Source organism: Otolemur garnettii, unplaced genomic scaffold (assembly GCF_000181295.1).
Source record: "Otolemur garnettii isolate 467f Iridium unplaced genomic scaffold, OtoGar3 scaffold00046, whole genome shotgun sequence".
Lineage (NCBI taxonomy): Eukaryota > Metazoa > Chordata > Mammalia > Primates > Galagidae > Otolemur > Otolemur garnettii.
Window position 1 is genome coordinate 4776894 of NW_003852441.1, and position 72089 is coordinate 4848982.

A 72089-nucleotide genomic window follows, 5' to 3' on the forward strand; every position below is an offset into this window, starting at 1 on the left:
TACAGAGTTATGCCACTATAAATTGTGGCAAGCGCTATGAAGAAAGGGTATTGTGTTACCTGAGCTAAAGTAAGAATAGAAGTTAATTTAGATTGGAGAGCAATTAATAATTCCAATTATTTATTATTAGACTGTCACACCACCCCACAACTTAATTGGCTTAAAGAAAAATCAATTATGATCTCTCTCAATTTTGGTGGTTGCCTGGGCTCAGCTGGCTGGTTCTTCTGTTCCACATGATATAGAGAGAAGCTGCAATCACCTGAAGGCTCAACTAGACTGGAATACCCAAGAGGGCCAACTACTATGATGGCAGTTAATATAGGCTGTCTGCTGAGAGCTCAGCTGAGACTGTTGACCAAAATGCTTACATGTAGTTTCTCCAGGTGGCTTGAGCTTCTCATAGCATAGAAGCCAGGTTCCAAAAGGGAGTATCCCAAAAGTCAGCATTCCAAGATGAGGAACCAAAAGTGGCCAGGCCAATTAAAAGCACATCCTCTCTCACCCAGATGGAACCCAAAGCCTTCAGGGATGGCTTTGGGATGGACACAGTCACATTTCTCTTGTATTCTGTTGGCTAACGTAATCCCAGGTCCAGCAACTAGGTCAGTGTGGGAGAGGTTTACCCAAAGTTGTGAGTACCATGAGGCATGGTTCATTAGGGTCACAGTCTACCATGGGGACTGAGAAGTCATAGGCAAGGGGGAGAGGAGATGACAAGTTCTGAAAGAAGAGTTGGCCAGGCAAAGAGTTGAGAGAAATGGCATCCATCAGGAAAACTTGGCTCTTTCTAGGAGCTGAAAGAAGACAGTGTGGCTTGAGGGTTGGATATACAGTGAGGCTCGTGGAGACATCTAAGGCAAATTAAGAAGTTGTGATTTACCTAAAACATAACAAGAGACTATTTAAGAGCTTTTGGCAGAAGAAATGCACCATGAACCAATTGAGTTTTTAAGAGACCCCTCCATCTGCTGTGAGAAGACTGGGTTCAAGGGAGTGGGAGGACATCATGGGAGGCCTGGAGGAAGGGTCCGTAGTGGCCCAGCACACAGGAAAGTAGCTTATACCAGGTGACAGTGTCAGAAGAGACAGAGAGAAGTGAATGAATTTGATAAAGTTTTTGGAAGTTGTCTTGGCAGGATTTAGCAGTTGTCTGGATGTGAGGAAGGTGAGAGAAAGAGAGGTCAAGAATGACTCCCAGGTTTCTAGCTGGAGAACTCCCAAACAGGAGAAAGTAGTCCAGAAGATTTAGGAGAGCGAACTAAGAGTTCAATTGGGGGCATGTTTTTGTTTGAGATGCTTTTGGAGACATCCAAATAGAGATATCAGACAGGTAACTGGAGAGACGAGTCAGGAGGTCAAAAGCAGTTGGACAGCTCTGGACTTGTCCAGATACAACTTGTAATACAATCTTCTGTTTACTCCAGAGCTATCCTCAGGTCTGTACACTCCAGCTATGTCCCCAGGAATGGCCTGCTGCCCCCAAGACCCAACTTGTGCACATCTAGCTCTTGGCACTTCCTGTTCTCTCTCTGCCTCCATCATTCCACCCTCCATTGTCCCATCGCCTGGTTATGTCCTGCCAGATTTGTACATATGACTGTCCCTCGACCCTCCCCCTCCATGACATGGCCCTTGTCACATTACCTTCGAGTAGCACCTTCCCTTGCACTTCAATGCCCCCATGGAACGCAAACTCCTTAAAGCAGGAAGCATGTCTTGTTTAGGGTTGTGTCCTGAGTAGGTGCTCAGTAAATAACAGCAAATGAATGAACTGACCTCTGCCTCCAGGCTCTTGCTCCCGTTTTTAGGGAATATTATGTTCATAGTACACTCCTCTAAACAGCCCTCTTATCTTATGCTTCCCTTCCCCAAAAGCTCTAGAGATTTCTTTTGGTTACTGCTTCCAAAGAAGGATTGATACTCTCTCGCTCTCCCTGCTCTTGTTGAACATATTGAAAGAGAAATCATGCAAGGCCTAGATATTTGGGGGTCAGGATTTCTTAACAAGCAAGAACAAGGGAGGCACTGGAGCAGGCAGCACTGAGGGCCAGAAGGGAGGAGATAGAGTAGCCTCTAGCACCTTCTCATGATTACAAAGGCAGATACAAAGGAGGAACTTCAATTCCTTATATTTGTGTATCTCAGGAAACACTATACATCAAGGTCCTTAAGCCACTATTAGTTCACCAAAAAAAGAGAATTGGATAGGAACAAACATATCCCAACCTCTCAAATGAAGGATGCTGGCTATAAGCTCACGGATAAGTTACTATCACCAACTTTGTGCAATAATAGGACTATTTTATCATCTTTTGTATATCATAATAAGAAAAAATGAAACTAGATGCCAATGTTAAGAACTATAGGTTTTAGAGGAGCTTATTGCAATTGAAAGCAAGACAGCCAGGTGGCCAGGGTAAATCCCGTGGGCACAGACAGCCAGCCAGCTATGTTTGTTCAGTTGTAAAGGATAAGAAGAAATAATTATTGATCATATACAAGATGCTGGGAATATATTGTTGAAGTTTGAATCTAGAAGGTAAAATGAGATTAGGGATTTAAAAGGTTTTAACTCTCTTTTGAAAATCCCTTATGAAAGATAAGTCTCTTGTTCCACTTTCAGTTCCAAGAACCCATTATAGATGACAGCTTGGGGACCATCTGATAAAAGAGGGTCAAGCTGAAGGAAGGGAGCCAGTCAGTCTTGGCACTATGTGAAATGCTGCAAGAGCAACTATACAAGGGTTTCCCTTCTAGGATGTGAATTGTTATAAAGGGTGAAGGTTTGATAATCAACCATGTTGGTGAAAAGCACAGTCCAGAGGAAAACATCGTTTTTGGAAGGAAGTATGGAGAACCGTCAAAGAATTCAAACTAGACCTCCCATTTGATCACTAGGCATCTGTCCAGAAGAAAAAAAAAATCCTTTTATCATAAGGATATTTGCACTAGACTGTTTATCGCAGCTTAAGTTACAATTGCAAAATATGGAAATGGCCTAAACACTCACCAACCCAGGAATGGATTAACAAGTTGTGGTATATGTATACCATGGATTACTATTCAGCCATTAAAACAGATGGAGACTTTATATCTTTTGTATTAAACTGGATGGAAGTGGAACACATTATTCTTAGTAAAGTGTCACAAGAATGGAGAAGCAAGAATCCTATGTACTCAATTCTGATATGAGGACAATTCATGACCTAGTACACGATGGAGGGGGGAGGAAGTAGGGTGCAGGGAGAGGGAAGGAGGAAAGGGGGTGAGGGTCACGGGGTGTGACACACCTCTTGGGACAGGGACACAGTTTACTAACAAATGCAATCAGTGTAACCTGGTTCTTTGTACCCTCAATGAATCCCTAACAATAAAAAAAAAAAAAAAAGGTAGGAAATAGTAACCGTACAGATGGTATGCTAGGTCTAAAGAAAACAGAAGGTAGGTTGAGACAGACTAAAGATATAGAAATACCGTCTCATCTAAGCCCTTTCTGCCTCTGGCTTATAGATAAAGATCTCTACACAACACTCTGTAAATGTGAGAATGGAAGGCTACTATTCTCCAAATCCACCCAGCCATAGGTGCTCTGCTCACATTGCACTTGCTGGTGACATGTGGCTGCCCGTGTGTGTCCATCCTGGTCTAACCCTGTGGCATTGGCAGGCTGCAGCAGGTGGTGTCTAAGGAATTCTTTGACTCCTGTGTAAGGGAAAGCACTGGGGGCAGGGCGGGGGGGAGCTCCTCAGGGCCCACGAGCCTCTCTCATCCACCAATCTTCAGGAGTCATTTACAAAAACCCACCCCCAGTATTTGTGGGTTATTTGGATTCTGGATTTGAGCCTTTAAAATAAGAAAGCTCTACCTGCAATCAGAATGATTTTGTGTGTGTGTGCACATGCTCTTAGTTACTGAATATTGCTATCCTGTCCATCTGTGGCATTTGAGAAGACATAAAGTTCTCACAAGTTGGTAAAAATATATTTTATTTGTTCATACAAAGAAATAGTATGAATTACCAGAATTTCATTTTCCTAGAAACATCTTCCTTTGTGTAAAATTAATTTGTGTTATACATAGGACAAAATACTTGATTTAAATTTTTTTGTACATATTGGCTAGTCTAACATCCAGGTTATAGAAGACATACTGCTAGAATTTGCACAGTATTTTAGATTACTGGGCTGAATGAAACTCAGTCATAAATTAATGTTATAAAAGTGAAAAAGAAAATCTAACAACACCTGTAAGTTTTTTTGACCATCCTTTCTGATAAACCAAATGGAAAAATGACATTAATTTATATGTCAACATCTTGGATACGTACCGTTTCTAGTTCATTGGAACAGTCCGTTTTCCTTTCTTATAAAAATACCCTGGCAGCATCTGAAATGGTGCTCCTTCAAAGGTCTCTAATGTATCTGTCACTCAAAATGACCCCAAAAGAGAATCCCAATTTCTCCTCCTCCGTCATCATATTATGAAGTCATGATACCTAAATACCTTTCCAGGTACCACCTACAAGTTAACAGACTACAGCACAAACACTGCAGAAAAAAAAAGCACAGGAAAGATAGGAACAATAAAAACCTCTCATTTTTTGTTAACATTTTTTGTTTGTTTTCAAATGAGAAAAGAAAAAAAAACAGAGAAATAAAGTACTGCAATGAATACCAGAGATTTTCCCTCAAACTAGAAGAAACCCAGAACATGCTGGGACAAAATGCCGAGACATGAAAGGGGGTTTGTCTTCTAGCAGCTAAAAAGCTAAGTGTGGTGGCCTTGGAGATTGCTAGAACAGGAAGAAATTCAAGGCTTAATTTTCCCTGTGGCCTGCCTTCTCCAAAAGGAAGACATGCAGGTTCTGTAGTAACTGCCACAGGCTGGGGTGTAACCCAGATCAGTCGGGGGCTGTAAGCTATCAGACCCCCTAGGAAGAGGTGCACGTGATGTTTGATTTATTTGTCTTATATAGAAAAATTTGCTATGCTCCATCAGTGCTAATTGCGGACATGTGTTTGAATTCAAGAATTTGACCCAGAATAGAATTTGACCTACTTCATTGTTGACAACTAAATGACCCTCCTTCTATCTGCAAATTTCCTGTTTCAGTTTTATTTTAAGGCAGGGAATAAACAATCTAAAAGTGTCCAGCTTGGGAAGAGGGCAGGGACCTGCAGGGGAAGGCACATGAGTACTTTCCTCTGGCTTTGTTGCAGCCCCTCTCTGAACCTTCCTCCTTCTTCCTGAGCCACATCAGATCACAGGGATGGCCAGAGAGCTGACAGGGCAAGTCTCCGTGAAAGGCCTGGATATCACCTTCTATTCCAAGCCATATTATGCTGTAACTGAAAAGAGGAGATCTCAGTTTAATTTCAAATAAGCGAAATAATGTACAACCAGTCAGCACCCTTGGCCGGTGTTTTTCACATCCAAGCAACAAGAGGGCTGAACCATGCTAGCTATGTTGGTGTTCCACCAAGTGCAGGCTCCACGTCATTTTCTAGACACAATCAGAAAGCTATGCAATGGTTTTAGCATTTGAGGAATGCATACAGCCCTAACCATCTTCCTCCAAAAGGAACCTACACGATGATACTTTTGCTATTAAGTGTAAGTAGCCAGATCTGGGTTAAAACTTGTGGGCAAATATAAACCAGATTATTAAGATACTACTTAAAGTGGTATCTTTGATCAGTTTCTAAAGATGAATTATCTTTTCCTCTTTCCAAACAAGTTTTCTTACATTATCAGACAAGTTATCTCATACAAAACACAAAAGTGTCCTTTGTAAATATCACATCTTAACCATTTTGTCAATATGTGTCTCTTCCCACATATTCCTTGATGAAGGAATAACTCAAATAACAATTCTTTTCTGGTAGAAGCATTCTGGTTTGGAAAGCTGAGGATAATCTGAATATATCACATGTGATACTGCTGTATGTTTAGCCAGCTGCCCCATAATGCTATATGGTTACCCAGCAGTCTAAGTCATCATGCCCAGTAGCTCTCTCTTACCAGAAAGGTTAAGTGAAGAGCATTCTGCACAGCAGTGACAATGCTGGCAACCCTTTGGTCAAGACCTGGCTAAAACAAGGAACAGCTATACAAGTGTCAGGGTCAAGTGTTTACAGGTAGCAGGGGCCAGCTTCCCCAACCTGCCTTTACAAGCCCCAGTCTTGGTTCTTGTCATTTGGCCATTGACTACAGACCATGTTGTCACTCTGCTATGTCATGCTGAGATAAGCTAGGGGCTCCGAGGAGACATCAAGCCAGGGGGAGCAGGGATTCCCTTCCCATGTCAGGCTGCCTGTCATTCTTGGGTCTTTCTCTTGTCTCCCTGTTGAGGCTCAGGGCCTGTGGCCCAGCATTTGCTGACTCTGTACCTAGCAGCCCCTTGGAAGACTGAAGGTGAGGGACACGTCTGACCCCTTGTGTCACATCACCCAGCGTCCTTGGTTTGTGCTGGTGGCTCTGCCAGCCCATTGGATTCTTTGGTGTGTTAAAGCAGAACTGCCTGCCTGGAGAACAAAGCGTGGTGCCCTCTCATGCAAATTAGAAGAAATCACCTTTATTTCTAAAGCAGCACCCAAGAGTCACACATGTGACCTGGAAAAGAGGACGCTGACATTTGCATACACTTTAAGCTGGTTAATGAAGTGGGGAATGGGGAAGAGGAGGATGCTGGGCCATCCTTCAAAATCAAAAGCTAAAGTAAATGCAGGCTGGCATTGCAACCAAAAAGGAAGTGAGTGATTCCCCGCTGCTGAGTGGGGGTGGGAGACCCTGGCGCTGGGGGTGGAAGCCTCCTATCCTCCAAGGAAGCTGCTCGGTGAGGCCTGGCCTTCAGAACTCAGCAGCTGGCAGCTCAGCGCTGCTCCGAGGTGCGCGGCAGAAGACGGGTCCTGGAATATGAGAGCAAAGACGTGAGGAGGCAGCCTGCCGAGAACTCAGCAGCTTGCAGCTCAGCGCTGCTCCAAGGTGCACGGGCAGAAGACGGGTCGCTGGAATAGACCAAAGAGGCGAGGAGGCAGCCGGCAGAGAACTCAGGCGGCGGGGACTGAAGGCTGAATACCCGTAACAACCAAAATCTCAAGTTGTGCTTTTCTTCTTTTTAAATATAATAGGCAGGGGAGTGGGGGACAACACAGAAGCACCATCAGCTGTGAAGAACAAAATATAAGGAGTTCAACACTTTGGAATGTTAACAGATTATGACGCTAACTCCCTAAAGAGTGTGGCCAGGCAGCTTAGTGAATTAATTGCTTATGAATTAAAAATAAATTATTATAAAATAGATTTCTGTACATTTTACATACATATAATCTCTCTCAATATATAAGCCACATGGTAAGGTACACAGCCCAGGTCCGTTCAATCCCAGCCAAAGTCGAGCCCGGTCATCTGGTAGAACTTGCGGTTGAAGGGCCGGTAGAAGTCGCGCAGCCGCCGCACCACCTCGCGGTCGATGTGCGGGTGGGTCCGGCCCTTGGTCTTGCCCAGGCAGTGCGGCTTGCCGCTGCCCTCGGCCTTCTTCAGGCAGGGGAAGCCCTTGGTCTTGTTGAAGTAGAAGTGCTTGTCCGTGATGATCCTCTTGAGGCCCAGGAAGTCCTGCACGCGGCCCAGCTCGCCCGCCGGGTCGCTGATGAGCCGCTCGCCACTCACGAAGAGCATCTGGCCGAGCGGGAAGTGGCGCAGCCAGAGCTCCAGGTGCTTGGCGTAGATGCCGATCTGGATGGCGCTCCACGACGTGTCCACCAGGCCCGCGCTCCTGTTCTTGAACGTCAGGCTCTCGAAGGTGGGGATGTCGGGCCGCTTGGACAGCGTCTGCGTGTAGTCCGAGATGGCCCTGGTCACCGGGTCCCGCACCACCACGATGAGCTTGGTGTCCCTGGACATGGCCGAGATGCGCGCGGGCGCCTCCCGCGTCACGAAGTAACTGGGCGTCTTCTCCATGGTGATCTGGCCCTCCAGGGTCCTCGGCATCAGGTCCCTGGGAAGAGCAAACAAACCAGAGGGTCAGAAGGGCACGCCTCTGCGGCCACAGGTCTCAAGGTCAACGCTTCTAATCCCGGCTCCCTCTTACTAGCGCAGAAACGTGAAGTTACAAGCAGAATTTTAGAGCTGAACGGGACGTTAACAATATCCCAGCTGAAGTTGGGAGGGCACGTTCTCTCCTCCTGAAACATGAAGGCATCTCACAAGGCAGAAAGAGCAAGATACCCCTTTCTCTAGGATCCTCTTGTGGGTGCCCCTTCTTTCTTATTTTTCAGGTATCCAGCTTTCAGACTGGCCCACACACTTGATGTCAACACATAAGAGTCTTTGGCCTCTGGTTTCCCTAAAAAACAAAATAGCCCTGGGGCTGGCAGAGATTTCACTGTCTGTGAGTCCAGTCCCCAGCCTGCCTTCACACACATACCAGGCCCAGGTGAATGTGCCATGGACACCAGAAGAAAAACACCTCCCTGGTCCAGCCAGGTTGTTCCAGCTTTATCACAGTGACCACTGACACAGCCTTCATTCCAAAAAGCCACACAGCACACTGCAGTCAGACTCGGTGAATCAGGTAAGTACAAACTCATACAAACAGGCCATGAGGAAATTCCCAAGACACAATTCTAGCAGCTTTCAAAAATACCTTAGATTCCATTAGGGGGAAAAATGGTAAGATATCTGTGACAGCATTAACTTACATTAACATACAAAGTGGTATACAATTCTGTTACATCCCTCAGTACATAAAGACCATGGTATTTGCCAAAAAGCGGTTGGGGGAGGGGCAGATCACATCACATTGATTACACAAATCAGTGACATTAACACCTTGGTTATAAGAAATGACGTCCAAAGCCACGTGAATGTAGCTGATACTATAAAACGAGTTGCAAATTTTAATTGTTAGGACCTAGATTCTGTTACATGACTATGTGATATGACTGTTGTCATACAACTTGGGGTGGAGAGTCTGGAGCTTAGGGGTCTGTTGATGCTGTAAGTTCCCTCTGTGGAATATTTTCAGGTGAATCTGCTCAAGAAAAAAGAAACAGCACCACCCAAGGCAAGCAAGGGGTGACATGGGAGGCTTGGAGAGAGTGATAACACTCTGGGCTGAAAGAGGACTGTCCATGGTAGGGAAAAGCAGGACATAAAAACAGGTGCCTGAGCAAAAGGAAAAGCCTACAGGTGGATGTTCTGTGACACCTCAGGACACAGGAGATGGGAAAGGGAAGGATGGAGACAAAGAGGAGTGTTGGGTCAGATGTCCTCCTGGGACTAGAGACTGTCAATGAAGGCAGAGACTGTAAAGGGCTCTGGACCAGCACTGTGGCTCACGCCTGTAACCCCAGCACTCCAGGAGGCAGGGGCAGGGAGAATCACTTGAGCTCAGGAGTTCAAAACTGGGTAAGGAAGAGCAAGACTGTTTCTGTTGAAAATAGAAAAAAAACAGCCAGGTGTGGTATTGGGTGCCTGCAGTCCCAGGTATTAGGCAGGCTATGGCAGGCAGGAGGATCTCTTGAGTCCAGGAGTCTGAGGTTGCTGTGAGCTATGCTGATGCCACTCCACTCTAGCCTGGGTGACAGAGCAAGACCCTGTCTCTAAAAAAAAAACAACCAAAAAACCAAAAAGCAGAGTATGGGCTCTAGTGTAAATGGGCCTAGCTCTGAGTCCTTCTCCACATCCTGTCGGCTCTGTAACCAAGAGGCAAGTTACTTAATCTGTCCGAGCTTTATTATCCCAATACCAATATGTGAAGTGAAAATAATGATACCTACTTTGTAGAGTTGTTAACTGAAAATTAAATAAGGTTAGCTCTAGCAATCCCACGACTGGGTGTTTAGCCAAAGGAACTAAAATAAGTATGTCAAAGAGATATCTGCACTCCTGCATTCACTTCAGCAGTATACAAGTTAGCCAAGACACAGAAGTAACCTAAGTGTGTATTAATGGATGAGAGATTGCTTTAACGTGGTATGTACACACAGTGGCTGTTCTTAAACTGCCTTTAAAGTAAAGGAAGTCAGTCACTCACGACATGAATGGAATTGGGGAACATTATGGTAAGTGCAATAAGCCAGGCACAGAAAGACAAGTACTGTCCACAATCTCGCTTATATGTGGAATCTAAAAATGAAGATCTCATTGAAACAGAAAGTACAAAGGTGGTTATCAGAGACGGGGGTCGGGGAGGGGTGCGACTAAAGGGAAGATGTTGATCAAAGCGTAGAGTTTCAGTGACTCTAGAGAAGTAAGTTTTAGTGATCTATTTCACTGCTTGGTGACGTCAATTAAATACAATGCATTGTCTATGTTAAAATTGCTTCAAGAATAGAATTTTAACATTCTTACCACAAAAAAAAAAAGGACAAGTTGGTGAGGTGATGGATATGTGAACTTGCCTGGTTCAATGTTTTCTAAATAAATGTATATCAAAACATCACACGATGCCCCACAGACATACAAATTATTTGTCAATTAAGAATAAACTTTTTTAAAGTGAAGTTTGTAGAGCTGACTCAGTTTAGTTTAATATTTAAGCTCTTTGGGTTCAGAAGCCAGACAGCCTCCAATCCTGGCTTCCCCACTTATAAGCTATGGTACCTGGAGTAACTTACTTAGCTTTTCTGGGCTTCTTCTCCTCATCTGTAAAAATGAAGCTGATAATAACTACCTCGTGGGAGGTTAATGAAGATTAAAGAATTAATAATCATGCTTAGAACATGCCCAATGTATAATACATACTTGATAAGTATATGTATCAGCTACTACTATTATTATTATCATTATGAAATTGCTTAATACATACTTTATGGCATATGGTGGGACCAAAATTAAGTATATGAATGTATCCACCAGTGTGTCCTATATACATCAAAAGGGGATGCATTAACTTATGGATACTAAATTTTGATCACATATCTATAATCATGTATTAACAAGAGATGGAGATGTCTGATTGACTCCCACTAGGCATAGGAATGAAAGTAAAAAGACAATTTCCACATCATTCTGACCAAGTATTTACCTCTCAGTAGGACATTCAAAGCTCCAAGCGTCCCAATCTACAGAGGCCACAGCTCCTCTATTGAGCACATGGATAGAAATGGTTCAAACTATTTATCACACAAGCCAGAAATGGCAGTTTCCTGGCGAGAGTGAGCTCCTTCTCGAAGGACACTGCCAACAGGGAGTCAGAGGAAGAGCTTTTTTCCCGTAGGAAGACTGCAGCAGCAGCACCAGAGCTGTCCCCGGCTTAAACTAACGCTGGATTGACCCACTTTGCCCATTAACCACTTAGATTAATGTAGCTGTGTCATCAGGCTAATGTGATGGAGGATTAAAGACAGCCCCGGCTCCCAACTTATTTTGCATTTGACTAAAAAGCAGGTCAAGTCAGAAAAAGCCCAAGTATTTTTACTTGTGCCAGCCCAGCTGCAACCTGACAGTCTACAAGAGCTTAATACTCAGAAGCAAAGTATTTCTTCAATCACAGGAAATCCTACCCCCAAAGTTCTTCAGGGCCATGGCAGGGAGCGGGTTTAGTTAGGGTCTGTCCTCAGAGTCCACCTTGTCTAGCATGGGCTATGTAGTCAGGCCGCCAGGTCAGACTCAGCACCAGCCTTCACTGAGGTGTGTGACCCTGGACACATCACTGCCATAGTTTTCTTATCTGAACAAGGAGGAAAATGATGATGTCTACCTCTTGGGACTTTTGAAAGGGCTGCAAAGCTAACTTGGGCACCCAGCCTGGCACCTCATCGGTGCTAGGAAAATGTTATCAATTATCTTCTGGTGACAGGATTGGAAACAAAGATGCAAGGGAGCAAGGTTTGCACGTGGGGGACTTGCCACTCCCTCACTTCTGCCCTCTAGGTAGGAAGGCTCAGCTCCAGAGAGGCAAAGTGAGGGATGCTGGCTCCTGTCCTCGGCCTGCCGGGGCTCCACCACCATCCCTGAACCCCACGGCCTGCATTTCCCCACTGGCCCTAAAGAAGGGTCGGTGGTAGTTGAACAAAATGGCTAACCCAGCCACTGTGACTGGGAAGTCTCATGAAAGGACCAGTAAAAGGGGAGGGGCGCTCAGCCATAAGTTAAGACTCCCTGAGCCATGGGCAGACTTACTCTGTGACTGACTGCTGCTCCCCTAAAACCATGCAGGTCGCCAACCCCAGGGCACCCATCCCCCCAGGACAGCCTGGTGTTTGTCTACATGTCAAATAACACTCAAGGAGCACAGAACTTATTTTGATTATTGTCAAAATAGTGAAGCTGGGGACTACTGCTGACAGACTTCTCAGCCCTCATTTGGTGGTGGCTCAGGGGCCACTCAGCCCTTGGTGTACCCGGATGCAAACAAAGCATGGCTGAGAAGTGAGATGCACAGCCGGGACCCTATCATTTGGACAAATGACTCCTCGGTCAGGGGCGCGTGGGTAGATGGAGCCTGGCATCTCCCAGTATGCCCCCATGGGTCTATCTGCTGTAGAAATAATTGCTGGATGACATGTGTCAAAACATAGTAAGGGGGACTCCACCCAGGACCACTGCATTGGGATATAGCTGTGTGGGAGAGAGACTGGGCGCACTCCACCTACTGCATGAGCCAGTGAGGACTCATAGCCAAGGAGCAGGGTGGAGGTCACGTGGATGGAAAATCACAAGAGGAGACATCTGGATGAGGGGGATTCTGGCTAAACTCACCTGACAGGATTCTCACTGGTGAAGGCCACCCAGACACTAGCTGGTGCAGGGTGGAGGATGAGGATATCTACCAAATAGATATCCAGGGTGGTCATCTTTCCAGAGAGAACAGTTCAGGCTAAAATGAGTCAGCAGGGGTCTTTGCTAAGACTGGGTGTTACAAGGACATGCACAGCTGGGCCTAGGAGAAGGTTCAGGAGCCTGACTAAACGTCAGTGAAGCTGAGAATCTTTGTCACACCACCAAGGAACACAGCACAGCCTGAGAAGTGCATGGAGAGCTCCTGGCCCAGTACACCCCTGGTGGTGACAGGCAGGTCCCTTTTTCTCCTTCAGCCCCTCGTCCCCTGTCACCGCCACCAGGTCCTGGAGCAGAGTCCTTTCTGTTCCCTTCCTGGCCCATCTTTCTTTTCTTTGGCCCCGACTCTGGTCACAGGTTCTTGCCTTGCTGCTCAGAAACCTCTGAGTTCAACGTGCCTAAGAGAAGAGGGATGAGGATGTGGCCAAGGGTGACCCCGCCCTAGCTGGCCTGCAGGGCACAGGGTGAGCAAGGTGACTACGCTGCTCACTAGGGAAGCCAGTTTCTCAGACAGTCAGAGCTAATAATTATACGGTGCTCTGGAGCTTGTGAAGAAACTTTCACATACATTATCTGATTTAATTCTTACAACAAGCCTTTGAGATGGGGAGTATAATCATCAATTTACTAAGGAAGAAACTGAGGCCCAGGGAGAGAGGATGACTCGCTTGGAGCTGGGTCACCAGCCTGCAGGTGAGAGGCGGAGCTTGGAGTCAGCACTCCTGAATCCTCTGCTCCCATCATCACCATCTCCATCTCTCTCTCAACCTCCTCCGCTCTTTCTTTATAAGATTAGAACTACATAGAACTACATGCCTTTCCTCTCTTTACATAGGTCCCTATATCTTTTTTCCTGTCTTTCATAGATTAGGATCTTAATAGTAGGTATTTTAGTATGAGTTAGATCACTACTGATCATAGTTGTTCAAATATGAGGCTGATTTCAAAATAACAAAGCTCTTTGGTTCACATACGTGTATTCACACTGTTTACTGCATTCTGAGGCCTGAAAAATGACCAATCACTGCAACAGCTCCTCCCTTCCAGTGTCCCTGCCAGGCTCCCTCCTTCCCTCTACTGCATGGGCGGGACAGGAAGCCTCTTTGAAAAGCATAGAGAACTGGCACAAATCACTAATAGATGCTCATGAAGCCAATGGGCCTAGACAGCATGTCCCCAGGCCAAGGCTAAGGAAGACACAATGTTCACAACCCATCGGAAGTGTCCCTGGCAGTTAGTTCCTCCCCTCTTGTACATTAGAATCATGGAAGGGTACTTTTTAGAGAGTGCTAAATGCTCGGGCCCTGCCCTAGATCTCCAGGGGTAGGCTCTGGAGGAACGGGGGAGGGTGGCGCTCCAGACCCAGAATCTTTTTTTTTTTTTTTTTTTTTGCAGTTCTTGGCCAGGGCTGGGTTTGAACCCACCACCTCCAGCATATGGGGCCGGTGCCCTACTCCTTTGAGCCACAGGCACCACCCACAATGTGAGAATATTATAGATGACTCTAAGGTGGCAGCAGGGAGGGAAGCCACACGCCCTGGTATCCCGGGCCTGGCACCTGTCCTTCTTATCCGTCGTTCACTCAGCTGATATTCCCACGCACCTAAGTGGAGGTGATGACGCTGCGTTAAGTACAAACTGCTACCTCAGTAGGGAAAATGAGGAAACAATCTGGTGAGCAGAACTAAAAGTTGTCCAGCTATTCCAGATTTACTATTTGAGTCAAGGCGAGAGAATTAGGGGTCCCGCTCTCAGCTGCCAGTAGACCACGTCCCAAAGTGAGTGAGAGAAAAGAACAGATAAAATAAAATACAACTGAGCTGGAAGCAAAGATGTTTGTTGGTCCTGAACACACACACACCCACCCACCCCTCCAGCTGACAGTTACCAAACACAAATGAGGTAAACTAAAGGAAACTAGAAGATAAGCCCCTCTAACTGGCAAGATAAAGAAAAGCCAACTGATGCATCTAATTCTTTCATTATAAAAAGTTAGATAGCTTCACCCTCTGCAGAAGGAACACCAAGCAGGTCTAGCATAATGCTAGTGTTATGCTTCTGTAAAGGTTTGTGGCCCAAAGTGAAGCTAAATTCCGTTTTAGAAGAAAAGAAATCCCATGAAACTAGGATGAATTAATGAATTAATGAAAAAAATGACCATCAGGCTGTTTTCCTCTTTTCTAATCTTGAGGCAGGGTGGATAAGGAAGGTGGTGAGAATTCTGTTGGAGGCTTTGGAACCGCCAGCCTCAGTTGGAGACAGCCTCCGCCTGGGACTTTTCTCTCCGTGCCAGAGAGGTCAGCTCAGAGGCTGAGCCGACTTGCTGCTGGCTCCATTTCCCACTGGGAACAGCCGTCCTAGGGCTTTGCAGACACAGTTTGCCACTGAACATAAGTCTTGCTGGGGCTCTTAAATGCTGCTGCTGGAAGCAGACTACTAAACAAAGGAGTAGGAAATGAGAATGAACTGGAGAAGTTCTGAAAAAACTCCATAGTTCTGATGTTATCCAGGACCAAATGTTGTCCTAATTCCTTTTCTGCTTCTTCCTCTCCTGGGGTAATACCAGCACTCCTACAGTCCAGCAATTGACTCATTGTTTGAACTGGTAAATTACACAACAATAAAAAGGCAGATTATTGAAATGGGTGTAACCTAACTTAGTACAGTCAAACAGATGCCGGGCATTTATGCAAAACAGATGATAGAAGTGAATGTACCCAGAGTATAAGCTGTGGCCCACACTGAGTTGGGGTAGGCCCCCTCTTCCAAGCTGATTGAGGAAAACTGGAAAGAACTAAGGAAACATTCGGCCATACCCTTCTCCTCCTCCACTGGGAGAATGACTTCCTTGCCGAGTTGTGGAACTACTCCACATTTTCTGAACCCCAAAGATTTTATTTATTCATTTTAAGAATTTACAGGCTGGGGTTGGTGGCTCATGCCTGTAATTGCACTCTGGGAGGCCAAAGCAGATAGATTATCTAAGGTCAGGAGTTCAAGACCAGCCTGAGCAAGAGTGAGACCTGGTCTTTAAAAAATAGCTGGGCATTGTGGCAGGAGCCTATAATCCCAGCTACTTGGGAGGCCGAGGCAAGAGGATCACTTGAGCCCAAGAGGTTGCTGTGAGCTACGACACTGCAGCATTCTACCAAGGGTAACAAAGTGAGACTGTCTCAAAACAAATAAACAAAAAATCACTCCTGGTGTCCGAGTCTAAGAATTTTGACAAATGCATAAAATTATGTAGCCACCACTACCATCAAGATACAGAACAATTCTACCTATCTGCCTAAATTCCCTTATTCTCCTTCAATGAAGATTTTACAAGTCCTCTTAAAAATGGCCAAAGGTTGCTCAAATCCTTATTTTGACATTGTTTGGGGGAAAATATTGATTGAAATGAGAAAACAGTCAGTAGGGACTTAGAAATTCTGATATAACAGATATTACTGCTGCTTTTTAAAAACAAGAGACCAGCTATTTCTGGCCCTCACTGGCAGGTCATCCTGGGCATGTTTCTGAGTTTCTGGCCTCCACTTCCTCATCTAGAAAGCCAGCCCAGCGGAGGTGACACAGGTTCTGTCCATTCCCATAAGCTGGGCTTGACCACCACCCCAGGAGCATAAGCCGGGAAACTGCTTAACTGTTCCATGAAGCCCAGGTCTGGCCTCTGAGATCTCACAAAACAAAAATTCAAAAGAGAACCCTTTATCAAGAGAAGAATCAAGATTTCTAAGAAGGTCATGACTGCTCCCTGATCCAACACAAAACTCACTCCTGGCATTTGCACAATCACAAACTGGTCCACAAAACAAGGACACCCCTTTAAAAGTTGATGAAATATTTAGAGAGTGAGTGCTGGGTTTTGAGTCCTTGATAAACTGACAGACATCAGTGGCTAAATTCAAAACCACTGCGATCCCAGAAGAGGGAGGGATGGATAGGGAAAGCAGAAGATTTTTAGGGCTGAAACTCCTCGGGGTGGTACTATGGTAGTAGGTGCATGTCCAGATCCATACACTGCACACCACCACACCTGACCCCCAGATAAACTGTGGGCTTTCGGTGACAGTGACATGTCAATGCAGGTTCACTGATTACAACAAATGACCACTCTGGGATACTGATGGTGGGGGAGGCTTGCAGGTGTGGGGGCCAGGGCTATATAGGAAATCTCTTTCCTTCCCCTCAATTTTCCTGTGAAATCTAAAACTGCTCTGAAAAATTAAGTCAATTTAAAAGAAATTAAAAAAAAAAAAAGAGACCTGACAAAGATTACCTTTGTCAGAAAATCTCCCCTGAACTTTTCAAGTAGGCCTCAATTTTTACAATTCTACCTGTCTCTACATTGTCCAATTTTAGCAAGAATCCTGCTAAGTTGGTTTAGCTAGAATTCTATTTCCCCCACAGCTAGGCACCCTCTCTATGTAAGGGTTCCCATCTCCAACTGCCGCCCAGGTAATATCTTGTCACCCTGGCCTGCCTTCAACTGGTAGGCCAGCTTAGCCAGAATCTCCTTTACCTCCCAGGTTTCCTCTTAGCAATTTTCTATCTATTGACACCCCCATCCCCAAAGTCCTTGGCTACAAATTGTGTCCCATCCATTCTGTCTTAGGAATTGAGCCCAGTTCCATACTGAGGTCTCTTTTGCCCTGTTGCAGAGGTATTGAATAAAATCCACACGGTGTCCCTAAAGTAGCCCCTAAAGTCACCATACACAGGGAAAATTAGAAATTTTACAAAGAGATGACCAGCTCATAGAGAATATTTTGTAAATACAGTATTTTGTAAAGTTCTGTAATGAATATGTTGTAAATAAAGGTATAGTTAATGAATATTTTGTCAATAGAGGTACAGTTAGCTACAATTTCCCTATGGACAGTGGCTTCAGAGACAACTTTTAGGACACCCGTAATATTTTCTACTGTCTCTACTGTGCCTCTGGTTTTCTTTGACAGATTCTTTCTATTCTTGGTTTCTTTTCTACCAAGGATCATTTTCTTCTCTGGAGAAGAGTAAGGTCTCAGACTCTTAATGTAGGCCAGCCCCATGGGTATTATTTTCAGCATGACCCGGTCAGTTCCTGGAGCTGAGGCTTCCTCCCAGGATGCAGGGAGCAGGCTCACGCCTCTGCTGGTCTTGAAATTCCCCAGGAGCCTCCTCCACAATTCATCCTCAGCCACTCCAGAAAGAAGAAAATCCTCCTCAAGTAAAACAAAGATTTGTCAAAGTTAGCATCATATTCTAACCTAAAGCATAAAAGGGGGAAAGGGCCTTATTTTATGAAAGGATGCCCTGAGGGTCCTGGGAACTCTGTTCTACACCCTCATCCCACATCCCTCATCCTGCAGAATGAATGAGGACTCTCTAAGCCCTTCTCCTCCTTGGTGCTGAAGCCTTAGTTCCTATCCTATCTATTCCCCGGGGAAGTAAGTATGAGAGTAAGGAAAATGAAGGACCCAAGAACCAGTGCAATGGAAGTTGGGGGTTTTATTTCAGGCTGGGAGTGCTTGGGACCAGCTGCCTCGATCTCCCATCCCAGGGAGATAGATGAAACTCACTCAACTGGCAGGCCTGAAAGAGCAGGGCCAGAGGCTGCAGGCTGCAGGCCCCTGGGGGTTGGGGGAGAGAGATGCTTCTGAGCAGCAAACTTCAAAGCTGCCAGGCAAGTCCTGGAGGTGAAAGAGCTGGCAGGTCGAGGAGGGGAGGGCATCTGGTACTCCAACAGCCAACCCATTAAAGCACTTTCAAAAGAAAATCCAGGGACAAGAAAAAGAGTAGGCCCCAAGGTTATCATAGTCATAATCACAGGATTTTCTGTAGCAACAAGCTGGGGTTAAACTATTATCTTCTCTGAAGGCCAATCTACCAATCTAAGTATTCATCCAAAAAGAAACCTCCCTAGTGTCTTTCCACCTCATGACCTTATAAAGCACAAGGGACCTCAGGGGTGAAAAAGACCAAAGTTACAGTTTCTCTTCTCCCCTTTCTTCTCCAAGGGAAAGATAAGACACCCAGCCAGAGATGAGAAGAGGAAGTTTTCCTAGAAACCTTAACACAGTCTTGGGGACAATGACACAGGCGAGCTGTAACTTGAACTGTATGCTGTACTTGGGGACAGGACGTTTCTTTTTTAAAGCGGCTTTCTTCCCAAGGAGTTTAGTTTGGCTGGAGGAAGATGAGTATCGGTTCAGACGCTCCTTATCTGGAACCTCCTTCCTTTGCAAGGAAGCCTCAAAACTCACCAGTTCTGCACTGCCCCGTCAAAGGGCTCCATCTCCATAAATAATTATGTCCATTTGGGGGTGGTGGGGAGATGTTTGCATATCAAAGAACTCCTTTGGGAGGGTTTTAAATAATTTAAAATAAAATTGCAAATAGTTTGTTGCTCTCCATGTCAAGGCTCAAAGTTGAATTGATGGAGCTACCGGAAGTGATGTCATTATTTATTAAAAAGTTTACTGGGCCTGTTTTCTTTCTTTCTTTCTTTCTTTTTTGAAGATAATGGGGAGGAAAGAAGAAAAATAACAAAGGGTGGGCTGCCCAGCCCTCGCCTCTCCCACCCCTCTGTCCTTTCTCCATGCCCAGCCCCCAACCCCCACAGCAAGGATTTGGGCTCCATTGTCCTGGAATTTCAATCCTGCTCAGAAAATGAAAAGCCCCTGAAAGCCACAAGGGGGTGGGGCGCAAAAGAGCATCTCCCGCTCTGGGTCAACTCCAGATCCCTTTCATTGGGGCAGAATATTCCGTTATAGGCCCTGCTTCACAAAGGCCCCAAGTTCCTCTTCCTGGAAAGGGCTGGGGTGGGGGAGGGAGGGTTTCATTAAAAGCTAATAGTCTTTTGTCTCCCAACTCTCTGGGCATTGCTCCTGTCTATTGGGTCTCACTGTGTGCTGGGACAAATCATGTGAAATCAGAGGGATCCTGTTGCCTGTTTCTTGGGGGAAAAAATCTAACATTTACAGAAAGACCAAATCATTAGAAAGAAAAAAGAGATTTCTGGGAAGTGGACTTAGAAAGTATTATAAAATCAGTCCTGCCAATATGCAGGGGCAGGGCGAGCTGAGTACCCGGAGGGAAAGGGAACAGGGCCAGTATCCCAGCTGAAGTGGCTCTGCCCTTTCCGCTTGGACACAGTCCTCTCTGCACGCATGGAGCTGAGGTTTTGCCTTTGATAACTTCTGGCTTCCCTCTCTGTACTATGCTTCTTTTCTCTGGGGTGGCAGGAGCCCCAGCCCTATGTGGGTTATTTCCCTGGCAACAAAGGGGCAGTCCTCCGGAGCAAGTTTGCATTTGCTTGTATTTTTCACATGCCCCAGTAAAGCCTCTCCCAGCTCCCTGTTTCATCCCAAGGAAAGCAGCCTTCCCGGGTGCCCTGAGTAACTTGGTGTAAATGTTTGTAAACAGGCCTTCACCCATGAGCCTCTGAAACACTCACCAGTCAACACAGAGTTGATGAAAATCACTAGCCACTCCCTCACCTGCTCCTGAGCATGTACACACACACACACACACACACACACACACACAACCAGGAGAAAACAAACAGGATGAGAGGAGGAGGACTAACTCAGGGGGAAGGCAGAGTAAGCACATGAATCCTTGGGTTCCAGTCCCTGCCCTGCCATAGACGAGGGGGAGAGAAGCTAAGATCATGGAGGAGGCACTCCCATCTCTGGGCTCGTTCTCTATGGATAAGAATTAATGGATTGGCAGATGATCCTTATAATTACCATCTCTCCCACTCCTACCCCCATCTCACCTCCTCCTGCAGCCAGCATCGGTGTTAGGTTAGGCAGTGAGTTAGACACGAGAGCCTAGGCTATCAGTATTTTGGACTGGCTTGGGTGGGGCTGACCTGGGCTCTTGTGGGAAGGAGGCTAATAGCTAATGGAGACCCTTCAGGTGTAAAATGTTTCAAGTGGGTTTTGAGAAGCTGCTATTTTAGGGGACTGATTAATATCCTAGGGACTTTCTGACATGGACAGAGAGATACAAGTTCGTGTGGGAACATGTTATGGGAACAGAGTTGATCAAGACTCTGGGAATTTCCAAGAAACAGCTAACACCCCCAAAGTTGTCCTTAAAAGCCAGCACTGAGCTCTCCATGACGCCTGAGATCGCCAGGATGGGGCTGGATTTGCTGTTCTAACTGTTAAAATAAATTTTGCCTTTCTTGTAAAATTTCACTTGCTCTTGCTCTCTCTATTTATTTTGGTGACTACCTTGAGCTGTCATCAAGCTGCCCTAACAGTAGGTCGGCTCAAGTTGGCAGAGGTTAAGTAGAACCTCCATAAATATTTAGAGGATATGTACAAAATGCAGGCAGAATAATTTAGATGGAGATCAATGTCGAAAGTACCCAAAAGGAAAAAGAGACACCTGCATGTTAAGCACCTGTGTGTAAGTAGAAAGGAAAGTGGAGATCAAAGTCAGGCTGTGTGGCCTTGGGCAAGTTGACAACATCTCTGTGCAACTGTCTTCCCTCACCTGTAAACCGACTGGTTAACATTTAACCTGCCACATTTACAAACAAATAAAAAATTTAAAAAAAGAAGAAGAAGAAATGTTTTCAAGAATCAAATACAGTTTGTAGTAGAGTAAGTTCTCAGAGCAGCAAAGTCTCATCCGAGGGTAAGGGGGAATGAATCTCACTCACAGCCCTTTAGATCTCTGCTGCCATATGGAGCTGGATGCAAAAACTAGTGTTAAGGAAAAACAGACATTAAATCGGCTTTTAATTCGATTCGATTAAATCGGATTTTAATCCAAAGGCTCATATGGAAGCAAATATTTAAAAGAATTCTGATTTCCTGCACTCCTTCACTCATGCTAAAGGAATTACATTTTTGTGCCCCCGTCTTAATTCCCCTGTAGTGTGTTGGAGAAAAAGAAAAACTGAATTCCCCCTTCTTAGGTTGACAGAAATAGGATGACCACCCAAAGAGGAAATGTGGCAGCTTTAATACAAGCACAACCTGCTTTGGGGGATTTTTTTCTTTCTTTGTTTCTCTTTTTTTTTTTTTTTTTTTAACATGGCATAGAATGAGGTTGACAAGAAGCAAAACAGCCCCAGTGTAGGGGCAGGGGTCCATCCGAGGCTGGTGAAAAGAAACAACCAAGTCTTGAGAAGACTTCATATAATCAGTCACCTCCCAGCCTCCTGACTGTGGGGCCAGCAGCAGTTTGGGATGAGAGAAACCCCGGTCAACTCGACTGAAGTCTGAGATAAGAGCTCCAAGCACCCCTGCTTCCCTTGTGTTCAACCAACAGAGCCCCATTTCATGGCAACCAATTGAAAACGGTATAAAGAGAATTAGGTCAATAAAAATCTTAAGACATAAACTAAAATGAAGGGAAATTAGTGCAAATAAACTTCCCTTATCAAAGGTTATAAATAGCTCCTGACCATTTTAGAGAAGAGAACTTTTCTAAGAAAAGAGAGAGAGAGAACATCCCAGGGAGAGGAAAGCTCAGAGACTCTGCTGACAAGGAAAGAGCGGCTGTTTCTTATCTCGCCTCCTTCCTGCCATCAGCACTTAACTTCCTCCTGGTTGGTTTGTTCAAATACTTGAAGCTGACCAAGAGGTGTCTCAGGAAAATGGGTGACAAGGCAATGGCAGTGGAAACTCCGAAATGAACAGGATCATCTAAAGTTCCCTCTTTCCCCAGCCTTTTTGAAATTCTCAGCTTGTGACGTTTGCTTCCCTGAGTCTACTTTCAGCAGGAAAAAGTCAAGCCAACCTCTCCAAATTCCCATCTTTTCACTGCCCTGGTCCACCGTTTTTTCTAAAAGCTCCATATACAGCAGAAGCTCCATAGTTGGCCATCTTCCTACACTGACCGCCTTATGTTTTCATAGACCAGACAGGCACCACATGCACACATCTGTATGGTAGGCCTAGCTCCTTATGCTCACCCCTTCTGTCTGTTGACCAGTTTGTGGCAGTCCCTGGCTGGTCTACAGACAAAGGTTCCACTGTATTTGTAACAGATTACTACAGAACCCAACTTGCCTTGTGTAGTTCATGTCCAAAGGCACGAGAGAAGGAAAATGTTGAAAGCTGGAGCTATGTACAAACGTTCTGCATTGACCGAGCACATTCTATCATTATTTGTTAGATTCCATGAGAACTTTTTGGTAGGAGACGTTGCCTGACTGGTGAGTCTTAAAATAAAACTCCCAGCAACTGTTTTGTGCTTTAGACACAGTGTCCCTGTCCCTGTCTTTCACTCCCCACCCCCAAGGGAACAAAACTGTAAACAGAAAGGAGATCAAATAACTAAATGGTCAGTGAGAGAGCTGCTAAGAATTACAAGTGAGATTAGCCTTTTACCCTGTGTAGGCCTGGTGAAAAACTAACCCTGTGACTATTTTTAAGGCTAATGACCATTTCTTAGAACAAAATGTTTAGATAAATCTTATTGCCTTCCGTATTTTCTCTTGTATTTATTTGGACCGTAAGTCATAAAGATTTTATCTTCTAAAAAAATACCAAAAAAAAAAAAAAAACACCCAGAAAAACGTCAGGCATAGGAAGCACTTGAAAATATCTGTTGACTAAATAAATAAGTGAATCAAATAAAAGTAATCAACTAGCAAGGCTTAAAGCTAATGACTGAAGGTCACAGTGCAAATACATCAAGAGAACTGAAGACAGACTGAAATAATAAATTACCATGTAGACGCAATTATAAGAGGACTTTACCTAACAAATGCAATGAGTGTAACCTTGTTTCTTGTACCCTCAGTGAATCCCCAACAATTAAAAAAAAAATTATCATGTAGAGCCAGGTTTAAAAACGACGATGATCCCAGTATCCCAAGGCCCAAACACAATACGTTTATGTGTCATCACACCTGTTACATTAAGTGACACAATTGCATTAAGAGGCCACACACATAAAGAAGGTCTTGAACTTGAATGCTAAGCAAAAGCAAAGAACCAGAGTGGCATAAGATCAGAGTTCCTTATTTTACACAAACTGTGAGAACATCTCACCATTGAACTCTGAAAACCTTAGCTCTGGTGGCCGGTAATAAACTTTCTCTGCTTAAAGTAATAAATAATTACAGTTAATAACAACAGCAAAAAAAAAATGCACTAATGAGCAGATTTGTAGGAATTATTGTTTTCCTTATTTTTCTGCTTTAATGATTAGCAAACATTAGTTTGCATTCCTAGGTATCCACCAAGTGATGGTGGGTTGAGATGCCCCAGGTGCCTCCTATGTAACAGCAAAAGGAACTGCAGACTAGAATCGAAATTGGGTTGATCACGAAGGATGAAGGAGTCAGCTACATGGCCACTAGCGACTGTTTAGGGGGATCATTCTTGCCCTCCGGGGACCTACCGTTTATTTCAAGAGAAATTCCATACACAGGAAGTTTACCAATAGATACTATGGAGTGTCCCAAAGGTCACCCATAAAAGTCCCCAGACATAGAGAAAATGGGAAATTGTAGCTAAACATACCTTCATTTCCAAAATATTCATTATAAAATTTTACAAAATATTCTCTACGTGTTGGTCAGCTCTCTGTAAAATTCTATAATGAGTATTTTGTAAAGAAAGGTACGTTTAACTACAATTTCCTGGTTTTCCTATGTATAGTGGCTTTATGGGCAAACTTAGGGACACCCTGTGTATCCCTAGCTCAAAATGAGAAATATGGAATAGAAGCACCCAGAAGCTGTATTCCCTGGGGCAAATGAAGCTTCCTTGGCCTTATCCTGAGGATAGGTAGGAAGGCCTGGTCGGGAGATTTTGTTTGTCTTTGAGAAATATGTTAGAAAGATTTGGAAAACAGGCTGGGGTTGCTCTCATCCACCCTGCCTATCCCTCCACCCACAACTTCCATGGGTATCTTTCCAAAAGTTGAATCTGGAAATCTTCCCTGCTCCCTGCAGGGCACAGGTGAAGCCTAAGTTCCTCCCTCACCTCCTTCCCCCTTCTCTCAATCTGCTTCATCCCAAAGATGAGAAAGGGACCTGAGGTTCTTCCAGTGGATTATGGAGTCTCTTGCATGCCCTGGACTCAAGAGGATTCTTTCTGGCCCTTCTCTTTCTAATAAACTTCCATGCAGTCCTTGTTCCTCTCTTTTAACCACCACCCTCACTACTTCCTTCCTGAAAATACACTTACCCACATACTCACACACACACACACACACACACACACACACAGAGTTATTAAACCCTTTATCAGCTGTGACAGTCCTTCAGGGATCTGAGAACTGCACTATGCCTTATTTGCACTGTGGAAAACATAAATGGTTGTTAGATATATGAAGAGTAAATAAATAAATGAACAAATGCTGTGCAGAATTTGAGTTTGACCTTGAAGGTGATAAGTGGCCACGTACACTGCGGGGGGTAAGTGGTATGAACACGTTGTGTTAGGAGTAGGGAGCCAGAGGCACCAGCAGCACATTTGAGCAGATTTGGGCTTTTAGCTGATTATAAACTCCATGATCCTGCTGAAGATCAGTATTATAAAATATCAAGAAATGTACAAGAAACACCAAGGAATCCTGGGTGTCTCCAGTGGAAGACATGCATTCTTTACAGCACCTTTCTGGTTACCCGACTCCAGCCTTTTATTGCCTTTGAGATATTTACAACTCAGAAAATGATGGATCACAATATAGCAATGCAATATGATTCTTGACCACAGATAAGTAAATAATTCTCTCTGATGGTGGTTCCATGCATGTCCCTCTCCAGTGCCATCCCATGGAAAAAGTCTGTTTCTCATCTACTTGTAAATTTAAGTCAACATTCCTTTATTCCAAGTAAACTTGTTTTCTTTTGACTTCCCTTGGACCCAGGGGTAACACTGGTCTGGTTCTTTTATTAATACTGAATGAAATAAAAGCCTTAAGTTGGTTTTTTGCCTGAGAGTCATGATTTCGCCTCTCTTTAAGAAACTTACCGTTTACCAAAAGCTTAACATGAGTCTCTTGCAGGTCCTCTGTCCCTGGGATGGCCTTTACCCAGTGGTGTCCTCTTTATACAAACCCCCAGCTTATTACCAAGAACAGGCACGTTTCCTTTTGAGCAAACAGCTTGTTTTTGTGATCTGTGTAACTGAGGTACCTTTCCGTGAAAGCTGCCAGGAAGCTGGGAATCACGTCCATAGTCATTTGAGGACACTTCTTAAGCCAATTCCTGGCTCCCTTCTAGATCCCCATGATTGGTTTTCTTCTTTCGCTCTCAAATTTTGTGTTTCTCTGTTCTTTCTGCATCGTCTTTAAAAACCACTGTAAGTACTTTTTTCAGTAAGGTAGGTAAAAATCAATGAAATTATGTACCTCTGAAGGGGGAGGGAATAGTGGGAACGAAAAAGAGAGAGGTGGCTAAAACCAAACACTTTGAAGGAAGAAAAAAATACAAGCTGGTGACAGGTTAGACGTGGGGAAAGAAGTAGGGGCGAGGCTGGAAGCTGTGCTCCGAATTTGTCCGAAGGAGCAGCACCCCAGGGCGTTTGGGGGGTGGGGGAGCAGCAGCAGAATTTAGGTCCCACCCAAGAAATATTAGAAACAAATGAGGATGTAGGTTCTTGTGTCCATGTGTGAAAACAGAGATTGAGAGAAGACAAGTGTAGCCCCAGCTCCCGCTCGGGGAGAGGGTTCAAAAGGGCCAATTCTGGGCAGATAGGTCACCCCATCTGAGCACAGAGGTGGCTCAACAACAATCACTGCCTCTCTCTGAAATGCTCAGTGGTGTCTTCCATTTACTGACAAAACCAAACAAAGACCTTTTAAGCTGCTACTTTCCAAATGAATCTACTTCCAAGTCCCCAGGCTGGGAGCACAGGGCCCTAAGCCCCTAAGCAAACATCACCTAAAGGCCAGAACAAGAGAAGTGCTCTGTGCTGCCCCATTAGCACGTCTTGGAAATTAATCAAGCTCAAACCTCTCCAAAGACAAAGTTTCCCACCCTGGGTTGCTAAGTGCCCACAGATTCACTTGTCACTTAAAGGGCACTTAGGACAACCAGGTAAGGACTCTAAGATGCCCTAATGTCCGGGCAGTTACCAGCCTGCTCACACCCACCCACCCACCCACCATGAATCTGGAATTCGGAGAGCTTTCTTTATGAGACAAATATGATGTCTGTCCAAGGGTGGGCCAGCCCTCCTTCTTCTGAAGATGGTTCACTGGCTGTCCAGAACAGAAATGGGGCTTGTTAAATATCAAAACAGAATGCCACCCTTGCTGACTGCAAATAGTACACACATCCCCAGCACGGCCTCCACAGAGCTGGGCTCTTCAGTTTTCAGGAGCTGCAGAGAGTTTGGGAAGAGAGGCAGGCCCTCTAAGCAGCCAGGTGCAGATACACAGCATTGAATTAGACTTGGGTTCCCAACTCCAGCGCGTTCACAGACCCTTGGGCAAAAGCCTGGTTGACGGGTCTGTGCAAGGGGTCAGGCAGAGAGGACATGGCTCCTCCCAGGTTTTGTAGATCCCATCAGTCTTTAGCATCACACTTAGGCCCCAGGAGTTTTGCTTACCATCCAAATGCTTTGCCAGAACTAGTGACACGGGGGACAAGCCTTTCTATTTTATAAAGCACTCAAACGATGAGCTGGCACAATAATGGGTCTGCCAGGTTTCCAAAAGTCGCACAGACACTGCCCCATAGAGCACTCAAAGTTCACACCACAGGAAAACAAGCCCTAAATATTAGAAACAAATGAGGATGTAGGTCCCACCCAAGAAATAGTAGAAACAAATGAGAAGACGCTGTCTCAAAAAAAAAAAAAAAAAGTTCCATTTTAAAGTAATTTTTTGGAATTACATGAGCTATAGATTGTAGGAAAGGAATAGCAACTTACATGCACGCACACGAAAAAGACCATGTTTGCTGCGTGCCCACACACGTGGGAGGGGTTAATGAAGAGGCGGCCCAGCTCTCTTCCTGGCTGCCTAATGCCGTTATTTTAGGAATTCCGTTTTCACTCAATCCCACCGAAACACATGATCACAAAAGTGAACATACCCAGATAACCCTTGCCCAACTGTAGCCCTCTTTATTCGGTGTTGCTTTAGCCTACATGTTTTCAACTGTGTCAGTGGACAGTTTCCTTCCACAGGAAGAAAACACCACTCGCCCCGAATCCTGGAACCAGCATTACAAGCCAGAAGTGCTCCGTGTGGCTCTTCCACAAGCCTCTGTAGACTGGGACACAAATCCAGCTGAATTGAAGGCAAGAGTTGGGATTTCAACTGCGCGTTACAGGTGCCACGGGCAGGTGAACTGGCCCCAGGCTATGCTCCAGGCTCACCTCCTCCCCTTTAAATAAAAGTGTGTAAAAGGAAAAAGAACCCTTGGAAATGCTCAGAGGCCAGAAGTCAAGCTCAATCCATCTTTCTAAGAGGGGAGATGCAGGCAGCTGCACCAGGCTGAACAAGCCTCTCCAACCAAGAGACAAACAGGCTAATAAATTAGCCCGGCTAAACCACTGAGCCCAGGAGCAAGAATCAATCCAATAGGCTGCCTCTTCTTCTAGCTCATTAACTATTGGAGATTACCATCATATGGGGCGTGGCCTCTCAGCTGGAAATTAACTTAGCCCAGCTATAAACCTGGTGTGCAGAGGGAATGGGTCTGAGGGGCGAGCAAGCTGGGGGAAACCGCACCACATGCTCGCACAAACCCCGTCCTCTGGTCCTCCCAGCTGGCCCTCCTTTGCAATTTCTCTTCTGAGCAACAGAAGGAGAGAGACTTTCTCACTTTGATGTTCAGATAAAAGCACAGTAAACTCAAGTTCCTCCTGATAATGGAAGGAAGAGATGGCATAATGAGATGCAATGGTCTGGTATTCAGGGGGAAAAAAAAACCCAGAGTAAAAAATTTTCAGGTTAGTAGTTCCAGCTACTCGGGAAGCTGAGGCAAGAGAATCGCCTAAGCCCAGGAGCTGGAGGTTGCTGTGAGCTGTGACGCCACAGCACTCTACTGAGGGCAATAAAGTGAGACTCTGTCTCTAAAAAAAAGAAGGAAGGAAGGAAGGAAGGAAGGAAGGAAGGAAGGAAGGAAGGAAGAAAGAAAGAAAGAAATGTTCAGATTAGAAAGAAAGAAAAGGGTGTGGGGGATGTAGAGAAGCGGGGGTGGGGGTGGGGTGTAAGGAATATGCACACACGCCCCAGGTGCTCAGGCTGAGCCCAGTGAGAGGAGCAGCAGGCACTAATTGCACACTCAGCACAGGTGTGTGCCTGCACAGCCACCTCCCAATTACCAGGTTTGGCATTTTGGCACCGGCAGCCTGGCCCTGCTCTGCTGCTAAGAATGCTGGGACCGAGCAGCACAGGGCTGTTCATGCTGTAGGTCCGAAGACCAAAAAAGTGCAATTCTAATTATATGGCTTTACCCTAATGAAAGTCTCCTTCTAGATAAGCAGAAAGCAACAAGCTTCGAGTTTGTGGACCCTGGAACACCTCCTGACAGGATCTTCAGCCCTTGCCTTTTTTCTGGGTGGCATCTTTTCTGATCACCAGCAAAAGCAATTCCTGTTTATCATCATTCAGTGGCCTGCAATTCTCACCCCAAGTTAAGATACATGAAGAAGAGGAAGAAAGAAAGTGCAGGGTAACCTCTACTATCAACAGTTACCTTCTGACACCAGGACACGAAGCCTCACTCACAAAGGGCGTCACTGCCTCTCATGCCACCCTACCTCGTCCTCACCTGCTCTGCTGCTTCTTCCCTGCCCCTGCCATACTTCCTCATGCAACATGTATTCCTTCTGCCAAGAAGATCTCGTTCCCTACTTGGTCTGCCCACAGACTCCTATTCATCCATCAAAACCTCACTGTGCTGCCACTTCCTCTCTGAAGCCTTCCCAGTGCAGCTCCTCCCCCACCAGGATGAACTGTATCACTCCTCCCTCTGCAGGATTACCTTGACCGCCTTCTGGTTTTGGATGCATCATGCCACATCATATTTAGCCACCTCACCTCCTCCCTTCACTCTTACCTCACCCTCTAAGTCAAGTCTCTACAACACAGTGAGGAATTTTCTAAAACGCAGAGCAGATCCAGTCCCTTCCACCCACAGACACCCCCGCCCGCATCCCACACTAACATCTGCCTCTCTGCCTTCCTCCTCCTCTTCCTCCCACCTTTTCCCCCTGGCCACTGTACTTCTCACTCCCCATGGACACCCAGATAATCTCCTGTCATCAGTCAGGTCTCTACTCAATGTCAACTCTTTAAAATGGCCTTCTGCCTAAACTAGCCCTTTTTTTCCATCAAGTCTCTCCCCTCACTGTCAGTGATATCATATTTTGATTGTCTACTTGTTTATTTCTTCACTTCTCCACCTCCCTACTATCATATAAGCTGCATGAGGGCAGGAACAGTGTCATAAAATAGGCACACAGTAGTATCTGTGGAATGAATAAATCTCTGAATCATGAAGCCTGGCACAGAGTAGATGCTCAACAAATTAATAAAATCAACATGCAACTGGCTTGGTGCCTGTAGCTCAGCAGTTAGGGTGCCAGCCACATACACTGAGCCAGGCAGGTTAGAACCCAGCCTGGGCCTCCTAAACAAAATGACAACAGCAACAACAACAACAACAACAACAAATAGCCTGGCATTGTGGCAGGTGCCCGCAGTCCCAGCTACTTGGGAGTCTAAGGCAAGAGAATCACTTAAGCCCCAAGAGTTTGAGTTTGCCGTGAGCTGTGATGCACTCTACTGAGGGTGACAAAGTGAGACTTTGTCTCCAAAAATAAAAAAAACAACAACATGCAACTATAAGGAATAGAACCAACACCACTAGGCATTGGAACACAGAGAGACCAAGAGCTGTCTGGAATCAACTTGATGCCTCCCTCTTCCTGGCACTGACTGCCACTTTCCATATGGATGTAATTTTCAGGGACTTCCCTGAGGCGGGTTTCCTCTGCAGGGAGGGTACACCATGGTGTGGTGCCTGTCCTCTCAGGACACACTATTGAGTAAAGGGAAGACAAAGGACTTTATAATTAAGACAAAGCAGCACCAAATCCAAACCAGAATGTAACTGACAAGCAACCAGCAGCTGGAAAATTCTTGATGGAGGTCATGTGTTAAACATGAGTGGAGGGGCCAATGTTAGGGCCTAAGCCCACCACTGACCTTGAACATGCAAACCGTCAGGCAGTATCTTTACCTGCAGCCCAGACCTCCAAGTGCCCTGGTCTCCACACCCTGAGCTTCTGGGACCAGTGATCCATTTGCCACATCTGGAGGCTGATCAACCACAAGCACTCAGCAGTGTGTCCTTGCACTTCCCAACCCCCAAACCCATGTCCCCAAAAGACACCATCTGGGTAGGATGAGGTGGCTTCAGAGTCCTCAAAACCTCAGTTTTCATTGAAAACTTGAATCTCGAGGAAGCTGGTACATCTGCTGCCTGGCAAATGCTCTTTTTACAGAACACAAAATAGTCATGGGCCTGTTCTGTACTTTGGTTTACAGCTGGGACTGGAAGGAAACAACCCTAAAAATAACCATGAAAGACTGAACATTCTGTCAGAGAAGACAGATGGGAAGTGGACAGGGCCAGGACAGGGAGCCGCCTGGCTCACGCTGGCAGCCCCCTAACCAGAGCACCCTGGCTGCACCCTCCTGAGTTGTCCTCCTCTCTATCTCCTGAAAATGAATAGAGTCTGGACAGGGCAACACAATTCTAAGCCAGATCATGAACTGCAATCACTTTTATGTGCTAACATGCAAGGTTCCTGAACTTGACTGAGTTCCTCCACAATGAGTGATGGGAATAGGACCAAACCTCGCTGGGAGTGCTGGCAAATAGGAAGGAGCCAAATGTGGCTTCTCCCAACCTGGTGACACAGGGCAAAGGTTGCCTGGCCCTGCCTGGTTGGGCCAGAGAGCGGTGGCCTTGTGGCTTCCCCTTGCTCCCTGGCCTGCTGTGGTTGCTGAGAAGCCCGTGGTGAGGAATGACAGGTGTCCTCTGCTAAACTGGTTAAGGGAGAGGAAGGGGTTGGCAGGGCTGGAGAAGCTGGGCTCTGGGGATGAGCTGGCAGGGGGGAAGGATAGCTCCCTTTCCCCAAACTTCAAACCACAGAGCCAAGGCCCTTTGGGACAGTCATCCAAGCTACCCAGGGAGAGGGGTGTGTGGATTCTGCAGTGACGGAGACGAGGAATGATAAAGTATATTCTGTCCACTTTTTCTGGGAGGGGAACAGAGTCTCACTATGTCACCCTCAGTAGAGTGTCGTGGCATCACAGCTCACAGCAACCTCAAACTTAAGTTTGAGGATTAAGCAATTCTCTTGCCTCAGCCTCCCAAGTAGCTGGGACTACAGGCCACCACAACGCCGGGCTACTTTATGTTACAGTTGTCATTGTTTAGCAGGCCCAGACTCTGTTCTAACCCGCCAGCCTCGGTGCATGTGGCCGGCACTGTAACCATTGTGCTATGGGCACTGAACCTTTTCTGTCCATTCTTATGAGCACCATCAAAAGAATTGCTTATTCCAGGAACTCAGAGGGCCTCACCCAAATCATCCAGAAGGGCCAAGTGTGGTTCATCTTAGAACCATCTGTGAGTTTTCTAGCTTTTCTGCAAGAAATACCAAATTATTTCATTTTTCTTGCAAATACATGAAAAGAGCTTGACTGCACAGTTCATGTTGAGCTTGCAAAAATTTTTTTATGTGAAAGGTTGTGCTGACCTGAAAAACTCCCTTTGACTTGTAGAATGAAGGCCCTTTCCTTAACTTGACATTCTAGCCTCTCCACTTCCAAGCCAGTCTCCCAGCCCCTGTCTTCCACAATCCCTGACACCATCTCAGCTCTTTCCAACTCACAATGTTCTACTGTGCCTCTATGGGCCTCTTTCATACAGAGCTTCCCTGCCCTGAATGCCCATGTCAGCTTTCTGAACAATGAGTCAGTGAACTCCTATGCATGCCTCAAAGCCCTACTTGATAGTAGCATCCCTCCCTTTGCTCTCATAGCATTTCTTCTCCCTATCTCTCACCACAGCCTCTTGACCAAGTCTGTGAGCTCCTTGAGGATTTTGATGGTGGCCTATGGCCTTGTTTTCCCAAGTATTTGCATATTGCTCCACCCATTCTAGGTGCTCAAAAACTACCTGGTGGATAAAATCATGAATGAATGAATGGTAGCCATCACACCATTCCATCAGCAGTGCTATCTAGGTGCTCTGCTCATAAAGTGACCATAAGGCTGCCTTGTTATTTCCTGATTTTCACTAGGCCCTGCAGAAAGAGAAGGTGGGTATTAGATATCCCTTTAAAAGATATGTAACTTTATAGGAAGGGAAGTGTGATAAGAATGAAAAGCTAGTCCACTACATGCAATCGAAGACCCTACTCTGGTGTGAAACTGTTCACCTGCAAACCACGTGACATGTCCTTGCCAAACACCTCCTCCTGAATGAGGGCCCAGGAGGAAAGTTAGGAGGTGACCCAAGCATGTGTTAGAATTTCCCCAAATATGAGGTCTCTACGGTAAGTGTATCAGGAGATAACAAGATCACCAGAGCAAGCTTAGAGTGCCTGCAGGGGAAATCTAAACACTCCTGTAACTTAAGTTTTATACAAACAGGTAAATCAATCCCCATCGCCCTCTGTTGAAAGGTTCCACTCTCCCCCTTTCCCAGGGACACCTAATCTGAAAGTTTCCTTTCTTTCCGGTGCTCTGTGACTATAGAATACTTTTCAGTGTTCTTTTGGCCACACAAAAGGGGAAAATGCATTTTTAAAAAAAAGTTTTTGGCTTTGTTTCCACCTCAAGGCTGCCAATGTTTATAGGTGGCACTCGTATTATTATATTTAGCAAAGACCTCCACATTATATCCCGGGTGCCCGATCTTTTTACTGCTAGCAGAAAACATACGCAGATCACAAGAGTTGGGCTGTACCAGGCAGGGTGGAAAAAAGCCTCACCTTTTCCAGCAACCATCAAACATCTTGCTCCGTAAACACCAACGACACAGGGTACTCACCTTTGAAAACAGACATAAGCTGCTTGGAGGAAAGCTGAACCTGCAATTAGCCGGCTCAGGGAATAACAGCAAGTGGGAGCCTAACCAAAGAGGCTTTCAACAAGACCCGACTTGAAATCCTCATCAGCAGCCGGTCTGTTTTCCCCGGCCTCAGCCTCAGCCTCAGCCTCAGCAGCTTTCTATCCAGGGTCCCTGATTTATTGCAACCACCTATGCTCATTTCTTATTCCTTTTGCACCAATCATCTGGGAAGGAGGGCGTATGCAGACACATTAGGATAGAGACAACATCACCTGGGCTCTCCCAGGGGTCTGACGCGTGGGGTCTGACTCAGGAAATAGGAAGGGGGGCCTCTTTCAAGGAGTAAAGACGGGCCAGATGGGAGGGGACAGCGAGAGCACTGGATCAGGGTCAAACTTAGAACTGCAAAATACCTTAGAGACCGGTTCTGCTAATGTGGCCCAAAGTGACATCTAGACAAACACAACTCCTATGGAGACTGGTAGGTATGACTAAAACTAGGATTCTGTACACAAGAGAAAAGTCTAGGTTAAACATAGTTTTTTTTTGTTTGTTTGTTTGGTTGGTTGGTTTTTTAGCCAGGGCTGAGTTTGAACCCACCACCTCCAAATGGGGCCAGTGCCTTACTCCTTTGAGCTACAGGTGCTGCCCCTAAACATAGTTTTAATTACTTTAATTTATAAACAGATTTTTAGTTTGTTTTTAACCGCAGTACATCTTCCCAGGGCCTTTAATGTGCTCACATGGAAACATCTTTTCTATATAGCACCTAAGTTTCTGGAACTTTCTGTTCATTGATATAACTCAGGACAGGGGATCTCAAAGTATGGTCTTCAGTATCCCTGCAAACTTTCCAAGAGGAGATAAATACAAACCCTGAAAGGACAGGTTTGAAACTATTTCAAGTAATTTGACACTGCTACACTATCCAAGGCCATTACCAATGAACTCACAGGGCAGGGTATAGGCCAGTGTGTGTGTGTGGCTAACTGCACAGCAGGAGTGGGCTATGGGCTAGTCACACACAGTGGGACAACACATCAATCCATGGTAGTTTGAGGGAAACTGTGGTCCTAAAGCAGACTTTGCTGAGCACTGGTTAGGAAAAAGTGCTGTGTCCAATTTCTATTGAACTTGTGAGAATGTTGACACCTGAGATAAGATGACTTGCTTATGGCCACAAAGTGCAGGAAGCCAAGGGCAGGCCCTAAGAGTTGCCAAGGCGGGGAGGCTGATGGAAGAGCCAGGTGGGGAACTAAACAAGTAAGAAATAGGAGGAGCACATCACTGAAAATGATTTAAAATGTTGATCCTGATTTTAAATAACATCCAGCTACGCAGACCTCTACACAACCTCTCCTGGGATCCCTATAAAGGTACAAAATGTAAAAGAAGTTAATCCTAGCACTCGGTGAGCCTGAGACCGGTGGAATTCCTGAGCTCAGGAGTTTGAGACCAGCCTGAGCAACAGTGAGACACCATCTCTACTAAAAATAGAAAAACTAGCCATGCATTGTGGCAGGTGTCTGTAGTCCCAGCTATGTGGGAGACTAAGGCAAGAAGACTGCTTGAGCCCAAGGGTCTGAGGTTGCTGTGAGCTATGACACCAGGCCACTCTACCCAGGGTGACTGAGTGAGACTCTGTCTCAAAAAAAAACAAAAATAAAAAGGGAAAAGAAGTCAAATAGATAAAAGTTCATGCCCAAATCTAACAAAAGTGCCCTCCATAAACTGGGTTGAAGAAGTCGAATCCTGAAATGTGCATACCTGAAACAAGTAGGTTAATAGTTTGCACTCCTCACTTTGGTAGCAAATGAGGGAAGCTGGCCACTGTGAGACAAGAAGGAGAACTGAGAGGGAAATGCAGCCACAGAGAACGTGCCCCCTGCCCACAGGCCCAGCTCTCCCCAGCTCCCGCCAACCGTGGCCATGAGAAAGGCCAGCCTGGTACTGTCAGATCCCCCTTGAAAGTTGAGAAGTCCACATTTGTAGGTGAAATCGCCCAGTCTGTCCATGCTGGCGATGAACTCACATGTTTGAAAAACCAACCCTACAAATACTGACTCCAGGATCTCATTTATATTAAGTTCAACAGGTCTAATCAGTGGCAGTTAAAAGGTAGGATGGTGGTTTGTCCTTGGGACAGGGACAGCGACCTGAAGGGGGCATGAGAGTAGCTCTGGGGGTTCTTGAATGGCCCCTTCTCCATCTTGTTACTAATATACTTGTATTTTTTGCTTTATGAAAATCCATCAGGCTGCACACTTCTGGTTTGTTTTACTTTCTTATACTTACATGAATAATAATCTGACCATAAAAACCCACAGGCTACATTTATAGATAAAATAATATGACTGTCTGAAATTTCCCTCAACTAAACCAAAAAGACAGGGTGGGGAGGCTGACGGAAGAGCCAGGTGGGGAACTAAACAAGTAAGAAATAGGAGGAGCACAACACTTTCTTAGCAAGGTTGGAAGGAGTCTGGCAAAAGATAAAATAAGGTCAAGTTGGGAAGTGGCTCACAGAATGATATTCATAGGAATGTCTCAGTATCTCTGAAGTTTCTCCCTGTGTGCAGGGAGGGAGGGAGGGTTGCATCAATTGGTGTCGGAAGGAAGAGACAATGCACACAGCAGGTCTTGGCAGGGGTGAAGGGCGATGACTAATAAGGCTGGTAAAATGCAGAGTTCAGGGCCAAGCTCTTGGTCAAGGGTGGGCTGGGTCTGATTTAAGATAAGCTCTTCTTATGCACAAGCGGGGATAGAACAAATCAAGGGGGTCAGCAGGCCACAGAGCGTAAGCAGGGAGGGTTTCAGTGTGATCCTGAGAGCTGAGAATCTCAGAAGCATGGCTGTGGCAGGCAGTACTGAAGAACAGGAGAGACAGAAGGGACAGGCTGGTAAATGAGGGAACAGAAGGAAGGTGCGGTCAGAGAAGGGGAGTCCAATGCACGGATGGTAGCAGTGGAGCAAGGGCTACAGAGATGGCACATAATGCCTGGCTGGTCTGTGGGTGACATGGATGAAGATTGCCTCCATTGACAGGAAGCTGGAGCATGGACACAGGCTGAGGAATGAGTGTGGCAAAGTAAAAGGGAGTATTAGGTATAAGGACAGAAAAAAGGAGGGGAAAATGTAATCACGGAGTGCTTTTATTTGGAAAAGTCTGTCTTTGGTGGGGTAAGAAACAAAAGAAGAGGTGCTTAACCTGGTGCAGAAGGAACAACATGTTGAATTTCCGCCAGGTATAGACCCTCCTTCCATCCCCTCATTTACATGGAGTTTGAAGGGTCCTCAGGGAGGCATTCCGTTCTTCTTGGGGTGCAAGAAGCAAACCCACCTACAGATACAGCTGTGTGACCTTAGGCAACTTCTGTGAGCTTCCATTTCCTCCTTTGAAAAATAAGGGAAATCACACAGGAAGGAACACTCTTAAGATTAAATGCATGCCTGGCCCACCCCAGGCTGCAAGACCTTTTCTTCCCTATTATATCACACAGTCACTGATTTTTTGGCTCTTCTTACTGCCTTAGCTCTTTTTAGAAAGCTCCTAGAAAATTAAAATACAAAATCATATTTTTTGATTTTACTATTTCATCTCACTGTTTTTCTTCTCCCTAAAACAATGGTTTTTAGATCTGTTAGTGCTTGCATTTCTTGGAGACCTCTTTAAGTCTATAGATTTCAACCACCAAGCAAAAGAGGCTTCTCAAGTTCATGACTCTTATACTTCCTCAGTACCTCAAGGATGGCCTGTCCAGCCCTTGCTAAGAGCAAGCACTCAAATGAGATTTTCAGGGCAGCAAAACTACCCTACATGATGCTATAATGTAGACATACATCAGTATACATTGGCCCAAAACCATAGAATGTATAACACCAACAGTGAACCCTATAAACTATGGACTTGGAGTGATAATGATGTGTCAATGCAGGTTTATCAATTGCAATAAATGTACCGTTCAGAAGGGGATGTTGACTGTGAGAGAGGCTGTGTGTGTGAGAGGATGAGGGTATATGGGAGATCTCTGCGCCACACTCAATTTTGCTGTTAACATGAAACTACTCTAAAAAATAAACTTTTTTTTTTAATGCTCAATAAATTCTTGCTAGATAATAATTACATCAACATGAGTTTTAAGAAAGTCTTATTAATTGGCTATGAAAAAAGATTTTAAACGGTCACCTTTGGCTTCCCACTTTATGGATATCAAATCAATGATAAAGTCACAATCTCTTGGGCTCAGCATCCGTAGCTCAGTGCGTAGGGCACCAGCCACATACACTGAGGCAGGCAGGTCCGACCCCAGCCGGGCCTGCTAAACAACGACAATTGCAACAACAACAACAAAAAAAACAACTGGGCATTGTGGCCAGTGCCTGTAGTCCCAGCTACTTGGGAGGCTGAGGCAAAAGAATCACTTAAGCCCACGAGTCTGAGGTTGCTGTGAGCTGTGAGGCCACTGCACTCTACGGAGGGCAACATAGTGAGACTCTGTTTCAAAAAAAGTCACAATCTCTTTGCTACCTTACTATCTCTCCCCCTCTGCCCAAACCCACTCACCACCCAGTGGGGGGTTCTGTAAAAGCTCTTGCTGGGAACAGGATGTTTACTTCTTTGTGTATCTGTGTTAACTGGCAGCAGGAACATATGCTAAGTGCCTGGAGACTGTGGGACAATCAGACTGGAGGGCACCAGGGACCAGCACATCAAGAGGAAGGGCTGGACCCAGCCAGAAGAGTGTTTTATGTCCCAGAGTCCTTTATAGGTCAGTGAGAAGCTGTTCAGTTAGGGGAAGGCACCAGGAGTGATCTGTATTGTGTGTGTGTGTGTATGTGTGTGAATATATGTGTGTGTGTGTGTGTTTCCCCAGGGAGACTGAATGGAAGTATAAACCAGATCTTGCATTTCTTCAACATCTCACACAGTAATCAGCCCTGTCTTCTGAGTGTTTCTTGGCATCTGTATATGGGTCACTACCTACCCCCCCCCCCCGGCAATAATGCAGGAAAAAGGTTTCCTCTTTCAAATCTACAACAGACTACTCAATGCCACGGAGGAAGAGGCAGTGTCTCCTGAGAAGAGGCAGCTTTAACAGGGCTGAGTCCACTGACATATCAGAGCCCATAAAATGAGACCCTTCCCACCCACCCTGCCTGGGGGTCAGAGGCAGCTGCAGGGCTGTGGCAGGGCGCTGATTGTGTGCCAGGGGGCTCACACAGTAAGCAGGAAGGCGCTGGGGAGAGCGATGGTCCAGTTGGTCTTAATCCAGGTAAGATTTAGGAATCGGAAAGAGGTTTGAAAGTCACTGGCCTTCCTTGTTCCCGCCTGTCCTCTGCATCCAAGTCCTTCCCACTTCTCTCTTCATCCTGTCACTTAACGTTACTAACTGTGGCAATGTGGCTATTTTTAGCTATCTCCTGAATTTTCTGGATCGCCTTACAGGCACCTATTACAGAAGTGGGTGTACTGAGGATTATCTATTTCCTTCCCCCAAAAAGAATAGGGGGCGGGGAAAGGGAGGAAGAAAAAGAAAAACCTGCTAGTTGGAAACTGACTCAATTGATTCTCTTCCTCGCCAGTAACCCCTCCCTAATCTCTGCCCCCAAAATAAAGCCCTGAAAAGACAAAGAGTCCCCCTCCTTCAGCTCTAAAGAATGCATTCAGGCCCCCGTCCTGTCAGCCACAGACGCAAGGAAGGCAGGTCTGTCACTTGACAGAGAAAAGCATTCCGAGAAAAGACACCCCCTCTCCAAAATGCAAGAGAATTTGTGCAGAGGGACGAACAGGTAAAAAAAAAAAAAAAGAAGAAGAAGAAGAAGAAGAAGAGGAGGAGGAGACTACAATAGATCAGCAGATAAGCCCAGCTGAGAAAGCAAGACAGCTCAGGAGTAACTCAGCTGCAGCGGGTCGCGGCGGGGCCCTGGGACGGTCTACCCATCCCTCTGGCTGGGGTGGGGCGTCAGCTCGGCCCACCCCCCTGTGGGCGGAGCTTTCGCGCAGGCGGGACACCGTTGGTCTCCCGGCAGCCGATCTGGCCAATAGACATGGGGATGGGTTCCTCCAGCACCGCCCACCGCGAGCGCGGGCTGCTCCGAGCGGCTAAGACCAACAGGTGAAGCCGGAGAGCTGGCTGGTCACGTGGCCCTGGCTCAGCACCCGCGGGGGCAGGGACAGGGCTAGGGACCCGGGCAGGGACCGCCCGGAGCCTGGCCGCCCGCCCCGCCCCTTGCACTGCGAAGCTCTGCCATCTGTCTCCACGGCTCAGCGGCCCTCGGGCCAGTTGCAGTGATCCCATGCGACAGAGGGAACGCGTTGACTGATCCCAGAGGCCGGGCAGTCTCGGAGCCATTTTCTCTGTTACTAGCCGCGCCCTTGGTCCCCCTTCAGGACGGGATGTCTCGGAGAACGCTCCTCTAGCTGCCGGAAACGAACAGACACGTGGCGCCGTCGGGGGACCCCCGGGGACCCCCGGGGACCCCCCATCCCCCCCACCCCGAGGCCATGTTGAACATTTACATCACCAGACCAGAAAAAAGGGGGAGGCTCTTCTCCCCCCACTCCATTCATTAAACCAAGAGTGTGCCAGAAAAAAAAAAAAATCTGTTTCTTCTCACTTCTCTTCCCAGAGTTTTTTTCACTCTCCATTTGCTTCTTCAAACCTCATATTACCCAGAACCATCTTTCAGCATTTTATGGTTTTCTAAGCAAGTGTAACCGTGTTAAGTAGTGTGGAGCAAAGTTTTGGGAGGAAAGAGGGATTCTGAATCATACATCCTAAGTTGCCCAGGGAACACACATGGAATCGTTCTCATTCTAGTCAAAGGTGTTTAAAAGTATTAAATAGTGACCCCTTGGCAAGAAATAGTCTGGGCTGAAATAAAATCAACTTGATGTTAAGCCAGAATCTTACTTTTTCACATTGGCCATATTCAGAAGAAAAAATATCTTATACTGACAATGAATGGTGTGTAGTTTTTCTAATGTCCAGAAAACATGAACTACTTTCTGGCAGTGCTCTTTAACCAGTTCTACCTTCTACGTTTACAGAGTTAGAAACTTTAAAATAGCACTCTTTGGGAGGCAAAGACCTTGTAGTATGACTTTGTTATTTAAATGTTTCATCTATGACACAATGAAAGTAATTTTTTTTAATTACCCAGTAACTTAATCTCTTTGTAATATTTTCAAGTCACAGAAATGTGTATTTTAAAGAACTTAGGATATAAAGGAAATTAATATCACTCATGTATGTACAAAGAAACCTAACGGTAGGTTTTATTAGCATTAGCAATATTTTAACACAAAGCCTCTTGGTTGCAATAAAAATTAATTACTATCACGTTATTCAGATGGTAATTGCTCCTCACAATCTAAACTTCTCCCCAAATCTCTTGACAAGAAAAATCAGAAATAAAAATCAACATGCACTAACATCAATTTTATTTAAAGTTAGTTTGATTTTGGCACAGTTTGAGAGCAACATGAGCGTTTTACGAGGTAATATTTTAAATAGAAAAAGTTCATGCACTACTTACAATTAGTTTTCAATGATATCAGGATCTCGCTTCTTTTCTGTCATGGTAAATGTTTTCATTTGAGGTAGGCGGCATATTGTTTTCATTACCCTTGAAAATATGCCACATACTTGCAGGATTCATTTTGCTGGGATTCCTGACTATCCCAACAGCTTAGGACTGAAATTTCCTTTACTGTCTGAAATCATGGGCTGTTAAATGAGAGAGGTAGTGCCCTATTTGGAAACTAACTCTATTCACAGCAAAAGAAATGCTCATTATCCTCTGCCTTTAGAGTGGACATTTTGTGTTTCTGTCAATCAACTTAATTTCCATGTTCATAGAGTGAGAACATAAAGTATTCAAAAAACTACTGACATAGAAAACAGTCAGCGAGTAGTCTGAGTCACGTCTTTCAGTCTGAAGCTTTAAATAAATGCCACCTCCCTGATTCCTAAGACTAGCTGGCTGATGGGTTTGTTTTTTAAAAAATTCCTGGGGAACTTTTAATGATAATTTTAGTGATTCAAAGAGTCATTCCACACAACCAGAAATCCTATGTTCCCAGAATATGGGTTAAATACAAGGGTAAATTAGCATACATATTTGGAATGAAGTTTTCTGATATATTGACTTTTAAAATACCAAAAAGTTTTTCTTCAAAAAATAAAACACCAAATGGGAAACACAGACGCTATATCAAGATGCTTTAAAATTTCAAATCATGTAACTTCAGCTGGAAAAATATCCTTCGCAAATACTAGACTATATTAAATTATAAAATTTCAATAATTCAATAATCAAAAAAACACAATCTAGTTTAGCCAGCATCTAATTCCTAATTGTAGTATTCTATTTTAATAAATATTTGTTAAGACATGGACTGCAACCTATTTTTTAGAGATCTGTTCAAATAATAATGTATCATTTGGGAGATAATAAGTATAATTTAATTCATCTATTTCAGCATTTTATTTATCTAAAACAAATAGGTTGCTATTAAATATTGACTATTTTTATTAACTCAGAGCATCTGGGAAAACACTTATGATTAGGTTAATTTATGTTATATTTTCCCCTCAACTTGTAAAAGATTAATCAACCATTTTATGGTCTAATTTAGGTGCTAATTAAAAACAGAGTTCAACACATGCTACACTGTCTTACTAATAAATCCTGACAGCTCTGGAACATGATGGTTTGTATTTCAAATTGTTGCATATAAATGTATATTTTTGATCTTCACCCAGCAGCTTGGAAGTGAGTTACATACTTGGTTTAACCTCCAGGACTGAGAAAATACAATTACTTCAAAATGGATTATCCTCAATTAGATCTTACCTTAAATTTCCCTCAGTGAAGACAGAAACAGCCTTTGCCACCAGATTTTTAAAAGAGACCAGGAAAACAGAGGGAAATTTTGCTTTCTCAGCAAAGGTTGGATTAAAAATGTTAGGAAATTGCTATTTTCAGCTATTAGCCTTCAAGAGAGATTTACTGGGTTTTAGAATTATCATTCCACACGAATCTCCTCAAAGTGTTAGCTATAATTGTCTTCTGGTTAATCAGCACAAGTTAATTATTCAGTCTTGTTTTGGAGGCACTCTTTTTTTAAATGAATAAATTAATTCCAAGAAGTTCTGGAACATGTCACTTAACCCTATGTCTGCCTACACTTCCCAGACTGAAAAAGGCCAAGCACCAGAGAATAAATCAAAATGGACACTCACTATGTTTTCTCAGTCTCTATACTGGGGGAATATTTTTGTCATTTTAATGCCTCCTTTCTAACAGTCCTATGCAGAAAAATGAAACAGCCACAGTGTGTGAGTGTCTTCACACTACTTAGATACCTACCAACTTCAGATATAGACTGTTTGGAGTAGATATTCTTTTAAAGTGAATGACACAATGTACAATCCACATCAAGATCACCGAAGACACCTCAGAAAACTGTCAAATTCCTTCAAAGCAAACCCAGGTTCGGACTAATGACAAACGGCTTGTTTGGGTCATTTAAGCAAGAAGCACAGCAAAGAATTATCTCTGTAGCAGAACTGCCTGGGTTGGTATATTATGTTTGTCATTTTACACTGTGAGATCCTAGTCAAGTTGCTTAACCTCTCTGTGCCTCTGTTTCCTCATGTGTAACTGTAGCAAACAAATATGCTAATCCTGTAAAACTTGAAAGAGTGCTTGGTACATAAGGTAAACATTCAGTAAGGGTTAGGTACCTACATTAAGCTGAACACACACTCATACACACAGATTTGTTAGATGTAGGCTACAGCTTGAAGTGTTAACTTAGTTAAGGTGGGGAAGGAGCTTCTGCCCCTATAAGGTCTACAGCATATTTCTACACAACAAATAATAGTCACACAATATTTGGCTAATTTAATTCCCAAACTGAGGTCATTAAAATTTTCTTTAAATCTACCAATTTAAGCCAAATCACAAAGAGACTTTAAAAATTATATATTTCCAAAAAAATTACGTATTTCATTTTTGACCATTCAAAGCGTAAATCATATTCCCACCCTAAGTGTATAGGCCTTGCATATGTGAAGTTTTCCTGGCCCACAGCCCCATTTTTCTCACACACCATCACACCCATGCAACAGAAGGCCACCCTTCCACCAGATAGCCAGATAAGCCACTCAGAGGGATCTCACCAGCACCTACTAAGACTGGGAGGACTGATTCTAGAGAAGTGGATAATGAATAGGAAGGGTAAACTCAGAGTAAAACCAACTCGCGTCCCAGCGCATATAGACAGCCCATAGGAACGGTTCCCACTCTCTGGCCAGTGGTGAGGTCAGCTCTGAGCTGCAACCTCGGGGGGTACCATGCACCATGACCCCTCCTGATTGGGTGATGGTGTCTCCTTATGCCACGTAGGAGGAACTGAAGTCAAATTCCCAGACGTCAAGCAAATCACTCCAGGCCCTGGGCTACTCACTGGTTAGGCCACTAGCAGGGCTGTGTATCCACCGTTTTAACCTATTAACGACTCTGCAAACATAGCCACGACCTCACTTCGTTCTCCAACGGAACAGCCTACAGTGGTCTTTTATTTTTTTCTTTTTGCTCGTTTGTTTGTTTTGTCTCAAATGCCTTCAAAATGTCTCCCCTCTCCCATATTTTCTGGGTTTGAGTATTTATTTTAATCATGCTTCTGAATTGTCACTCCCCTGGGTTAATTACTATCTATACTTTTCTTCAATTGGCTGTAGGGACGGAGCTAGAGATACAATGGAGCCCACCTCCAGCGAGAGGCAGGGCTTGGCCGAGCAGAGAGCTCTGGCGACCACGGAGGGTGCACTCTGGCCCCTGCCTTAGGCGTCTCATCGGGCGCGTCTGTTTAAAGTTTAAAAGTCCGTCTTCAAAATAATTGTGAAGTCCATACATTTGCCTAGACATCCATTAATTATTCTTCATTAATTAATTTTTTAATTAAACAGAAAGCATTTAAACATTTTATTTTTTCCTTAAGAAGATCTTCTAACCGTGTGGCCGCGCCGGGCACTGCTGGGGCAGTCGCGGCACGTGCAGTTGGCTCCACGGCTTCCCGGTCACCGCCGCTGGCCCTGAGCCTCCTGGTCCAGGCAGTCCAGCTTGTCCGTTCAGGGAGATGGCTTGGGAGAGTGATGAAGCTCCCCGGGTCTAGCCACCCAGCTCGGTCCCGCCCGGACTCCAGAGTTGCGCTCCCCCTCCGCAGGCACACAGCAAGGATTTCCAGGGCGGCTTCGTTCTTTATTCAGCTTTTTTTGAGTCAATCAAAAGGAACGTGGCAGGTGGAGGGCAGCCGCCTAAGAGATTGCGTGAATCTTCCTATGGGGATTTCCACAGCTTGCCCCAGGTGCTTCTAAAACAGCTTAACATTAAGGTTCTTTTCCTGCCAGTTCCTCCCAAACCCGCCCCAAGTGTGTCTGATCACAGACAATCCCAGGCTGCCTGCGGGCCCTGGCGGGTTCCACCTGGAAGGGCGCTAGTTATAGCCTGCCACCCCAGAATCATCATTCCCGGAGGAGGGGGAGCGGTGGTGGGAGAAGTAACAACTACATAATCGATGACAACAGCTAACAATCGGAGAGGCCAGCACGCGCCTGGCAGGCACCTGACTGCACCAGCGCACTCACTCTCGCCAGCGAGGTCTAGAAAGGCATTATTCCCACTGCACAGATGACCGCACTGAGGCTCAACTGAGGCGACGACTCTGGACGTGAATTTAGGCGTTGGACTCCAGAACCCTGTTTTAATCACCAGTTTCCCGGGAACAGGACGCGGCCCGAGGATAGTGGGAAGGGTGACTGTCAGGGCTGGGTAAACCTCTTTGGGCGACTCCTGACAATAATAAAAACAGTAAGGACAAAGGGGATGGGGGTAGGGCGAGGCTGGGAAAGGAGCGGCTGTAATCCGCAGGATCAGCCCCCCCCCCTTCACGCTCCATTCCGAACCGCCCGGAACGTGGGGTGAGGACAGGGAATGGGGCTCAGTTTGCTTTTCCCTTCTGTTTCCTAAGTCTCTTTGAAGCTAATTGGGCCTGGAGGGGTGGTGGGAACTAAGGAGTCATGCTAGCTGAGGTCAGGGTTTGTGGCCAGAGACCAGGGAGAGGGGGGCAGTGACTGGTCCTGGACCCAGAAGACGTTTCCCCAGAACGGAGTCTAGACCACTCTGCACACCAGCGCCTCATCCGAAGCTCGGTCAACACAACAGCTTACCCCCAACACCAGTAGCTGTGGGAAGCGGTGGGCAGAGGTCGTGATTATGACCCCGGGGCCAATGTCCCTTTGGAACCTGACCCACAACCCGACTCGAGAATAGAATTTCCGGAAGGCGCGACCTCAAAACAACCCTCATTTCTCAATGGGCCCAAATATCCTTTGCCCCTGACTCGTAAAGGGCCCGCGGAGACACGCGTCTGTGCTCTTGCTCTCTCAGCATCTCTGTCCTAGCCGAGGAGGCGGAAACCGGCGGGCTATGCTCGCAGCGCTGTGGAGCCTTCAAAGCTGCGCGCCGCGGCCGCCGGCTGCAATGCGCCCCTTTGCCCGACAGGGACCAGCACCGCTCCACGCTCGGCGTGCAGCCCGCCCGCCCGCCAGGCAAGCGAGACGGGCCACCCGCCCAGCTCACCCTCCCTTAGCCCAAGCAGCTCGTGGGCGACGCAGGTCTGGCCCTCTTGGGGTTCCGGTAACAAGACCGACTGTAACAAAAAGTTAACAGACTCTGCGGCCTCTACTGGACGCCGCAGACCCCAGTCCCGTGCCCATCTGGGAAGCAGAAGCTGCTTTAGAAGTTGGTTTAGGGAGGCACTGCGTCCGGAGACACGCAGAACACTCCTTCTAGCCTCCCGGGTTCCTCAAGGCAAAACGAAAAACCGAGCAATGAATAGGATTTGCATGGGACACCGCCACGGTTGAGGTGCCTCTTCTCCACCGAGGGCGGTCTCGGTCTCTGCCCAGCTTCCCAGCAGCGAGGTCGCCTGATTAATTATAGGGCACCATGGATCACGGGGTCGCCAGCGCTCCGGGAGAAGTTTCTGCGTGTTGTGGAGAAAACAGAGCTGGACGCACCCCAGACCACGTCTGGCGGGATGCGCTGCGCCACTGGCACACACGGTGTTTCTCTGTCCCTTCCCGCCCCCGGCGGACTGAACTACCCCCGTCACTTTCCTATATTATGCCACGTCTCCCTTCCTTCACCGTGTGAATGTGGCCGGCGCCCCATCCCCTGGAGGGGAAACTCACCGGTACCAGGCGAGGCCCTTGTCGTAGCTGCGGTCGAAGAAGTGGGGCTCGGCGCCCACGGCGCGCACGTCGGGGTGTACTCGCAGGAACTCCAGCAGCGCCCGCGTGCCGCCCTTCTTCACGCCGATGATGATGGCCTGCGGCAGCTGCTTGGTCCCAGACCCACTAAAAAAGCTGGAGATAGGGCTGGGGGAGTCTGGCGCCTCGGGATTCTGCTCCTCCTGGCTCTCTGCGCCCTCGGCCATCTCCTTGCCCGCAGCCAGCAGAGTGGCTGGAGGCGCCCGGAACGACTGCCGGGAAGGCGTCCCATCCCCAGCAGGGCTGGCCAGGGCTGGCGGGGCGTGTGCGGCTCGGGACCCTGAGCCCAGCAGCAGCAGCCCGGGCGCGGCGGCGCAGGAGCCGGCGCACGAGTACAGAAACATATAGAGCCAGACGCAGAGCATGGCGAAGAGCAGCGCGAGCTTCCTCCTCACCGGCGGCGGGGGCGGGGGCGGCTCCGGCACGCGCCGGCCGGGGACATCGAGGCAAGATCGGCCGCCGCTCAGGCGCTGCCCCATACGCTGCCCGCGGGCGCGGCCAGGGACATGCTCAGTACATGGCGCGGGGACCGCCGGAGCAGTGAGCGCAGAAAGGGCACCCCGGTCTGCTGGACGCCCGGGTGGCTCGGTTTATTGCCCCCGAGTGCCCGCAGCCACCGCTGCTGCTGTTGCTTCTCCCCAGGTGGCGGCGGCAGCTGTAGCGTCGGCGGCTCTTGACATGTTGCCCGGGAGGAGCGGCAACTGGAATGGAAAGTCGGGACGGCGGTAACTGTTGGCGGAGGAGCTGCTGCTGTAGCGCGACGACCGGCTCGGACAAGAGAATGTTGCACTCCCGCTCCCTGGCCACTCTGGACTGTGCGCACGGCCACACGCCGGGGCTGCCTTCTCGCTGTCCTAAGAACTGAGCCTCGCGAGTAGCCCCGGCACTTCCCCGCAGAGGCTGCGGAGGAGAACTGCGCAGGAAGAGCGCCCAGAACCGAGGTGGAGTGGGCGGGCCTGGTCTTCCAGAGTGACAGGCGGCTCTACCTACCAGAAGCCCCGCGCACCAAGCAAATACGGGCGCTTCGCCGAGCGCGGCACAGCCAACCAGCTCCCAAGACATGGGGGTGTGGAAAGGGTTGGGGGCGGTGTACAGCGACCGGGTATTGCTATTGGCTGCGTGTCAAGGGGCGGATTCAGAGAGGCGGATCCAGGGACTGGTGACAGGAGCTGGTGGTTGGAAGAATGCTGCAGTGGTGGAGCCGGGAGAGAGGTCCGACTCTCACCGGTGAGCATTTCCGCACTCGCTCCGCTGGAGCCAGATGTAGTTACCCAGATGTCAAGACAGGAGTCCCCATTCGGATATTTCTCCGACAGGCTCCTGATGTGAAGTGTTTCAGAATAGGGAGGAGTCAGAGGAGGAAAGGCAGGACCGGAGATGCGCTCAGCCACCGAACCAGCCCAAACCCAGCCCGAGACTCGCAGAGAGGGGGGACTTTTCCGGACAGACACGGTTTTAGAAAGTTTGAATCGAAAGCATGTTTGGAAATCGCTGTCAACGTCCCACCATCCCTCTCTCCTAATTCTTTGTTCGGGGATTCATCTCCCTCGCCTGCCAGTTAACTGGAGATGGTGTAAATGGTCCTCAAGAAAACTTTTCTCCGATCTCCTAAAAATGCCTGGGAACCGTTGGAGAGTTTGAAGGAGAGAAGGGAGAAATTAACCGGGAGATGATGTATGCTAAAAAGTTTTCTGGTTGAAATATACGCTCCTGTAATACGTGCAGAAGTTTTATTTAGACGAGAGTGTGTTGGAAACATTAGGGATTTTCTATCTCCTTCCGTACCTGAATAAATATTAAAGCCAAGAATCTCCTTTTAGGAACCAGTTTGGTTACTGACCCCTGACACTGATTATTAGGTGTTCTCTTTTGCCACGATTTTGTTTTAATCAAACGTCATTTTGGAGCACGTCCATCACGGAAATGCACCTATTTAACAGTCAGAGTTCACTCCAAGCCACCCTCATCTATTTCTTGGCCAAGATGTTCAGGCAGGAGCGGGAGCGAGGGCGAGTCCGGCAAAGTTCAGAAACCGCTCGCTGCGGAGAGCGCTAGCTAGGGGTGCGCCGCTCCGCTGAGTTCCTGCCCTGGCGTTTGGAGTTAGGAAGCTCAGGATCCTCGCGGGCGTTCTAATCATGGGCAGAAAGTTTTGATAACTTGTAACCTAGCTTTTGTGGGGTCAAGGGCCTCCAATGCCCGGCTACCCACGGTTCCGGGGACAGAGCGTTTCTTCCGTCTCCGACCCCAGCGCGGCCCTGGGAGCTGAGTGTCGCCTACGAGGTGACACGAGAACCACCGCCTGCGCTGCACTTCACTGCCACGCAGCGGAACCGACCAGAGCTCTACTGAGCGGTCCAGGACCAGCTGTTGCCCCTCTCTTCCTGACTAAATGTCCCCGAATGTCCTCGAGAGTCTGCAACCCTCCCCTAGGTGTAGTTCCCCTCGGTGGTGAGCAAATGGAGAAAGCCAGTCTGACTGAAATCAGAAATGCGCCCCAGCGGCCGTGGTGGTCAGGAGACACCCCAGCAGCCACCACGGCTGTGCTATGGCCCATCTCTTTGTAACGAAGTTGAGCCTGAGACATTTTCCTACAAAAATGTTGAGGGTAATATAATTCAGGTAGAGGATTTTGCTGCTCCTTTTATATTCTCAGGGAGAGAACTTCTTTCCAGCCTTTCCTCCTGTTTCCTGGGATGCTGTGTTTTTCTTCAGAAGTGACCTATTCACCCTTAATTTTTAACTAAATCTATTCATTATCAATTTGTTTTAGACTTCTAAAACATGAGAACACATATATTTCTGAGTCCTAGCCCGACTCTATTTTGAAATGTGTTGGGGAACTGTGTCTCTAAAGGGCACGTGCTCAAATGCCTCTTCATCACTTCACGGAAATTCGTGTTATTGCGGGTGTGTGTTTGGCCAATTGTAGCTCCCGAGTGGGGAACTACAGGCCCAACGGGGCGAAAATCTTAGTGTTTTAAGGACTTCGATGACTCAAATGGGAAAAAATAGTCCTTCTTCTGAGGGTTAGCAAAGTCCAGCAAGAGAGTGCTTACAAATCGAGGACCCGCTGTATTTAACAACTCTTTTTTTTGGCGGGGGGTGGGGAGTAAAGGGAAGGAGGGAGGGGGTGGAGGAAAAGATGTGGGCATCGGAAGTTGCCTTGAGTGCAAAGCTGAACTGGGCACTCCAGAGCTAAGTCGCCAGCCCAGCCCTCTAGGTGTTTATTCAATCCACACTGCTAAGAATGATGGAGGAGTTCGCGGTGTGTGTGGGCAATGCCCAGGGTCTTCCGCGTCCCACGTCGGTTGGTCATTCCCGACCTGAGCGGCACCAGGCGGGTTGGGGAGCCGCGCTGGAGCGGGACCTCGGCGGCGACCAGACCCTTTGGCCCTTTCACCCACCTGGCTGGTCTGCCCCTCCCGCAGCTCTGGGGAGTCTCAGGCTGCATCTCGAAATTCCCACGGGCACCAGTAGCTCTGGGCAGTCCCCTGGCAAGCGCCTTCCCTCTCGTCGTCCCATTCCGCAGATGCGGATTCCGAGGCTCAACCCTGGGCAGAGCTGGTAGCTTCTGCCCTCAAAGCAGTCCTCCTCCCCCCGACCCGCGCTTGCAGTCTGGGCATCAGTAAAGAACTACGACCAAAACCTGCAGAAGGATTAGCCTCTTATAAATTTAGTCAACAGTGTGCACTGGGAAACATAGGAAGGAGAGAATTCAATTCCAGCAGACCTGTCAGTCTCTGTTCCGTTTGCTTATTTGGGGTTACCTAATGGGGTGCGCACCCATCACCTCTGAGGGCTCCAATCCAAGAGGCAGGCCTTGCTGTTCTGCCAGGACCGGGTCGGATCGCCTCAGCGACCTCTCCTTCCCCTACTCTCCAGGGTTCTGCTTATGACCATAGCCTGGCCAGTCACAGGCCCTAAAAGTCCAAATCTGTGAAATGGGGACTTGTGCCAAAAGATCCCTCAATATTTTCCTCGTGGAGTTTCTCCTAGCCTACGCTCGGGATGAGAGGCTTCGTGGCTGCTCCAGCGCTCCGGCCCCTAGGTCTCCAGACCCCTGGCCTTCCCAGCCAAGGCGCCCCCACCACAGCTCCCTGCGGGACCTCTAAGCAGGCAGGCATTTCCTGGAGCTGCCTGAACCGGTGGCCCAGAGCCGCAGATCCTGCCACCGGAATCCGGCCCTCCTCCCGCGCCCCCAGCAGCGAGGTGGCCCCTCGAGGTTAGCAGCTGCGCTCGCTCCGCCCTGTTCTGGCGGCCGGCCGGGAAGGGCGGAGGAGCAGCCGCTGCTCGGATGCCCGCCCGCCAGGGAGCGCTCTGGCCCGGGCCGCGCAGCTGCCGGGTGGCCTGGAGCGCGCTGAACAGGGGACTTTCTCTCCCAATTGGAGCGCGCAGCGAGCGATGCGCCTGTGGCCGCCGGAGCCTTGTAGGTCTCACACGCCAGGGCACCTCCTTCCCCTCCTAGGGCCAAGCCGGCGGCAGGAAGGAAGAATCGTTTGGGAGAGTGGCTAACAGTAAAGAAACGCTTCCCGGAGTGAGCTCCGGCTGAGCCTAGGAGAACGTGCGCCCACCAGCCCCAGTTGCACCCACTACCCCAATTTGGAGGCACTGTCGCAGTAAGAGCTGCCATGTGCGAGGACCCCTCTGTAAACCACACGAGAGAGAGGATTGCTAGCATCTTATAGATAAAATAAGTTTGATGCCCAGAATGGTTTGTCAGCTGTCAGCAACCAGTAAGTTGCTGCTGATTCCAAATCCTTCCTCCACGTTGCATCCTGCCCTAGGCTACGGAGCTCCCTGGCCTCCTGGAGAAGGGGAGAGAGACTGGCAGGGTGGGGAGACACGGGTGGAGGTTGGGGAAGGTAACTCTGCCCCAGGCACGCTGCTGGCTGCTTCCCTCCCATGGAAGTCCAGCTCCAGTCAGGAAGTCCTCTCCACTCTCAGGGTTCGGTTCTCGCAGGACTGTGCCCCTCACCCTTCAGGCCTTGAGTGGTAGGTAAAGCCACTACCAAAGCCAAAGCGCCCTGTGGCCCCTGCTGTTCCCCCCGCCCCCTACCAAGCGCCTTTGTATTATTATTAGTATTATTCTCTCCTCCTGTTGCCCAATCTGAGGGTGTGATACCTGTCAGGACCCTGACACACGATACACCAGAGCTGCGTTTATTTCCCCATATGGTCAGGATGCCTGACCCTTCTGAGCCTTAGCACCACTGCCCATTTGTGTTTGAGCCCCATCTTACTCAGGGGCACTCTCCTAGTCCAGGAAATCCTCCAGGCCATTCCTGCCTTTAACTCAGTGCCTGAACTGCTCAGTTGATGGAGAAACCGCGTTGTAGAGATGGCTGGTCCAGCTTTAATTTTCCCACCACAAACTTCCTATGGACATAAGGTGCCCTGCTCCCTCCCTAAGTGTCCCCAGGTGCCCCGCTTTCCCAATCTCTGAAACATGCGTTTCCTATGCTTCTCTCCTCCCAGAGCTTCTTTGAGAACGTAGTGACTGATGAGGGCTTGTGTACACCTTCTACCACAAACCTCCCTACCGACAGATGCTTCTCCCTGCCTCTGTCACAGTGGAGGGAGATGCAGGCCAAAGAGTGACCCCATCACTACTCTGCACCTCAGTCCTTCTTGCCTCAGAGCACTTCCTCATCTCCTTGTCCATGAGTCTTCAGTCTCCCTGAGGTGGACACTGATGTCACCAGGACCCCATCAGCGAAGGACTTGCTGCCCCAACTCCTGAGATGCTGTCAGCACACAGCCTGCAGCTGTCCTCCCCTCCAAGATGGCAGAGCACTGCTACAGAGAGAAAGTACACGGACAGCTGTGCCCCCTTCCCAGGGTGGTGCCCAGCCAGTGGCAGTGTAGGGGTAAAGGCCTGGTCCCACCAGCCCAGCTCCAGGCATCTCTGCAGGGCTGAGCACCAGAGCTCAGACAGGGCTCGCACAGGATGCTGGGCCTGCATCACAGCTGGACTTTTCCTTCTGCCCACACCTGCTTTCTCCTCTTCCCTTTGACATAAGCTTGTTCATATGTGTTGTGAAACATGCATGGCACACCTTTTGGGAGAAGGGCGTAAGTACAAGAGGAACTCTACCTAACAGATTCAAATACTGTGACTTGTTTGTTGGTACCCTCACATTAACCTGAAATAAAGACACCTTTTCAGAGCAATGTGCTAACATTATAGCAACATCGAAGGTGGGGGACAAACCAGGCACCCTGCACATGTTCCCCTCATTCCAACCTGTGTCCCTCGCTCTCTGTGGTATAGCTCCCACCGTGATCCAAACACAGTCTTACTTTTTACTTGTTCCTTTTTATTGAGCTAATTTTTTAATGATGAAGAAAATAATACAAGTCCTGAACAACAAATCAAGTTTTTAAGAAATAGAGAGTATAACTTTTTCTGACCCCAAACCCTCTCTCTCTCTCCAGAGGAAACCACTGTTGCCAAATCTTAGACGGAAATACAAGCAAAAAAAGTGTACGGTGTCCTCTTCTCTTCCCTTATTTTCTGAACTGGAACATTAAATAGCAATGTTCTGCCACGATACGAGTGATCCTTCCCTATGAATTTGAGTTGTTAAAAAATGTTCACTATAAATAAGTTCAGTTTGAAAATGAAAGGATGATTATAAATGGCTCTTTATTCCTGGGAGTGTTGTTTCATAAAAAGTACCTGAGAGATAAGAAAATAAAATGCATATGTCTGTAGGTCTAAAGTCACTTTTTTTTTTTTTTTTTTTAGACAGAGTGTCACTCTGTTGCCCAGGCTAGAGTGCCCTGGCCTTAACCTAGATCACAGCAACTTCAAACTCCTACGTTCAAGGGAGCTCCCTGCCTCACCCTTGTCTACAGGCACCCACCACCACACCTGGCTAATTTTTCTATTTTTTAAATAGAGACAGGGTATTGCTCTTTCTCAGGCTGATCTCAAACTCCTGAGTTCAAATGATCCTCCAGCCTCAGCCTCCCAGAGTGCTAGGATTACAGGCATGAGCCACCATGCCCGGCCTAGAGTCATTTTTTAAAATGATATATTTTACTTACAGACAGCATTTATTCACAGTATGTGCAAAAGCACACATACTTGCTTTTGCCCCTTCAACTTTAAAGAAATTACCTAGTGCAGACTTGATCAAGATTGATGATATTATTTACACACTTAATTACCATTCCATTAAGTTCCCTACTCTTAGTTTTACTTTTATGTGATTCAAGGAAGCACATAAAATTGCTTTGAGATCTGAGAAATTTTTAAAAATTTCTTATTAATATAGGGCACATATAATTGGATTGCATTGCTAGCCCTTGTTAGGTAAAGTCTGAGCTGTATTTAAGTCTTTCACCCAGGAGGTGTGCCTTATACTCCTACATTGTGCTCATCAGATGAGTTACCTCGGCCCCTACCTCCCTACTCACTCCCTTCTTCTTGAATTGAACTGTGTTTTTCTCTTGTGTGGGCCTCTAGTTGTTCACTGGCTGGTTTCAAATTAGCATTGAGTACAGGAGATGCTTGTTTTTCCATTCTCAAGATCCTTTACAAGAAGAATGTTCTTCAACTCCATCCAGGTAAATATAAAAGACGTAAAGTCTCCATCTTTTTATGGCTGAATAGTATTCCGTGGCACACATATACCACAGTTTATTAATCCATCCATGGGTTGTTGAGCACTTGGGCTCTTTCCACATCATTGTGATTATGAATTGAGATGCTATAAATGTTCGAGTAGAAATGTCCTTATGATGAAATGGTTTTTTTCTTCTTGGTAGATACCAAAGAGAACTTCATTTTTGATACATCATAGTTGGCTGGAATCCATAGAGTGATTGGTATTGTTGTTCATTGTTATTGTTTTGAGATGCATTTGTGGATGCTGTACTTCTTGAAGTTTTACCTGCTTGAGAATGCCTGTCTGTTGCCTTTTTATATTTGAAAAATTTGAGTAGCAAGTTCTTAGGTTATACTAAACTATTTTTTTTTCACTTAGAATTTTATGAAACTTAGTCTGCTCTCTGTTGGCCTCGAATGTTGCCAGTTCATTCTTTCTATCTGTTCTGCAATCTAACACCTCTACTGAGTAACTGATTTTAACCACTGTATATGTTATATCCAGTATCTCTAACTGTTTAAACTGGTAGTTTCCATGTCTTAGTTGTTTACTCTTTCTCGGGGAGCTCATGCTCCTGGGAGCTCTCAGATCCTTAGCTGACAATATGTAGCTGGGAAGGAGAAACCCCAGGCGCGAGCATGTATGCTTTCATGATTTCTAGTTGCCTGGGGGACTCTGGTGTTAGATATGGGGCTCAACTATTCCCTGGGTAGCACCTGCCTACCAGTTCAAATGGCCCCACCTCAGTGAAATTACAAGTACCTGAGCTCAGGGTACTTTTCTTTGTAAGTACTGCTTGCCTGCATCCTAACCCATTTGTCTGAGGAGCCGGTAGGGGACAAATATCAGGGGAGGACTTCCTCCCTGGCCTACTTCCTGTTGTAGCAACTGGCCCTCTTCTACTCCAGGGTACCATTTTTTTCCCCTACCCTGAAACATAAAAACCTTCTCCTACCTTTCTAAGGCTTTTTATGTTCTCCCTACTCTGAAAACTGGGATCTCTTGTTTCTATGGCATCTTTAGGGTTGAATTTAAGGGAAATTTTGCAAAACAAGGTCCAAAACTTTGACTCAGTTTTTTATTTTTTTCTATTTTGCTTGTTTTGTACTATTTTTTTTCCAGAATACTGTCTGTCACATACCACATGCCAACATTTTAGTCTATAAAAGGATCACATACATGACAGTGGTTTATGAGATTATAAAACCATATTGTTACTGTATCTTTTCTCTGCTTAGATAATTACCTACAGTATTCAGTATGGTGACATGCTATACAGGTTTGTGGCCCAGGGCAGTAGGTGAACCCTACAGGTGTGTGATAGACTATACCACTTCGGTTTCCTTGAGTTCACTCCATGACATCCACAGTACCTATAACGCATTCTCAGAACATAGCCCTGTCTGTAAGAGACTCGTGCTATACTAATTACAAACATACTCTATTTCCTTTGTCTTTCATGCCTATACTTCTTTCTATAATAATATTAAATCTAGACATTTTCCAGTTTTTAGGATATCATTTCCTTTATCCTGTCTTCTTGAACTCTGAAACATTTCAATTGTTATCATTTTTTTCCTATTTCTTTATTCTGTTCTTCTCTTTCACTCTTGCCAGACCTCTGCCAAGAGCTTGCTTTTTTTTGTCTTCTGTTGTTTGGTGGTGTTTTACTTGAAACATTGAGCTATCTTGCCATCTTGTTTGTCCTTTTTTGGAAGGATTGTGTTTTCTGTAGTCCTTTGAGAGTTTAGGGAATTATTTTTCTTACTCCTTACTTCTTTTGTAATTAATAAGTTTAAATTGAGTGGAAAAAACAGAGTTTCCATGTATGTTCTAAAACCACACACCCAGTTTCCTTGCTTAATTTTTGCATTAGTGTGGTCCATTTGTTACAATTGATTAGCCAACACTGGATGGGTTTTATGGACTAAACCCCACAGTTCACATTAGGGCTCACTCTCAGGGTTGTACATTCTTTGCATTTGGACCAGTGTTTAATGACATGTACCCACCATGTCGCACAGAGTGTTTCACTGCCCTAAAGCTTCTCTGTGACTTGACTATTCCCCCTTTTCTCCCTAATAACCCCTGGCAACCAGGGAATTTTTCATTCCAGATTACAGGCTTTAAAAAATCACAGTGACAGCTGAGCATGGTGGTTCATGCCTGTAGTCCTAGCACTCTGGGAAGCTGATGCAGGTGGACTACTTGAGCTCAGGAGTTCGAGACCAGCCTGAGCAAGAGCGAGACCCCCGTCTCTACTGAAAATAGAAAAACTAGATGGGTGTTGTGGCAGGTGCCTATAGTACCAGTTCTTAGGAGGCTGAAGCAAGAGGATTGCTCAAGCCCCAGACTTTGAGGTTGCCGTGAGCTATGATGCCACAGCACTCTACCCAGGGTGACAGTGGGACTCAGTCTCCAAAAAACAAACAAACTAACTAACTAACTAACTGTGTCTTGTTTGTGCTATACCCAAGTGTTCCAAACCACTCCCCTTTACGTCAAGGTCTGCCTGTCTTCCCCAAGGGTTTTATTTTCTTAAGGGTTTCCTGTGAAGGTTCTGCCTGTCCCTCCTTCTCTAGCCATTGTGTTGCTCTCTTCACCATGTCCATTCAGTGGGGCTCAGTTGCTGCTGCTGTGGTGACGGGACAGCAGCCTATATCCCTGTGAGCCTGCAATGAAGCAAGTTCGTCACCCTCTACAGAAGCCTGAAAGGAAGACTCTGTGCCCTTGAGTTCCTATTGGCATGGACAGAGAGGACTTAGGCCACCAGCTTACGCTCTCTCAGGCTGAAAGACCAGGACCCCTGACGTGAACAGCTGGTACTTTCTTTCTCAACAGTCCATAAGCCTCTGTGGGTGGGATCAAGACACTTGCCTTTGGCTACTTCTTGTCTAATGGAAGGAGTTGAGGGTGGGAAAGAGAGGGGCTGCACATATCTGGAAAGGTGCCATCTCCCCAGAAGCCCCTGATTCTCCAGACAGCCCGTGGGCCCTTTTCGGCCCTTATCTTACAGGAGCTCTCAGCAGCAGTGGATTCCAGAGACCTCCTGTCCTCCTTGACCCTCACGTCTTTTGGCTTCTGCAACCCTGAGCTGCTCTGATTTTGTTCTCACCTCACTGTTCACTCTGTGTATTTCCCCTTCCTTTGTTTGTTTCTCCTCTTTCCCCAACCCTCTAAATGTTAGAGTTGTTCAGGGCTCACCCGTCCTTCTTGTCCTCTCCTTCCTCTCCCTGGCGTGTGGTTCTCACCCAAGTGCAATGTTGTCCCCACCCCCTTCTCAAAAGGCATCTGACAATGTCTGGAGACATTTCTGGTTGTCACAGCTGAGGGAGCTGCTACTGACTTTAGTGGGTAGAGGCCAGCGACACTGCTATAGACGTAGCAGACTATCTAAGTATATAGTTTTTATACCCTGCCGTGCACACGATGGCCTCTGCTGCAAAGACTCAGCTGCCCCAACGTCTACCAGGCCGCAGCGGAGAACCCCTGTCCTAGGGGATTCTGCCAAGTCCATTTTCATGACCCTTAAAGTGCATTTCAGCCCAGACGTCTTTTCTGAGTTCTAGACTCATAACTGCTAACTGAGTTATTCACAGTGCCTCTTGGGTATCTCACAGAAACATCACATTTTACGTGCATGCATTCGCAATAGGAATCTTGATTTCACAATTTTGCTCCCATGTCCTTATCTCACCTAATTTTCCAGGCTGGAAGCCTGGGGTGAGTCCCTGCTTTCTTCCTCCCCATCCCGTCCCATACCCAACCTTCCAGCAAGTCTTGTCACTTCCACCAGGACACCCAGCTCGCGCCCTCACTCTTCCTCACCACAGCTGCTGCTTCGTGCAGACCTCCCTCTTGACATTCAGGACCCGTCTTGGGCAACAGTCTTCCAAGTCAGCTCCCTGGATCTTTATAGTACTAACTTTCATTTTCAATGTCACTTTGCTGTAGTTTATTCCTGATTTTATTCATGGTAGGTTTTCTGTGGCTCAACTGCACTTTTCTCTTCCCAGTACTTTTGGTAATTTCTAACGTTGCTATTTGTTTGTTCACCCATTGTATCACCTTTCTCCTCTGCTAGGAATATGTGTTTCTACTTCATTCACCAGTGAACACTTAGTATAGTGCCCTGCAAAGGACAGAGTTTCTCTGTGTATATTTGCTTTTGGTTTTTTGGGGTTTTGGGGTTTTTGTGTGTGTGTGTTTTTTTTTTTTTTTTTTTTGATACTGAGTCTCAAGCTGTTGCCCTGGGTAGAGTGCCATAGCATCATCATACCTCACTCCAACCTCCAACTCTTGGGCTCAAGCCATCATTTTGCCTCAATTTTTCTATTATTAGTAGAGACGGAGTCTCACTGTTGGTCAGGCTGGTCTTAAACAAGCAGTCCACCCACCTCAGCCTCCCAGAGTGCTAGGATTATAGGTGTGAGCCACTGTGCCCTGCCTTCCATGTATGTTTGTTGAATAAATGAATTTAGTTTGAGAGGGTTGAATTAATACAAAGTTCCCCAAAACATGCCTGACACATTGTACAAGTTTGGCAATAATTAAATTGCACTTCATTGAGAATGTGGCTATTTCTACAAAGGTACTATTTGTGAAAATTCCAGCAAATTCCCATTGCTTTTTTTTTGAGACAGAGTTTTGCTATGTCTCCCTGGGTAGAGTGCTATGGCATCATAGCTCACAGAAACCTCAAACTCCTGGGCTCCAGCGATCCTCTTGCCTCAGCCTCCCAAATAGCTGGGACCACAGGTGCCTGCCACAACACCCAGCCAGTTTTTCTATTTTTAGTAGAGACAGGGGCTTGCTCTTGCTCAGGCTGCTCTCAAACTCCTCAACTCAAGCAATTCACCGGCCTCGGCCTCCCAGCATGCTAAAAATCTCATTGCTTTTAGAAAAAAGAAAAGAAAAGAAAAGATGCACTTTATTAAAAACTCAAATGATTCTCAAAGTGTGGTCCTTGGGCCCCCCACACTAGCATCACCTAGGGAGCTTATCTGAAACACAGTCAGAAACACTGGAGTCTGGGCCCAGCACTCTGTGTTGAACAAGATTGATGCGTGCTCAAGGTTCAGAACCACTGCCATAGTGTTATGTCTCTTTTCTGTCTCTTTAGTTTTTATTTTTAACTATAGTAAAATGCACATAGCATTAAAGTTACCGTTTCAACCACCTTTCCGTGTATGGTTCCTGGTGTTGAGCACACTCCCAGTCTCTCTGAGTGTGACTGCTCCAGGCGGCCCGTGTAGCAGACTGGCTGAGTACAGAGACAGTATTTGTCTTTTTGTGACTCAGCCATGGAACCTCAGTCCTCAAGGTCCGTCCGTGTTGTAGCATATGTCTGAATTTTCTTCCTTTTTTACGGCTCGGTGCTATCTCTCTCTCACCTCATTTCCCTCCTCTGTTCAGCCATTGATGGGGACACTTACGCTGTCTGTACCTTTTGGCTGCTGTGAAGAATGCTGCTATGACTGTGAGTGAGCAAAAATCTCTTTGAGCCCTTGCTTTCCATTCTTTGGGGCATATACCCAAAGGTGAACTTACTGGATCATATGGTAATTCCATGTTTAATTTTTTGAGAAACTGAAATGTCATTTTCCACAACAGCTGCACCATTTTAGAATCCCACCCACAGTACATACAGGTTCTACTTTCTTCATATTCTCACTGACACCTGATAATTTTTGTACTTTTTATAAAACAGTTACCATTCTAATAAGTATGAGGTAATTCCTTACTGTAATTGTCATTTATATCCTCCTAATAATTAACGTGCCTTGGAGTGTTTTTACTTATACTTGGCACAAATGTATAGGATACCAGGATAATCTGAAACACCAATGAGATTTTTTTGTCATTTTAAAATTTAATTTTAAAAATTGGACAAAAATTCAAATTTTCTATCAGTGCCCCTAAAATCCTGACCTGTCTGTGTTTTGTAGCCCTCACAATGAGACTTTTTCACATCCACCCTCATAAATGTAAGGGCTGACAAATACCCTTGGGGACAGATCTGTACCAAAGACCTACCCTTGGAGGCTGATTTTTCCTTCACAAAGAGAGAGGATGGTTAGAAAATGGTAGAAACCACACCCAAGAGTTCAAATGCCCCACAGTAAATTGTTCAGGGAATTGAAAGAGCTTTTGAAGTAGCAGGTGGTACGTTGAGAGCCTTTGAACCAGATTCTACTTACTTATTGGGTAAAAAGGAATCATGTCATTTTAATCAAAGAGAAAATCCTCAGAGGTATCTGGGAGCCTCTGTTCTTATAACCTGTCCCCCCAAGGTCTTGTATTTCAATCTGATTCCTCTGAAAGTGCAAGAAGTTACTGGCCATCTTATTTTGTTAACCAACAGCAACAGACTTACTGGAGTCATTTACAGTGTTGCTCAAATCAAGCCCATTGACATCTAAAAATACAACCCAGGATTCCTTCTAAAGTTTTGGGGTTTTTTTAAATTTCAGATTAATATGAGGGCACACATGATTAGGTTACATTGTTTGTGTTTCTTATAGTGAAGTTCAAGTTGTAGTTGAGCCCTTCCTCCAGGGGCTGTGCTGTGTACCCTTCCACTGTGCACTTTAGGTGAGAGCACACCAATCCCCACCCTCCTCTTTTCTTTCTCTCCTCCCCTTCTTCACCCTTTTTTGAGACAGAGTCTTACTCTGTCACCCTGCTTAGACAGCCTTGTCATCATCATAGCTCACAGCAACCTCAAACTCTTGCCTCAGTCTCCTGGATAGATGGGACTGCAGGCATGGGCCGCCGCACCTAATGTGGCTGGTTTTTCTATTTTTAGTAGAGATGGAGTCTCACGTTTGGGATCCACCCGCCCCCACCTCCCAGAGTGCTGGGATTACAGGCCTGAGCCACCACACCTGTCTTGTTCCCTTCTAAATCTTGAGACATGTTCACCCTGGAATTTTTCCTGCAGCCAGGTGTTTGCTACTCTGGTTTTGTGTAGCTATCCCCCAGAATGTTCACTGTCCCCCCCTGCACTTCGGTCTCCACACCATATGCCACCGCCCCTTTGCCCCCACTGCAACATTAGTCCACACTCACTCACCGTCGTGCATTCTCTTCTTTCACGTCTAACCCTTCTTTTCCATTTTCCACTCTTTCTCCCTCTGGAAATCACCTTTATAACCTATTTCTCATTTTCAATTCCCAGCAGTCTCCAAACAGGCTGAAGTAATAGATAAGTGGGTTTCCTGTCGTCATAAATGCTACACTTGTCTCCCTCACTTTGCTAAGTGCATTATGGAAAAATTGTCCATACAAGGAATATGATTTCCCCATTGACTTCCATTAGCACTTTATGAATTCCTTAACTTTGAGCTTTGGGGAAATAGGGACGCCTGGTACCTTTTGTGAAGTAAGCATGTGAGTATAAAATAATGATGTTGGCTTTCATAAGCCATCCATGAAAATCAGTTATGTTACTGAATGGCATGCCGGCTTTGTCTCTATAGGGTTCTGCCCAGCTTTTAAACTTTCCAAGGCCACCATCAGACTTTTAACCCTTATTTCTAACTGGCAAGCACAAATGTACAAAAGCAATTCCATCAAAAAATGAGGTTGACTTATAAAACCCAGAACTGCCTCTTATTTGATTTCCTTAAGAATTTGTTTCTGGATTAACAGTAAAAATGCTTTGCTGGAAATGACTTCCCAGCCATTATCATCAATTCACTGAATCTGTAGCACCCAGGTTCTGTCCCGCCTGTCCAGACCCTCCTCACCAACTCCAATTTCTGTCACCTGCCCACTCGGAAGCCTTCAGTACTTCTTGGCTGTGCACACCTGTGTCGCTCAACCCCGATTTCACCTGGAGTGAGATTATCTAGTTTTGTTCCTTGCCATCCCAGACCTCTATGGAAAGTTATTAATCTCTGTGCCTCAGTTTCCATCTGTAGATAGGGTGATAATGCTCATAAAGGACTTACAGCAGTGCCAGGCTCACACAGGCATTTGGTGGACACTGGCTCTTATTATTCCTGAAATGATCATTGCACGCCTCTCACCTGCCCCGATACGGTGCTTTTGCTGATCCTTGTGACACCCAGTGATTTTCAGCTAAGGAAATGGGGAGAGGGGGCCATCAGAATCTCTAGGGCTGAAAATTCCGCTAGATTTCTATGTCCTCGGATCACTCTCCCACGCACCCCCTCCCCCCCCCACCCCCCGTGCTTGCCAGCAGGATACATTCTGAGCTCCTTCTGCTCCCCATACCTGTTTTGAACCCTGGTCGACACACACACACAGGCCTGGTGAGAAGGGACTGTGAGGCCGGAGGTAAATGGGGAGGCAGCACCGATCACCCCCACTGGTGTTGCCCAGAGTGGTCAGAGCTTCTCATTTTTACAGCAAAACTAAAAACTAGATTTTTATGTGAAATTGCCTGAATTTTAAATATGAGTTGTAATATAAATGTTACAAATTTAAAATAAAAATTGAAAAGAGCCATGGGGGCCATTCCAGTTTGAGCCAAACAGCCTGCACTGTAAATTAGGGTGGTGGAACTCCCATTTCCAGCCTCAGGCCTAGACAGACCCTGCTCCTTCCTTCCAGACAGTTCCTGAAGTTGGGCAGAAAATGACAACATGACAGTTGAAAAGACTTCTGTGTGCACAGAGTCAAAACGTTCCTTTTCATAGCAGAGAACACTGATTTCCAACAAAGTGAACTGACTTCCTGACGGTCACCTGGACTGTAGCACGGTCTTGTCGCACCACACAAAAGTCTCTTGATCCAGATTGTCCCACAGGGAGAAGCACAGACTACCACTTACACTGTCCTCCTGTCTTGCACTGGTGACAGCCTTCTCTCCGTACCCTTCCATCTGTGGGACAAGTGGGACAAGCTTTTCCACTCCTTTGTAAACCCTCCTCCAATCCTTCCTCTGCCTGAAATACTCCTAGACCTATTACAACAAGTGGCCAACAAACTGTGGTTGTGTAAAGTCACAAAAGCAATTAAGCACAGGACAATCTTACATTAGAGTAATAGCTTACTTTTGCCCATTTTCTTACTTATATGGATAATGTCAGCTGCTGATCTGCTTCAGATGCCTGGGATTCTAGAGTAAATGAGTTTCTAGGTCCTCCACTAACTCAAAGTCCTAATTCAATCATCCATTCATTCATTCACTCCCTTGGCCTTTATACACAGATAGCTTATCCTCAGGCTGGGCACCATGCTAGCAACAGAGACACAATTGGACACGAGAGACACCAAGGGCATGCTTTCAAAGAACGCACATCTACAGAGCAATCTTACAATAACTAAGTGTGAGTGTTAAAGAACATTATCATGAAAGGGGAAAAAACATACTGATTTAATACATGAATACAAAAGGTGAATGCAAGTGGAGATTGAGGCAGCTGTACACAAGAATCTCTCCCCCTTCACGTCTTCCCATCCCTTTTTGGTGGCTCAGAAACAAATAATTATTTCCTGAGAAAGCCTGAATAATTCCTGCACAGTGAGCTGCTGTGATAGGAGCACAGGTCTGCAAGAGTCCTCAGTGATAGATCTGCCCCCATCCAGAAAGCATTTGACAACCGGAAAGCATGAGTTCATGACCTTCTGTCTACCTTTGACCCCTGAGTATCAACATAGACACTATCTAAGTCATGATTCAAGCAATTAGATCCTATTGCATAATTCCAGAGAAAGTTTATTGTGATGAATCTAAGCCCGGGGGTCCAGTCCAGATACCTATCAGAGTCTAGTTCATGTTTGCTGGTTCTTTGCTTTCTCCTCACCTACGTGGCCTCTAAAAGGCACGCTCAAGTTCTCCCCTCTTCTTTTTCACACACTCTTCTTAAGTGATCTCATCAATTTCTGTGGATTCCAATACCACCAGTAATTCAATGGCTTCCAAATTTATACTTCCAACTGAGTCATTGAATCTTTGAGCCACAGCCTCCCACATTCTCCTCCATACTCAACATTTCCACTCGGAGGTTTTATAAATATTTTGAGATAAACTAGAAGAACTCTTTCCCCACTCCAATTTACCCAGCCACAGTAAATGACACTGTCATCTACTGATCATCTATAGAAAACCAGGAGTTATCCCCAAGTCCCTCCTTGCCCTCCTCCCTCACCCATCCCTTCCACTGCGTCAGAAGCCCTGTCACATCCTCCACTGTGATGGAGACACCTTTCCCTCTTCTCTGCATCTCCACTGCCCTGTCAGAGTCCAGACCACCACTCTCAATGGACTGTCACAGACACCCTCCTGGCTGGCCTTCCTGCTTCCACAGCTCCACCCAGTGACCTCTCCACTCAGCAACAAGTAACAATGAAAGATCAGTCAGATCATATCACTGCCCTGCTTGACACATGGCTTCCCACTGAACCTCCAGTGGGCTCGAAACCCTGTCCAGACTCCCCGTGTCATGGAGCACCCTCCTGTTCTCACTCACAGCCAGCACTGCAGTTTCCACGGTTACCATCACACCTCTACATCACAGTTTTGTCATTGCTGTCCCCTGCCTGGCTTCCTTTGTCCCCACACTTCACATAGGTTGGTGCTTCCCAGCCTTCTGATCTCACTCAAATATTCTCAGTCCAGAGGGGCTTCCCCTGAAGTCCCAGAAAAGTAGCACCTTCAGCTTCCAGCAATCCCGTCACTCCCCATATGACATTGGTCTGTGCCCCTACCTCATGGCACACATTAGAACTTGCACTCATCTCAGGTTGTTGGTCTCTTCCACTGGAACACAAGCTGGATGAGGACAGGAATTATCTCATTTGCTGTAATATCCCTAGTGCTCAGCTCTGAGTCACATAGGAGGTGCTCAGGAAACACCACTTTTTATCACACGAAGATGTGGCAAAATAAGAGGGGAAAGCAGAGAAAAATAGCAGAGTAGGAAGCTACAAGCTCTTATTCTATCTCAGAAATATTGGGGAAAAAAGCAGAAAATGACAGACCTGACTTTTCTCAGAATTCTGGAAAAAAGCCATAAGTTAATTTTACATTATTCCAAATGAATGCCATAAAAAAAAGCTATCTTCTGGCCTGATGTGATAGTTATACCTGTAATCCCAGCACTCTGGAAGGCTGAGGTGGGAGGATCACTTGAGCTCAGGAACTGAAAACCAGCCTGAGCAAGAAAGAGACCCCCATCTCTACTGAAAATAAAAAAAATTAGCCAAGTGTTGTGGCAGTCATCTGAGGAAGCTGAGGCAGGAGGATCACTTGAACTCAGGAGTATGAGGTTGCTATGAGCGAGGCTGATGCCATGATACTTCAGCCTGATCAATGGAGTGTCTCAAATAAAATAAAATAAAATAACCATCACCAAAATGGCAGGAAAGCTTTGTAATGCTTTCACTTGCCTTTACTCCAACCCCTTCCTATCAGTGGCAATCTTGGTCTTGAAGTGACAGTAGCCGTGTTCCCACTTTGTGACCTTGGTCCTTTAAATCAGAGGAAAATCATTTGCAAATTATTGTGAATGCCTGTCTAACTTGAAGGACTGACATCAGGTGCTCATCTCTGTCTCACCTCACTTGCAACTCAGATGAGAACAGTAGACATTGTTCATAAATCTACAAGGTGGACTGAAGACCCAAAGGTGTGTGGGGTATGAGATTATGGGCCATACCATACCATAGATCACCTAAGACATGGAGGAAAGCCTGAGTGAGATTCTTTTGGAAATTAGACTTCTAAAAACTGACAAATATAGAAGAACTTAGAGAGTCATGCCCATAATCAGGGCAAGATTCATGTTTGGAAAAAATCTAAAAAGACTGTAAGATTTCTCTGTAGGCTGCAATCTTAGCACAAGTCCTTCTGAGTGTTGAAGGAGTACTGTAGCACAAAGCTAGGATGGTGTTCACCCCTTTCTATTTGTGTGTATATGTTTATGTTTTATGTGCATGCTTTTTTGTTTGTTTGTTTGTTTGTTTGACATCCCGGAATTCTAGGAAATCTTTGTCAAACATTTGCTGAACACAAGAATAAGAAGAAAAAAATAGAGATTTCAATGGCCACACATGACAAATAATGGTTGTTTGGAAAACTCTCAACGAGTTATTCTAGCCTTCAACAATTAAAACAAACAAAAACAAAGCCAAACCAAACCAAAACATACAAACAAAGAAAACTAAAAAAGAAAAAAAATTAAAAAAGCAAAACAAAACCTGGGAAGACAGAGAATCAAATTTTAAAGTTACAAAATAATAATAGTTAAACATCTAACAAAAATTGCCCCTGAGGAATCCCAAATGTCAGACTTATTAGACACAGACTGTAAAACAATGATGTCAAATGTCCTCACAGAGCTAAAGGAAAACGCAGAAAAAGAGCCAAAGGAAATCAGGAGAACAATGTATGAACAAAATGATAATACTCATAAAGGAAAAGAAATTACAAAAAGGAACTACATAGAAATTCTGAGGCAAAAAAGTACAATAACCAAAATGAAAAATTCACAAGAGGGGTTCAAAAGCAGATTTGAACGTGAAGAAAATACAATACTCACCAAACTTAAAGATGAGACAATAGAAATAACAGAATATGAAGCAGAAATATAAAGAATTTAAAAGTGTGACTAGATCCTAAGGGAAACGTGGGACACTATAAAGTGGACCACATCACATTATGTAACCCCAAGAATGAGAAGAGAGAGAGGAAGAGATACGATTGAATAAATGATGGCCAAAAATTGGCAAAAATTGATGAAATACATGAATCTACAAATATAAGAATCTCAACAAATGAAAGGAACCTACACCAAGACACATTATAACCAACTTGTCAAAAGACAAAGACAAAGGGATTATATTGAAAGCAGCAAGAGCAAACTCATCAAATATCCGCTGATTTCTCATCAGATTTCAGAGACCAGAGGGAGGGAGGTAAGGTATGTAAAGCGATGAAAGAAAATTTTAAAAAGAAACCATTCACCAAGAATGCTAATCTGGCAAAACTGTCTGTCAGAGACGAGGAAGAAATTAAAACATTCCTGGATAAGCTGAGAGAGTTTGCCATCACTAGACCAGCCCTAAAGAAAAGCTAAAGAACTTGGAAGTTGAAATAAAAGAGTACTAGAGAGAAATTTGAAGCTGTATAAGGAAATAATAATCTGTGGTAATGACAATTACTTGGACAAATATAAAAGCCAGTAATATTTTAATTTTGGTATGTAACTCCAGTTTTTATTTTTTGACTGATTTAAAAGACAAATGCAAGAGACAATTTTTAAAAGGTTATTAGACACACCAGGTATTAAGATGGAATATGCACCAAGGTGCAGTGGCTCACTCCTATAATCCTAGCACTCTGGGAGGCCCAGGCAAGCTCAAGCTCCGGAGTTCAAGACCAGTCTGTGCAAGAACAAGACCCCATCTCTAGAAAAGTAGAAAAAACTAGCCAGGTGTAGTGGGTAGCTACTCAGGAGGCTGAGGCAGGAGGATTGCTAGAGTCCAGGAGTTTGAGGTTGCTGTGAGCTCTAATGGCTCCATGGCACTTTACTCAGGGGACAGAATGAGACTCTGTCTCAGAAAAAAAGAAAGATGGAATATGCAACATGAATAACATAAAGAGGTGGAATTTTTTAAGAGCAAAGGAATTGTATAAAAGCAAGGTTTTTATGTGCAATTAAACTGCTATCAATTCAAATAAGATTGGTGTGATTTTATGATGTTAAATGTCAGTGTATGGCAACTACAAAGAAAATTGCTATAGACTGTGCACAAAGGAAAATGGGAAGGGAACAAACACATTTTACTACAAAATGTCAACTAAACACACAACAAAGGTAGTAGTAGAGGAAATGTAAAACAAGAAAACTTGGAAGACAGAAAACAAAGAGCAAAATGTCAAACATCCTTCCTTATCAGTAATTATACTAAATGCAAATGAATTGAACTCTCCAAATGAAAGGCAAAAATCCACACAAGAAAAAAAATTGTCTAACTATATGCTGCATACAAGAAATCTAAAGACACAAAAACAGGTTGAAAGTGAAAGGATAGAAAAACATAATTCCATACAAATAGTAACCAAGTGACCTATTGGGCAGTGATTTCTTGACTATGACATCAAAAGCACAAACACCAGGAAAAAATAAATAAATTGGACTTCAAAATTTAAAACTTCCATGCATCAAGAAAGTCAAAAGACAATTTACAGAATGGGAAAAATATTTGCAAATCATATATCTAATAAGGGATTAATATCCAGAATATATAAATAAATAACTGCTAGAGTTCAAGAACAAAAGTGCATACAATTTAATTTAATAATGGACAAAGGACTTGAGCATTCCTCTAAAGAAGATATACAAGTGGGCAGTGCCTATGGCTCAGTGAGTATGGTGCCGGCCCCATATACAGAAGGTGGTGGGTTCAAACTGGGCCCTGGTCAAACTGCAACAAAAAAATAGCCAGGTGTTGTGACAGGGGCCTGTAGTCTCAGCTACTCGGGAGGCGGAGGCAAGAGAATCACCTAAGCCCAGAAGTTGGAGGTTGCTGTGAGCTGTGATGACACAGCACTCTACAGAGGGCAACAAAGTGAGACTGTCTCTTAAAAAAAAGAAGATATACATGTGAAAAGATGTTCAACATCATTAGCCATCAGGGAAATTCAAGTCAAAACCACAATGTGATACCACTTCACACATGTTATAATGTCTATAATTAAAAAAAAACTATCAACTACCTTGGGTAGTACGGTCTTGTATGTCAGCCTTTTATAGTATATTCACCCTGATCTATTCAGCCATAAAAAGGAATGAATTTGCTACATCAATGAACCCTGAAAACATCATACTTATTGCCAAAAAGACAAATATCTCACGATTCTCCTTATTTGAGCCCCTTCACAAAGACAGAACATGGCATGGAGGTAACTAAGGGGGTGGGTAAGGAGGAACGGAGAGTTACTATTTAATGAGTATAGGTTTTCCTTTGAAATAATGAAAACATTTTGTGAATAGACAGTGGTGATGGTGGTACAACATTGTGAATTTAATTACTGCTAATGAGTTATACACTTAAAAATGGTGAAAATGGTAAATCTTATGCTATGTATATTTTATTGCAATAAAAAGAAGCAAAGAGAAGAAGATTACCTATGACTCTGTGATGGAGGCGTGACTGTGAAAAAGATTGAGAGGGCATGAAAGACTTCGACGACCACATGGGAGACGTAAAGTGGTCCACTGGGTAAAATGACAGCGGCCCCTTTGTAGAAGGGGACAATGGTGCAGGGATTCAACGTCTGGTGATGCCAAGAGCACATTCAGTGGGGTCTCCAAAGAGCTAAGGGCCAAGCAGGTGGTGTTCATTAAGCTCTTGTGGGCTTCCGGGGCCAGGATGCCATGGCTGCGGCCACCCAGCCCCTCTCAGGACCCACCCACAGCTGCCCCATCAGCCCTCATAGGAACTGTCACCCTACTTCATCCACCCATCAGGAGTGAGCGCCAGGGCTCTCTTCAGGTCTGCACTGTCATCCAGCACCAGCTGCTCTCTGTCTCTGCACCTGTCTCTGTTCCCTGTCACCTGGCTGCCCCTGACTCTCTGTCCCTTCACAAGATGTGCTGCAGCCACACAGCTCCCCACAGCAATTCCACTTGTCCCAGTTATTCTCCCCGTGGCTCAGCAAGCCCCTGCAAGGCTGGGCCATAGCCCCAGGGCCCCTGAGGGGCACTAGGCAGCCCCCAGAGCTCTCCCCCAACCAGCTACCCAGGCTGTCTGCAGCAAGCCAAGGGCTCCACAAGACAAGCAACTTAGGCTGGGGACATGACCTAGGCTGTCCCTGATTAGCAGAAACTCCAGGCATGAGTTGTGGCCTGATTCTTCTAGAAAATAAAACTTGAAACAAGAAGTAAGAGTCAATGATTTATTTGAGAAACATAAGCCCACAGAGCTGTGGATGAGAGGCATGGACCACAGAGACGGGAAGACATGAGATTGTCGCCTGGTGGGCATTTCATGTCATGAAGGGCAGGTGACTTGGTGTCCACTCAGCACAGGCACCTTCTCCACAGCATTGAAGGAGGTCCCCAGAGGGGCTACCTGGCCTCCTCCTCCCCCTGTTTCTCATTGTATTGTCAGCACTCACCAGCCCCATCACCTCCTCACACTTTCCAGATTGCAGCATCTTCCCCTAGATGGCTGTTCAGGAAAGCAAATCCCACACCCAACAGGGCAGCATATCTTCCAAATTCCAAATAGAGGGAGGTGCAGTAGTGCAAATGGTGGCCCATCAAAAGACTCATACACCTGAACTCTGTGACTATAACCTTATTCAGAAAAGGGGTCTATAGATGTCAGTAAGTGAAGGATCTGGAGATGAGGTCAGCCTGGATTAGGAGGGACCCCAAAGCTAATGACAAGTATCCTTCTGAGAGAAGGGGACAGGAGAAGGTCACGTGAAAACAGAGAGGCAGAGGTTAGAGGGATGTCACGACAAACTGAAAAGTGCCTGGAATCCCTAGCAGAGGACGGTAGGAATAGATTCTCTTCTAGCCCCCAGGAGGAGCGTGACTGCACACACCTTGTTTCAAGCCTTTGGCCTCCAGAACTGCAAGAGAAACTTGCTATTGTTCTAAGCTACCCATTCATGAAGATTTCTTACAGCAGCCGCAGGGGGCTGCTGTAAGAAATCATGCGAGGGGTGGCAAGGCATAGCTGGGGCCGCCCACGTCCAGAGAGGGAAAGGACAGGGCAGAGGAGGAAACTTCAGGTGAGCAACTTTCATGTCCCATATACCCCCCCACCCACCACACACACCCAGGAGCGGAGGGGCGGGGGTAGGGGTGGGGTGCAGATCCAAAGATGCAGCCCTACTTGTGGGTGGCAGGTGGGAAGTGGAGCTGGAAACCAAAGAGGCGGAGAGGTGAGATCAAAGGGAGTCGCAGGTCATTAAAAATGGATGCTGTTGTCAATGAGGATTATGGCAGGGGATGAGGAGAGGGGGGAAAAGGGATAAATATAGGGTTGAAATGATCTAAGCGGTGGAAATGAGCTCTGGTGGGAAGGGAGTGATAGCAGCGATTATTTGGCAAGAACTGAACCTTCGAATGGCTTGAATTTCAGGTGATACTCATGGGAACTGGCGAGAGTGACTGACCTGTATGTGAGGAGGGTGTCCCTCTCTGCTTCCTTCAAGTGCTGTGCAGAGCGCTGGCAGCCAGGCTAAGTGCCCCTATGCAAGGCAGATGCTCCCGGGGTCGTCCCAAACGGGGTGGGGCACGGAGGAGATGCTAGAAGAAGTGGGAGGCTGAAGGTGAAAGAGAGTCTACTGTCCATGGAATGGAGGGAATAGGGCTCCACTGAGGCTGTGAGGAAGGGGAGAGGGAC

At 46.1% G+C, this 72089-nt stretch overlaps 1 protein-coding gene across 1 annotated transcript; it reads right to left on the reverse strand.

Annotated features, from left to right (window-relative positions):
- Window positions 1-3978: 3978 nt before the first annotated feature.
- LOC100942509 (heparan sulfate glucosamine 3-O-sulfotransferase 3B1) lies at window positions 3979-48082 on the reverse strand. The gene is made up of 2 exons (XM_003791075.3): window positions 47062-48082; window positions 3979-7999 (listed from the first exon to the last, which is right to left on the reverse strand). The coding sequence occupies exons 1-2, from the start codon at window positions 47616-47618 to the stop codon at window positions 7381-7383; spliced, it is 1176 nt and encodes a 391-aa protein (XP_003791123.1). The 5' UTR covers window positions 47619-48082; the 3' UTR covers window positions 3979-7380.
- Between the last annotated feature and the right edge of the window lie 24007 nt (window positions 48083-72089).

Bases quoted from the DNA above. Each gene is read 5' to 3' on its own strand.
- LOC100942509 (XM_003791075.3), bottom strand. From the start codon at position 47,618: ATGGGGCAGCGCCTGAGCGGCGGCCGATCTTGCCTCGATGTCCCCGGC. The intron at 8,000-47,061 runs GTGAGTTTCCCC...TGCTCTTCCCAG, and splicing joins AAGGGCCTCGCCTGGTACCG to GGACCTGATGCCGAGGACCC.